Here is a 52,376-nt window from a genome sequence, read left to right as displayed (position 1 = left end):
ATTAGGATTTGATGTGGAGGCAATTTGAAATTAAGAATATTTTGGTAAATTCAGATTTAGTAAATCTTAAATCAAATTAGGTTATATTGTATAAATTTAATCCTTCAAAATCACTTTGAAAATATTATTTAATTACCAATTTGTAAATTGGCTTTTAATCAAATATTGTAATTTAAAATTAGGGATAATATAATTAATTTTTTTTATTTATAAAAATTAAAGTATTAAATCTTAAAATCTCAATTATTTAAATTAAGTCATATAAAATTCTTATTCTTTTATAACTGTTAAGTTGTATAATTTTAATATAGAAAATTATTTAATAATTGTAAGATTAAGTAAAATCTTTAATTTAATTATCAAAGCTTAATTTAATTACTTTTAATATTTTAAAATAAAATTTTTAATGAATAAATAAATTAAAATTAATTCCTAATAATATTTTTTAAAAATTTTGGGTCTTACAAGGTGCTTTTAAAAGTACTCCGATCTTTTAAAAACTGCAAAGATAAGTACATAATCTTTTTTATTTACCAAATACAAAATAAAAAACTTATACTTTTAAAAAATACAAACACCTATTTAAAAAGCTCTATCAAACCAAATCTCAATGTTTTAGTACCTGACTGATGGTTATTCAATTGGTTTATTGATAGTTTTTAGCTTGTGCGATATTTACAAAAAGGAAACGTTACATAATTAAGTTGATTTAATAATTAAATTTAATTAAATTTATCTAATACTTTATTAACATAATAAATTAGTAGAATATTTTTTTAATTAAAAATGTTCATATTTAAAAACTTATATTTAAGTTAACACTAACTAATTTACTATTTTTCATCAAAATATTAGTAATTAAGATTCTATTTATAAAAACTAATAATCACCTGGTTCTCGCAAAGAGTAAATTGAATAGTTTACTTGTTTGGTTGAATTCTTAAAATGAAAGCCTGTATATGACTTTGAGATTAGTTTTACCTATAGAAATATTGATAATTAAAATAAATAATGCTATATAACTAATAAAGAATTAATATTTGACCAACAACAGTATTTACAAACTTTTTATCATAAATCTTAATATTATATGATTTTTATTCTTATAAGTGAAACAGTTAAATATATAGTAAATAACAAACTTTATTTGTAACTAATTGATACTCTTTTTCATATCTACCAATAATTCAATAACCACACACACTAATTCAAAACTAAATTTATATATCCAAAAGAAAAAAAGAAAAAAAAGTATCAACTACATGGAGATACTACTCTATATACACCTAAGTTATACATATGCAAAGTTATTTGAGTTAAACATCGGAATTTTTTTTACAAGTATCATGTGCGGTCTATATTTTTAAAAGATTGACAAATATTAAGAGACACACTTGAAGAAAAAGTAAAATTTATAATAAAAAAATTGTTACAAAAAATTAGAATTTTAAAAAAAAAATTTGTAATAAAAAAAGCTATTATAGTATGTTTTATTACAAAAAAATTTTATAATAAAAAAATAATTGTTGCAATTTAAAATGATATTTTATAACAAATTTTTTTAATACAAAAAACCAAAAATCGTTATAAAAGTGATAACAAATTTTGATGTTTAAAATATTTTGGTGATAATATATTTTTTTCTATCATAAAATTTTGTTACAAAATATAACTTGATTTTGTAATATTTTTTTTCTTTAGTTACAAAAGTAAAATAATTATTTTGTAATAATTTTTTTAATACAAATTGCATGCATAATTTACCAAATTATTTTTTTAATTAACTGATATATTAACTATTTTACTGAGCAAGTCAACATTCATATAATATGTAAAAACATACATAATTCAAACATGTTTCATTTAACTAAAATTGTTTTAAAACAAAATAACATTAGTGAGTACATTGATTAGTTCTACAAGTTATATTTCTTGCACAAGTTCAACAAAAAGTTAAAAGTCTAACATAGATTAGTGTCTCTATGAATCAAAATATTCTTGAGCCCTCAAGGTAGCATATTGTCACCATTTTAGCACTCCTGTACATAAGAAAGACCGAAACAAAAAATTAGAAACAATATATAACACTAATTATAATTTTTTTCATTAACTTTTATCCAAAATTTTTAGAAAATTTTTGGCTGAATCTCCCCTAAAATTTGGATATTTTCACCGTCTACAATTCTAACAAAAACAACCAATTCACTACTTATTTTTCCGCCAATACACAATCAAATTTATCAAACCAAATAATAAGATATTTGTCATTTCTCAACCATGACACAAGTAAAGTGTGATAAATTGATCCATATATAAATTAAACTATACTAATAATATATGAATCATCTAGGAATATGTATTAAAATCTTAAGCAATTTTAGTGGTACCTTTAATTGTCTAGTTTCTTTCGTTGTCAAACCACGTTATGAAAAAGTTCACAACAGCTTGTTGAGCTTCCAATTGAGTTTCACTCGAACTAGGGGATGCCAGGGCTGGGGCAGGGGCTGTCGGGGCTGGAGCAGGGCAGCTGGGGCTAGAGCAAGGGCTGATGTTGTAGAACTAGATGCGGTAGCACTTGTCAACCTTCATAAGGCCATTATGTTACGCAATCTACAATAAAACTCACAGAGATAACATTAAAAAAATGAAATAATAAAATATCTACATCATTTAATACACAATTACATAAAGAAAAGCACATCAAAATCTGTTTTAGAAATCACTAAGCTTAGTATCTTTCAATTTCCATAACTTTTATTACAAAACTTCAATTAAACTAAATTTTAATTTGGAGACTCCTAACTTATTTAGTAACAAGTGTGTCTTGGTTGCAACTCAATCGTTATTCAATTTCAAGAGTTGCAAGCTTTGAAAGTTGATGCAAACTTTGCTGAAAACTAATTCTTTCCAGTTTTGATCACCAATTTTCAAAAATTCACAACTCCCAATCTTTAACTCCTAAAATTATGAAATTTTAGAGTAATAAATCAAGTTAATCGAATTTAAAATAAAAAAGTAGTTTCGCTCCAAAACTCAGCTCGAAGGAGTCGCAAGAAGACAAACAAGTTGCTGCCCTGTTTGAACTTTTCTGCTCGAGGACAGATTTATCGAACAAACTTTAAAAATTTGCCATAAATTGTACATTTAACGAAATTACCTCAAAATTTCCAGTCCAGTTTCCTATATTCCCAAGTTTAATCCAGACTTGGTCCCATACAATTTCGATCATCACAAAATTAGTTATAACTTTTCAAAGTTTCTGACTTTGTTTAAAAGAAATGCAGAAAATAAGATTTTATAATTTAACTTTGAAAAATCATAACTAATTCTCTAGTTAATACGAAACCTTTTAAATATGAATCTTAGAAACCATACTCATTATAATTCACTTAAATTTTAATCTCATATTATTTCAATCACTATCGAATTGCTGGTCTGCTTTTCAAAATTGCCGTTTATCTCAAAAACCAGATTCTCAACAAAAAATTTAGCATTTCAAGATTCAACTTTCAGTACCTCTCAAAATTAAATCTCAAAACAATCACCAACCAATTCCACCACCATTACAATATATTTAATAACCAACTCAACAGTAATCAACCAATATAATCCATCAAATTTAGCATTCACAATAATTATTTGTCAAACAATTCACAATCCACATAATTAATCAATAACACTGAATCAACCATTCCAATCACATTTTACGGTCATAATTCAACATCCATATAATCAATTAATTACTCATGATAATTAAACCTATTTGCAGTTATTCAATAAACTTTATGGGCATTCTAAAATTAAAATCATTTAAGTTAAAGCCCCTACCTCGGTGTTGTAATTGCATAATTTAACATAACAACTCCCTTCCCTTTTAGTTTCATGGCAGCAACGGCGACTCCCACGCAACCGGAACGGCAAAGGTATAGTCTTCACAACAGTGACAAGGATTGTAGCAAAACAGAGGATTTAGATTGAATGGAAATTAAGAGCAATTACAACCCAGAATCAAAGTAGCAGTCTCAAATTCATCACAGCAGCTCCAGCATTGGCTCTCGGCAGTAGAAGGTCGGTGGCACATTCTCTAGTGGCAATCGACAACGGCAGTAGCTTCAAAGGGGACGGAATCACAAACCCTAATAATCAGAATGAAAACTAGAAGAAAGAACAGAACAAAAACAAAAAGAAAAACAGAACAGAAACTGTTCCGTGGGTTACCTAAAACTGTAGGTCGATCTCGGACGAGATCTTCTATACTGGTCGGAGCTGTTATGTCTGATTTGATGATGATGGCCGGAGTCGCCGTGTCCAACTTGTTGAACTTGGTGGTGGTGCTGATCCCTCGTCACCGGAGGGTGGTGGTACCTGCAAGGGACTCCGATGCTTAAGTTAGCAAGGGTATTAAGCAGGTTTTTTGTAGAATCAGAGTATGAGTTATACTTAGGTGCTCCAGTGTATTTATAATGGTGTAGAATGACCTTTCTGGAGATAAGATAGTTATCTTATTTTATCTTTGAGTGAAGTCATCTTATCTTTAAGAGAACCACCCTTATCTTTCTAGGCTTGGGCTACCTTTGGACTTGGGTCGTGTTTCTCTGTTTAGGCCCTTTTTGGGCTCTCATGGTGATTTGGCCGAGCTCTTTGAGAAGAGGTCCGTAATGGGCCAACCTTCTAAGAGGTCGACCAACCAGGTCCTTTATAGCTCGAACCAATGCATGAATAATGCCCCTGCTTGAGTTCAGACCTTTTCGTGAGATCATGCTTTCAGAGCTTTGATCTCTTTGGGGAAGTCGTGCTCAAGCATCCTGACTTTGAGTAGTTTCTCCTTATGCGAGTCTGGTATTGCCCTTTTTAGTTTGTTGAGAGGACTTTTCAGCCTTCTTCCGACTTGCTTGTCTTCACTGCTCGAGCTTTTTAGTCATAATTTAACAACTTTTTTAGGTAATGTTCCGATGGGGAACCTTTTTATAGTTTGTTTGGATGACTTTTTAGCGCCGTTTTGACTTATGATTTTGCCTTTTAAGTAGTGTCTTTTTTTCAAGACTTTGTACCTTTCAGTAAAGCATTCCCGGCCTTTCTCTGGCCATTTGCGAGATGTCTTTGTCCTTTTTTATGGATCTTTGTAGAGTGTTGGTACTTTGTTTTCCGACCTCTTTTGATCACTTCTGGTTTTGTCCACTTTCTGCTTGGTCCAGGTGGTCCTTGGGGCTAACTTGTCCGACGACTTTTTAGTGTTCTTGTAGAACACTTTTTAGTCAGTCTGAACAATTTTGATAGCCTTGTCGTGGAGTCGTATCTTTTTGGGCAAAGTTGTGTCCCTTTTAACGCACGCCCTTCGTTGGTCCGACTTCTCTTGTCGATCCTTCTTGAGTTACTTTTAGTGATCTAATTTTAGTCAGAGCTGGCCAGGCCTCAGCTATGGATTACTTTTTATAACTTTGTAGCTTTTGATCGGCTTGGGCCGACTTCTTCATGTTGGTCCCTTCTAAGTTATTTATAGTAATCCATTTTTAGTCAGGGCTGGCCAGGCCTCTTGCTATGGATTAGTTTTTATAACTTTTTGTCGCTTTGGCTGGTTGGTCCGACTTCTTCATGTCGGTCCATCCTAAGTTATTTTTTAGCAATCAATTTTTTCTCAGACCTCGTTGGGCCTCTTTCTATGGATTACTTTTTATAACTTTTTGTTGCTTTGGTCGATTGGTCCGACTTCTTCATGTCAGTCTGTTCTAAGTTATTTCTAGTAATCCATTTTTAGTCAGGGCTGGCCAGGCTTCAGCTATGGATTACTTTTTATAACTTTTGTAGCGTTGATCGGGTGGTGAATTTGGTTTTCACCTTGCCGACCTTGTCGTAATCGGACGATGAATTTGATTTTCATTTTGCCGACCTGTAGCTTTGTCGTGATCGGGCGGTGAATTTGGTTATCACTTTGCCGACCTGTCGCTTTGTCGTGATCGGGTGGTGAATTTGGCTTTCACCTTGCCGACCTGTCGTGATCGGGCGGTGAATTTGGCTTTCACCTTGCCGACCTATCGTAATCGGGCGTCTTGGTAGGAAACTTTTTAGGGATTCTGCAAACTTTTAAACAATAAAATGAAGATATGAATAAGAGTGTATACATGTTAGTGCTTACCCTTTTAGGTTGGGCAATCTTTTAGATCTTGGCCTAGCGCCCTTCTTAGATTACAGGCATGCCATGACCTTGGTAGCTCTCGTCCCTCGAGGTCGGACACTTTGTGGTGACCTTTCCCCAGTACCTCTGAACAACTTGGTATGGTCCTTTCCAGTTGGCTGCTAGCTTCCCTTCTCCTAACTGATCTTAGGTCCATTCGACGCTTTAGTGCTTCCTCTCTAATCCGAGCTCTTTCTCGGAGTTCTGGAAGTAGGTCGAGCTCTTCCCTTTGAGTTTGGGAGTTTGGTATCTTCGTTGTTCTTGATTTGAGATATTTCTCATCTTCTTTTCTGCAGGTTAGTCATTCTTTCTCTTTCTTTTGTTTTGACCTTTTGTTTGAGAGGTGTTCAAACTGTTTGGGTATAGATTGTCGACTTCTCTTCTTTGTGTTCTTGCCCTGTTATGCCTCTAAAGGGTTCCCTTGGACTTTCGTGTGAGTCCTGGGGTTTCCATTTTACTGCTGTATCTGACACTTGATGTTTTGCTATTATTGTCCGAGTTGTTTCCTTATTTGCCCGAGTTGTTTGGTAGTAACCCCATTTTTCTTTTTCTTACTGCAGGAATAGTTGACCTATGTCTTCTTGCAAAAATATTGCTGAGATGTCTACTAAGATCCCGGATGGCGTGTCTGACTGGTTGGATTCCATAGTTTTAATGTGTGTTACTGTGGCTGACCTTGAGTACTGTGTGCGACTTTAGGAGGTTCCATAGAATTTGAAGGGATAGGAATGAGGAGAAGAATTATGAGTTGGTGTCGCCGGACCTAAGGAGAGGGTTTGTTTTCCTTCCTTGACTCCGGGGGAACGACCCTGACCTGATATGGTTAGGAACTTTACTTCCTCCGAGATTGATGGATTTTGTAGCATTTTTTTTTGGATGAGGCTTCTATTATTGCCCCTGGTTTGATGTCGGCTAGTTTTGAATAATGCATCAGCTCAGGCATTCTGTTTCTGAAGTATATGTCGGACCTCATATCCCCCGAATTGTCCAAGCTGTCGGTGCTGACTTAGTTTTGAAAGTGCATCAGCTCGGGCATTTTGTTTCTGAGGTACATGTCGGACCTTATATCCCCCGAATTGTCTGAGCTGTTGGTACTGACTTAGTTTTGAAAGTGCATCAGCTCGAACATTTTGTTTTCGAGGTACATATCGGACCTTATATCCCCCGAATTGTCCATCCTGTTTTCTAGTTTTGTCCAGGTATTTTTTCATGGTGGGATCCTTAGTTTGGTAGCTCCCTTCTATTTGTGAGGTGACTATTTGTGAATTACTGAACACGGTAAGCTTTTGAACTCCTACCTCCTTAGCCAGTCTTAAACCAGTCAGTAGTGCCTCGTATTCAGCTTGGTTTATTTAGCTCGATTTGGGTTCCCTGATTGCTTTCTATAATTACACTTGTGCCACTCCCGATTTTGTTTGAAGAGTCGTCCACGTAGAGATTCAATTTTGTGGGTGTTCCCGGGGTGTCAGTGTACTTTGCAATAAAGTCGGCCAGATACTGTGATTTGATGGCTGTCCGAGCTTCATATCGAAGATCGAATTCGGATAACTCAACTGCCCACTATAGGATTCTTCCAGCTAAGTCTGTTTTCTGTAGGATGTCATTTATGGGCTGGTTGGTACGAACTCTGATAGTGTGAGCTTGAAAATATGGGCGGAGTTGTTGAGAAGTGAGTATGAGGGCGTAGGCAAACTTTTCTATCTTTTGATAGTTTAGTTCGGCCCCTTGTAGAGCCTTGATGATGAAGTAGACGGGTTATTGCCCACTTTCGTCTTCTCTAACTAGTGATGAGGCTATTGCCTGACTTTTCACTACGAGGTATAATATGAGTTCTTCACTTTCCCTTGGTCTTGTAAGAATGGGTTATTGCCCCAAGAATTTTTGAAATCTCGAAAGGCTTGTTTGCACCCCGTTGTCCTATTCAAATCTCTCTCCCTTCCTTAATATACCTCTTTGAGGTATCTTTTGCGAGATGATATAGAGATCCCTCCTCCTGTGAATCCTCCATTTATCATATGAACATGTCTCTCAGGGGTGTGAGGCGGACGTTCAACTCGTCCGACCTCTTACGTGTGAGGTGGACGTTCAACTCGTCCGACCTCTTTGGTGTGAGGTGGACGTTCAACTCGTCCGACCTCTTCGGTGTGAGGTGAACCTTCAACTCGTCCGACTTCTTTGGTGTGAGGTGGATCTTCAACTCGTCCGACGTCTTCGGTGTGACGTGGACCTTCATCTCGTCCGACCTCTTCGATGTGAGGTGTACGTTTAACTCGTCCGACCTCTTTGGTGTGAGGTGTACGTTTAACTCGTCCGACCTCTTTGGTGTGAGGTGGACCTTCAACTCGTCCGACCTCTTTGGAGTGAGGTGGACCTTCAACTCGTCTGACCTCTTCGATGTGAGGTGGATGTTCAACTTGTCTGACCTCTTCATCCCTTCTTCTCTTTCTCGGTTCGTCCACTTTATTAGATAAGAATCGATCTAGTCGCCCTTCTCGTGCTAATCTTTCTATGACATTCTTTAGGTCAAAGCACTCGTTGGTAGAATGTCCGTAGATTCGGTGGTATTCGCAATACTCTGACCGACTTCCTTCTCTTTTGTGTTTAATCGGGCGAGGCGGCAGGATCTTCTCAGTGTTGCATATCTCTTGGTAGGTATTCATAAGAGATAGGTTTCTCCGTGGGTTGGTCTACTTTCTTCTTGGATTCTTTATCCTTGTCTCGTGGTGGGTTAGGAGAATCCGATTTTTGAGCTGTCTCCCAATCGGGAGTTCTCCTCCATATTGATATATTTTTCCGCCCTTTCTTTAACCTCATTTGGAGATGTTGGGTGCTTCTTGAATATTGAGTGGCTGAAAGGTCCTTCTCTTAAGCCATTGACGAGTCCCATGATGGCCGCTTCTGTTGGAAGACTTTGTATGTCATGGCATGCTTTATTGAATCTTTTCATGTAGCTGCGAAGGCTTTCCCGATCTCCTTGCTTAATTCCTAGTAAGCTCGGGGAGTGTTTGGTCCTTTTGGATGGAGAATCTGGCAAGGAATTTTTTGGCTAAGTCATCAAAACTTGTGATGGATCTAGGAGGCAAACTGTCGAACCACTTTATTGCTGTTTTTCTTAGGGTAGTCGGGAAGGCTTTGCATCGAATGGCGTACGAGGCGTCAGTGAGATACATTTTGCTTCTGAAATTGCTGAGATGATGGCTTGGATCCGATGTACCGTCGTATGGAGTCATGTTGGGAGCTTCGAAGTCCTTTAGGACTTTAGTTTTCATAATCTCTTTAGTGAATGGATCTTGATCTTTGTGGGAGCTGTCTTCGGGATCAGGCTGGATGATTTTTGTTTTAAAGTCGGCTTCGAGCTTTAGGAGCTTGTCCTCCAATTCCCGGCGTCGCCTAGTTTCCCTCCGAAGGTCCCTCTCGGCTTCCCATTAATGTTCGGCCTCTTTTTCGAGCTGTTTGAGGTGATCTTGTTGAGCTTGAAGCGCCTCCATGATTTCTGTACTTGGCAAATTCTTGCCTTTACATGGTTGAGAAGTATCGTTTGGTATAGTGTCCGCGTTTTTATACGGCGTCCTGTTTTCTAGATCAAAGTCATGGTCGTTGTCAAGGTTGTCCGCCATGATGATGGGATGACTTCCAGGTTCCCCGGCAACGGCGCCAATGTTCCATGGGTTACCTAAAACTGTAAGTCGATCTCGGACGAGATCTTCTGTACTGGTCGGAACTGTTATGTCTGATTTGATAGTGGTGCTGATCCCTCGTCACCGGAGGGTGGTGGTACCTACTAGGGACTACGATGCTTAAGTTAGCAAGGGTATTAAACAGGTTTCTTGTAGAATCAGAGTATGAGTTATACCTGGGTGCTCCAGTGTATTTATAATGGTGTAGAGTGACCTTTCTAGAGATAAGATAGTTATCTTATCTTATCTTATCTTTGAGTGAAGTCATCTTATCTTTAAGGGAACTGCCCTTATCTTTCTAAGCTTGGGCTATCTTTGGACTTGGGTCGTATTTTTCTGTTTGGGCCCTTTTTGGGCTCTCCTGGTAATTTGGCCGAGCTCTTTGAGAAGAGGTCGGTAATGGGCCAACCTTCTAAGAGGTTGGCCAACCCGGTCCTTTATAACTCGAACCGATGCATGAACAGAAACCAAGAGCAAGAATGCTTGCCTCGGTTCATCTTCACAGTGGTGGCGAGCTCCCACGGCGGTGGCGAGGAGAACACCCACCAACGCGTCCTTCGACTTCCCCCTCTCTCTTGGCCAGTCGTGGATCTTCCCTTCTCTCTCCCCTCTATGTGCGACGGCGATGGCTACAACGATGGTGACAAGCCCTAGCGACGACAGCAATGAGGCATGACGGCGACAGTCTTAGGCGACGACGATGAAGATGGCTTCGTGCAGCTCCAATGGTAACGACAACTTTGGGCAGCAACTCCGTTCGCTAGCTCTCCCTCTCACCCACATGACAACAACGGCGGCGACAGTGGCACCCTTCCTAGCGCCATCCCTTCCCTTTCCCTCTCTTCTCCTTCCTCTTCTTCTCTGATTCCCCCTTTTCTATCTTTTTCCTGTTTTTCGTTTCCTTTCTTTCCCCTTTCTGAACATAGATTTAGAGATTTAGGGTAATAGATTTAGGAATTTAGTAAAATTAGAGTTTTATTTGGTAATTCTAGAGTTAAGGTAAAATATATACAAGTAATATAATAATTATATAAAATATTTGAAATAGAATGATAATTTAGGGTTCAAATATAATACTATAAAAATTAATTTCGGAACACATAATTTTATTAATTTATCAATGAGTTCAAATAATTATTTCTAATTTAAGTCATAAAATGAATATTCTAATCATTTTATAAAACACAGGTTAAACCTGAAATAACTATTGCCTATATTAAATTATATGACCTTTTATTATTTTTCTATTACCAAAACTTTAATTTTAATTTGTATAAAATAATTAATTATAATAAAAATTGTACATAACTATTAATTGCCTTAAATTTAAAATATTTATAAAAGTGTGATCTCTCATTTTTAAATAAATTTTTTAGATATATTCTCTTTTATTTCTATCTATGAAATAAATAATGTCTAAAACAAAATTCAAAATTTTAAAAATTCAAATCTATTTTGTTAATCTTAAAAATTTGATTATTAATAAAAATTATGTATTATTTTTTAAAAGAATATAAAATAATATTTACCATTTTTAAAAATTAATGAAAACAAACAGTATGTAAAAAATTTTATTTTTTGAAACAAAATAAAATTATTTTTAAAAAAATACATACACAATTTTTTTTATTCTTAAAGTGTTTAATATTTAAAAAAAAATTGTTATAAAATACACTTATATTTTGTGACAAACAATTAACTTGTTATAAAAAATATTGAATTTTGTGACAAATTAATTTTTTGTTACAAAATATTTTGAATTTTTTCAACTTTTTTTTTTTACAAAATATTATAATATTTTGTAACAAAACACCATCTCGTTACAAACAAAAACTAACGTAATTTGTAACAAAAAAAATCACGTTGTTACAAAATATTATCATATTTTGTAACAAAATATTATTCTTTTGTAACAATTATCAATTATTATTACAAAAAATTATTCTTTTGTAAAATTTTATACAAAATTTTTGTTACAAATATTTTGTTTTCTTATAGTGACGTAACAATCTTCTATTCTTAGTATATGAGATATACCTTGGATATTTTTACAAAAAAATATAAAAATAAAGTGTTAACCCAAAATATTAACCTTTTAGTATTTCTCACTTAAAATTAAAATTACTGGTGCAAATAAATTGAAAAATATTACATGTTCATGACATGAAAAATAAAAAAGAGGAAAAAGATATACATAGATATAAATTAGACAATAAAAAAATGCTAAACAATCAATTTTTTTTATTAAGTCTAACCAAGTCAAAATTTATAATATGAGCATTTTTTCGTTTTCTTTCTCCTTTCTTTTATTATCATCTCTTCTTTTTCTACTTCCTGTCTTTTTTTTTTCTCTTTTTTTTTTCATTATCATTATTACCATCATCATCATCTTTCTTTTTTTTTTTCATAGGTTTTTTTGTTTGATACTCTCATAATTTTTATTGTTTTACTTTTTAAAAAAATAAAAAATAATAAAAATGTTTATATAACTTTTTATTTTATTTTTTATTTATTTATTTGACAATAAACATAAAATAAAAAAATACGTCACTTTATAAGTAAAAATATAAAAATTCTACACAAATAAAATAGAAAAAGGAATAAAAAAGAACAAAATAAACTGTAATATCAAGTTAAGAACTTTAAAAAATTTTAGTGTCAAAATTAAAAAATTTTATTTTAAAATTATAAAATTTTTGCGTCATGGTAAAAAATTTTAACGGTTATTTTTCATGTGAAAGAAAAAATGTGTGTATCGTGTGCATATCTATGAGCAATTTTTGTTGGTTTAATTTTAAACTTAGTTAATAAAAATAATTAAATGTATAACTAATAGATTCAATTGATAAAATAGAGTACACATTAGATAAACGTGGACGATACAATTAACAGGTTAAATTAAAACAAGGAAAGACATCTGAGTGATAATGAACAAACATGCACTATATAAGATTTTCGGAAAGAAAAATGAAATTGAATTATATTGCATTGAAGGATCGGTTACGTTATTCATTCTTAACCATAATTAAAGTCGGAACCTGAGGCTCCAAAGTCGCTATCCTTTTCTAGCTTCCTTCTGTTTCGCTCTTTTCAGTTTCACTTTGATCACCTTTTGGTTTGTGCATCTCATAATTCTCCAATCATAATAATAATAGTAATAATAATCCATATCGATGGGGGAATCATCGTTGATGCACAAGATCCATGACTCTTCGTCGGCATCGTCGTCGTCTAGCTCAGAGGATGAGAAGAGGCCGGCGTTGGCACGCCAAGCCGCCACTGTGAAGGCAAAGGCGAAGGAGAAGGCGATCCATTACAAGGCGGAGGTTAACCGCCTCTTCGGCCGCGAACAGCCCGTCCACAAAGTCTTGGGAGCTGGAAAGGGTAACTGATGACTAACTCAGATCCGATCCTAATATTTTGATGGATTAGCTGTTAAACAAATTTGTTGTACGTGGTGCAGCGGCTGATATATTCCTATGGAGGAACAAGAGAAGCTCAGGGATGGTACTTGGTGCCGGCACCATGTTGTGGTTCTTCTTCGAGAGAATGGAGTACCATCTCATCACTTTCATTTGCCATTTCCTCATTGTATCTCTCGCAGCTCTTTTCTTGTGGTCCAATGCTTCCGTCTTTATACACAAGTATGTATATATATATATGCCAATTCTTTCTCTTTCTTTCTTATAATGAACTCTATTTTAATTTCTTCAAATAATTAAGTAGGGCTCCCGTGCAAGTTCCACAAGTTGCAATCCCCGAGGATTGCCTTATTCACATAGTCAAAGCTCTGAGATTTGAAATTAACAGAGCCTTCCTTCTTCTCCGAGAAATTGGAACTGGCCGAGATATCAAAAAATTCCTTACCGTACGTAATTTATTCATTTCTCATTCAGATTAATTAATGCATTCTTCTATTCAAGCTTTCTCTATGCATGTCATATCCCATCCAGGTTGTTGGTATATTGTGGCTCATCTCACTTGTTGGGAGCTGCTTCAACTTCCTCACCTTGTTTTACTTATGTACGTTAATTATCGAGACACTCTTTTCACGCATTATTTGCTCCTACATATATATCGTAATTAATATTCTGAGTGAATGATACACAGGCTTTCTATTACTGTTCACATTGCCACTGGTGTATGAGAAAAATGAAGACCAGATTGATGCACTAGCAGAGAAGGCAATGATTGAGATCAAGAAGCAATATGCGGTGCTAGATGCTAAGGTCTTGAGCCAGATACCAGTGGCCGGGTTCAAAAAGGATTAATTCATTACAATAATAACATATATATTTCTTCTAAGTTTCTCTCACTTCATACTGTCTTCAGATCCCAAATCTTTTTTTCAGGATTTATTTTCGGAGGATTGTCTTGGATTCATTCTGTATTAGTTATCTTATATAAATTAAATGTGAAGGTTAATTATATGACATGGCAACGGTACAATTAACAACCTAGCTAGCTAATAGCTAATAGCTAATAGCCTTTGCCCATGTAGGTAATGTAAGAGCATGTCATTATATATCCAGGTCCAGGATAACGAAATTCCTATTGTTTTTGTTTGTCTAAAGGGAGAGGAATAAAAATAAAATCAAAAGAAAAATTAATACTAGGTGCTGGTGCTCTATAATATATTTTAACTTGCCATGTTGTATGTTCGAGATAGATGGCGTTATCATTTCCTCCGTTTTCTTAATAACTCACATGATACCAGCCACTCTAAAGTAGCTCTCTTCTTAAAAATTGATTTTATCTATTTCATTCTTATATATATAACATGAAAATGACAATAGTGGAAGGTTATTCTACTAGAAGTCTCTTGTACGAGTTGTGAGATGGATACGGTTGTCGGATCGTCTTGAAACAACAAGGTGATAGAGGTATAAAGTGTGTGAGATGAGTGAGTATCTCTAACTCCCCTTTATATAATTTATGGTAATTATCTTATTTTTGTTTAGCTAAGATAAGAGAAAAATTTGAATTTAAATTTAAATATTAGGTTAGAAAAGTTATTCATTTATTTTTGGAATGTAAAAATGACCCAATTTTAGAAATATAGAAACAATTATCTATATTATTTTCGCTATTGAAGATCAGATGACAATGTAGGAAGTCAATAGAAGAGCTGAGAGGCGGAGAGTGTGGACTGTGGAGGATATCGTAGGGGAGAAGAACGGCATAAGAGAGTAAAATAAAGTCAATTGAGGTTATCTATATTATTTTCACAATTGAAGGTTATCTATAAGTTTTATTTATAAAAGATAAAAGTGAGTATTTTTGTTTAAAAAGAATGCGAGTGATACAATTTTTTATATCAAGTTGTGAAGGTTACGTTATCGAATTTCCTATATACAAATATAGACCATGAAAAAAATTGTGCAAGAGTAGGCTCAAAGATTAATTTTGCAATATACAGTGTGCCCGTGTAAATATGTAAATAGCATGTTAATGTTGAAATACTTTGCCAAATACGAACGTTCTCCTCCCGCGGCTCTAGTGGTTTGGCCAACAATTAGTTGCAACTATGGGTGTGTATGGTCTGGTCCGGCCTCAAATATTTTAGGAGCTAATTTAGTGTGATTTCACCGGGTCTAAGGTTGGGTAAGAGTTTTAAAAATAGATTCGGTCATTATTTTGGGTCGGGTCCGGGCCATGTTTCGGGTCACCCGATGGTCCGGTCATCATACACAATTAATATTTTGTGTTATTAGTAATGGATGATGGCTATTCTTATGTGGAATTTAAGTATTGTAAATCTTAATATTTTGTGTTATTAATTATTATAAGACTATAAGTTAATGTTTTATGTTTAAAATGCATAAGATTTTAGACTAATTAATGCATAATATTGTGTTATTTATATTGATTTAAATATTTGATGTTATTAGACAATATTAGTATTGATTATGGTTTTGCTTTAATTTTAGAGAAGAATTGATTTTTATTATATTTTTCTAAGTGAATTTTACCATGTCAAATAATGGTTGGAGTCTTGAAAATTTGGATATTTTCACATCCTAACTTATAAAAAAGTATCAAGGCAATGTAATGTTAACGGCCCGGTTTTCATCCGGTTTTTACCCGATATAATCGTGGCCTGAAAGTGTATAGATTTCATCAGATTTAGAGTCGAATTCGGATTTAATAAATAGGCCCAGTATATATTTTAGGTCGAATCTGAATCACATCAAACTTGACTTCACGCGACCCATACACACCCTAGTTGCAACCATGTCCCAGTGTCGAGATCGCACACCCCATTTCACAAACGTATAATAATGCTATATGACCAATAAATTAGAACATTAATATAATATTGATCCCTATTTGATTTGTTTGTGTGTATTAGTCTATGATTGTTCTTAATATACTACTGTATTAGTCGCAAACTATTTGTCCGCATGAATTCATGTGTAGTTATTAAATAAAAATTTGATATTAGACCTAGGTTTTTGTTTTTTGAAAAAAAAAATTCATACACCGAATATTCTTGATACTTTATAAAAGTACAGTTATTATTTATTAATTGTGTACTAAAATTATTTTTTAATTAACAAAACAAAAAGAATACATGTTTAATTATTAAAAAAATACTAATATCAAAACAATATTTATTATAAAAGATATAAATATAAAGATGTTATTTTTTGAACATTCATTTATTCATCTTCGTAAAAAATATAATACACTCAACGTAAATTCATCAAATTTAAAATATAAAACGATCACCCTTTTTCAAATAGATTTAAAAAAAATTACATAAAAATTTTCTAAAATTTTTTTGAAAATACTCTTTGTATTTGGAATATTTTAGATCTTTTAATAGATACAAAAATTACATTTTTAGTTGTCTTTTCATAGTTGATAATTAAAATTTTTTAAATAATTATTTAATTAAAAAGTCAAAATAGCTAACTATTCTCAGCTTTTAACTTCTCATAATTCGTTAACTATTAGCTGACAAAATTCATCATCTCGAGCCATCACTTGCCAAGTTGCCATAATTCGACTCTTCACCTCGTGTGGCAAGAGCATCAGCAACCCCATTGGCACTTCTTTGGATCAAATTGGTTGAACCTCATAGACCAAGGCTGACGGTGTTTCATGCCAAAAATCTTCCCGCTAATATCTCTCTTTCAATGATCTAAAGGCACCCTCCAATGGCCAAGTCTATGAACTTGTATTTTCTTACATCTTTGGCAATGCCCATAACCTAGAAACTGGTCCTCCTTCTGAATCACTATCACTGTCTGAGGAAGATGTCAAGGATAGAGAATCATCAATAACATATTCCACAACCTGCAATTAATAGGTCTACATTCGTTAATAAGCACAAAAAGTTTGGTCTTACAATAATGCCAATGAGATTATGGCTAAACAATGCAGTACAAACCTGGAATGGTGTTACAGGCTTGATTTCCTGAACTTCGGAGATCATTCCGCTATGTACATTGGGGCATTTTGAGTTATTTAGCCAAACTACTGTTCTGCAGTTTACACAGTATCCGCGATTGGTTGTTAATTTCTTTGCCAATGCTCCTGCATCGGAGTAGACTGATTAACATAAGAAGAAAATATGAGGATTTGTGTTTATCTTAATGAGAGAAGAGAAAGGGTAGCTTCTTCATAGTGTGACAAAACATGACTGCGGAAAAGTAATGAAATGAAACTCATTACTCCTGACAATATCTGAAGGTAAAGGATAAAAACATGAAGAATGCTAGAGGGCCATCAAAATTTATAATTTTTGTTCATCACTTGGCAATCAATGTTTAAAAGTATGGGATAAAGTATGTTGTTGGATTACTAAATTAAAGGAATTAACTTGATGACTAAAAACAATAAATTCTTATGATCCCCTAGCATTTCTCTAAAAACATTTGACAATTCGAGTAAAATTACATCGCATAGTGGGAAATAAATAAACACTGGGTTAATTGGTTTACCCGTGTATGCTCTATTGACTGCCTCTTTCCAGTCAGTAATGCTTTTTGTATCTGTGAGATCCTGCAGATGCCTCTTATTACGATCTTCAACCCTATTTATAAGCTGCTGTTTAGCAGCATTGCCATATAGCACAACATACTGCAACTCCCACAGATGATTATCATTTGCAGCTAAGTTCCATGACCTGAAAAATGCAATATCATGTATCCATGAGTTAACAGTGAAGCAATATTGATGATAAATTTAATTTCCAGACTAAGCAAACAAAAAGATATCAATATCATTGGTAGTTATTGTTTCAGGAATGACATGCTCAATCACCAAGATGAATGATACATGACGAGTTGATGCAATATATGTCATGAAGGTAGGAGAAAAAAAGTATTACCCGCAGACTAACCCCACCGAGACCAAAGATTGCATATCGAGAAAACTGAAAATGTGCACCAGAACATCATGCGGCAGTTGGAACGAATCTGAATTACAGGATGGGGAAAGCTTCATAAAGACATGATTTGTTTTCATTCTTCAATGGAATAAACAAAGCTGTTTTGCAATGTAATCTGACCTTTTTCTTCCTGATGCTGAGGTTTGCTGCGCCTCTTATGAGCAACCATGGCGAGCTTAAATTCTTTTACAGCCATATTCCTTTTTTGCTTTGGCAGTGCAGCCTCTACACTCTGAAGAAGGAAATGGGCTGCAGAAACGGCACTCTGAGTCTGTATTCTAGAATTAGAAGAGCAATAAAAAAAATTATGATAATAATAAGAAGAAGAAGAAAAGAGATGAGAGAATGCCTTCTCTACTAATACAACTTTAATTCCCAACAGTATTGCTCGGTAACATTCAATAATAGTTCTAAATATCTTGGCAATTACATAAAAAATGTTATTCTTGAAAGCATAACAATAATCACCTGGGAAATTATAACAATAAAAACCTTTTTTCATTACAAAAGCACATACGAATTTCTCCATATTTTAACGAAAAATAAAAATATAAATTTCAAGAATGATCAGCTTGAACTTGTCTATCAAGTTGATACAAGAATACTATTGAAAATCATATATCCTGAATTCCATTCAATCTCAACAAGTACCAAAGTTTCAACTTGAATGAAAAGCAGAAGAAAATGAACAGAATTGATGGTGTTGACATACTGAGGAAGGAGGCGAAAGGCGGCGAGAGTGTCATGGAAGATGATGGATTGCAAATTCTTTGGGAATTGAATGTAAGCCTCCCTTAGAATGAACCCAATTTCTCTGCACGCAATCGGGTATCTGTAGATTTTTGGGAGAGACTCTCTCAGCCCCAATTTCTCGTACCTCTCTATTTGGCTTCTCATGTTCATGTTCTCTTCTCGATTGCAAGAATCAGACACAATCTTCTATGGTTCTGCTGAATTCGGGGACAACCTTCTTAGGGTTCCCGTTTTGCAATCGAAATCTACCGCCTTTTCTACGTTTCCACGAACGGCTATGATTTTACTAAACTCAAAATTGGAAGATTTTTTTATTTTTTTTAAAAGGGTAAATAACTAAATATAAATATTTTTCTTTCCTTTTTCAGCGTGGCTTAAGGAGAAGGGTGGGGAATTAACTTACAGCATTGCATTATTGTCTTCCTTAATGGCACCCAAGCTAAAATGGAACACGTGTGGAACCAAGTGCTGAAAGTTTGAGCACTATTCATTTTTAAAGCTTGGAGAACTATTCATTTTTAAAGGATGGATCTTAACAGCTATGTTGTTATTTATTTACTTTCATCGTTGAGCGTGTTTATTTAATATTTATGCAAGAAAAATAATATTATTAACGGATTATGATAGGAATGACTTTCTACAACATCATGAAATAATTCACTACTCTTCTTAAAATTGGTATAATTCAAGTAAAATACTATACATTCCAAATTAATCACCTAAATTTTAATATTAGAAAAACTATCTATACATCTAGTAAATTGAACATCCGATATATTTATTGTTCACATTATTTAATATTTTCATTGTCTATTTTTACTTTTTCATTACTAATTTATTATATGAAGATATAATAATTCAGACATTTCAATTTAACATGATAGGATTTGGTTGAAATGCATTTATTGATGTACAAAATACTACTATATTACGTTGTTCTTCATTGTTAATACATACAAAATGCACATGGTGCTCCTACACTTAAAAACGGCACCGCATTTGACACAGAATATAGATCCCTAGAGAGTACATATGGTGAATGATCCCTGGTTTGCAGAGAACCCACACACAAACCGAGAACCCTCTACCAAATTTGATGCATATATATTCTCCAATAGCTCCTTGATTTGATGCTACAGTTGAGCATCTTTGAGTTGAATTTCTCATGCTGAAGAGTTATTTGTATTCCCCTGTTCCAAGTTATGCACTCAATGGCTTTACCACTATCTATAGGAAATAAGTGAGTTGCTCTTTCTTCCTTGAACCTCCTTCTCCATACAAATCATTCCACTGCTTCAGCTCGCTCATTATTGATCCTTCTGCAGCAAAACTTGCAGCCACCTGCATTTGCAGTTGCAGTTACATCTATCAGACAATTTCTAACCTATGTGATGCCAAGAAAGTGAGTGAAAAATGATCAGTATGCCATACCTGATTCTTTGCCTTTCTAATGTCTTCCATGGTCAAAGGCCTCAGGGTAACTGATTGACCTTTTTTATCCTCTGTAGCATTGGACATATCTTCTGAGATTTGGCCTTGTGCCGCTTTCTTCTTCCGTTCCTGAAATAAGGTGCAATGGGGTTATTACTTATCAGCTAAGCACAGCACACAGAAAATACTTATTGAGAAGTGAGTTGGCAGCTACCACTTCCTTCATGGTCTCCTGCTTGAGTAGCTCCCTAACAGGCCGATAAGCCGCTGTCATGCACAAATTCTGTTCCCAGAAATGATTAAGGTCAATAGATTGTCCTAAAATCAAACAAATTAGAGTCACCAACTAACAAGAAGACAAACCTTAAGATCACTCCCGCTATATCCTTCCGTCATAGCTGCAACCTCTTTGAAGTCTATATTTTCATGTTTTTCCTTGCTTAGAAGAGTTTTCAAGATGCCTTCCCGGTTTTCAGCAGATGGAAGACCAACCATAATCCTGCGCTCGAACCGTCTTATAATAGCCTCATCGAGATCAAATGGCCTGTTGGTTGCAGCAAGAACCAGAATCTGCTCACTAGGCTTTGTCAATAGTCCGTCCCAATGAGTCATGAATTCATTTTTAATCTTTCTCATTGCCTCGTGCTCTCCAGCTCTGTTACGCTGCCCAAGCATGCTATCAACCTCGTCAACAAAAATAATAGTTGGAGCAACCTTTGCCGCAAGCGTGAACAAAGCTCGAACATTCTTCTCATCTTCCCCAAACCACTTTGAAGTTATGGTGGACATTGACACATTAATGAAACTTGCACCTGCTTCATTTGCAATCGCCTTTGCAAGCATTGTTTTTCCTGTACCAGGAGGCCCGAAAAGCAATATACCTCTACAAGGCTTTAGAAGGCCACCTTTGAAGAGATCTGGTCTTCTAAGGGGAAGCATCACCGCCTCTTGAAGTGATTCTTTAATCTCATCCAATGCACCAATGTCTCCAAATGTAACCCCTATCTCATTTGCAGGTATCACCTCTGGTCTTATTCGCTTTTCGAACTCATTGTCCGGAGGAGGTTCCTGTAAGCATGCAATTCAATGAGAAAAAACAACTAGTTTCCAAGTAGCTAGCTATTAAGATATTGATCATACAGCTGCTTTTGCAGGAGTGCTATTCTCTCCATCCTTCTTTGTTACTGGGTTAGATTTCTCTCCCTCGCTTTTTTCAGGTGCTTGGGCATCGCTCTTTGTATCATTCTTTGCACCACTACCATCTTCTCCCGCATCATCCTACCAAATCAATGAATACAAGTATGTAACCAATAATCCTGGATTATTCTTTGAACCACTATCTATGAATATAGATGTGAACGAACCTTGGTCTCATTAGTCTTTGTATTATCCTTTCCACTGACTTTGCCTTCCTGGAACAGATTCAGCGCCTGACAGAGACTGCGCGGATCCAATATCAGTGATGAGAAGGAAGAGCTTTCTTTCCTTTCAAGAACCATTGATCAGTAATAGCATACTTACCTCTTAGCCGATACAACTAGCTTTCCGTTCCGGTATTGTGGATCCTTGGTATTCATCAAATGATAGGAAACTGCAGATGCCACGACTTCCTCAATGTAGTTACTGAGTAGCATAGTGTCAGAGTGGCAGATTGAATGCAAGTCATCACAATCGATGCCACTTGTTGATAGAACTTCAGCAATGTGGTTTCTGTTATCTTGAAACTGAAATACTTTCATGTCCTCTTCCAGTTGGGCTTTCCAGTTGCCAGATTGAGTCTCATCTTCAGGGGGTTTGATCTCAATGTTGTAAGGAAATAATATACCTAGCCGTTCATCAACTTCTTTACAGCAATCTGAATCCACCACTTGGGAACCAAGTATCAACACTGACCCTGTCAGTTTCTTCATTAGCCTTTGCAACATACTATACATCGTCGGCAATCGAAGGAATAGCTTATCAACATCCCTGATATAGAGAACAATGGCACTAGTTTCTGAGACAGAAACCAAGACCTGCAAAAATTACATTAACATAAGTATTTAACACAATATAACCTCAGCTTTATAAGTAAGTTTTCAGTGATGAAATGACCTTGTAAAGTGACTTCACAAATAGCTTTTCATCAAAAGAAACATGGTTTGTTCGCTGCGAAGAACCTGTAAACCAAAAAAAAAAATGAGCAGTAAGAATCAGAACAACATTGTAACTTGATGAGTTAGCAACGAAACAGAGCACCATTTAATTAGCTGAATTACAAGTTTAAGGCTAAGGCATTGTTTTAGCTGCAGTATTATGAATATTGATGTATGGCATTACAAGTAAAAATAAAAGATGAATGTTTGAGAAGGAGGAGTAGGACTAAAATATAGGAAATAAGGGCTAAAAGAACATTTTCTCTTTCAAGCATAACCTGAATCATTTGGACCAAACAGGGAGGTAGTTATATCAGATGAAGAAGAGGAAGTCCTTCGGAGCTTTGAAGCATTGTTAAAATTTTCATTTCCACCGCTACTTTGTCTATTTTCTTGTCCGCTACTACGATGTCGACGATGACTACCTGCATTGCAAATATCAATCAAGATACAGTGAAGTAGGAGTTACAAATATAAAGCTAGCAGCATCTAAGTAAAGTTCAAGAACGAAATAAGAGATAGAAACAATTTTAGAAACCTTGAGAACTTCTTCCTTCAGTACCTCTACTTTCGCTTGCTGAGGGGAGGAGTGAAAAGTTACTAAATAAACCAGTCATTCGCTCCATAGTTACCTCGGATAGGGATCTTTTCAAACACTATGAACACAAGCAAATGTGTTAGCAAAGTCTCACCATATAGATACACAGAAACAGTTCTTAATGCAGAGCACAACTGCACAATATACACAATACATAAATAAATAATGTAGTGCATGCAAAACTTACTGATTCTCTTCTAGAGCATCCATATTTGCTTTGCATCTGTATAACGGAAAAACAGAAGGTAGATGATATGCATTTCATAATTCAAAGCAAAAAAAGTGAGAACTGTAAAAATAATCACCTTCAAAGAGAATTCAGTAATATCTAGCAGCAGCAACTTGGAATCAAAAAAGTGTGCTAAAGCTTTGACAAGCATTTGCTGGTAAATTTCTTCAAAAGTTTAAATGCAACTTGCGTTAGCCATGTCGGATCAACTTAAGAACCAGAAAGCTTTGAATGATTGACAAGATAGAAGTTGAACATAATATACCTGCAGGTCCGGAGAGCAAAATAGCTCTGCTTACTGGTGAAAGGTTCCTCATGTGTTTGGAGAAGTGTTGTTGTTTTAAATGAACATATCCAGCACTTGTCAACAAAACTCGAGTTTTCTCACTGTCATTGTAGGCATCATTAACATTTGGCCCAATCAGGAAAATAATGTTAACCTCAATATATGGCTTTGAATATCAGCTAGCGCAACTCATGACATGCAACAACTCAAAAATTGGGTAAGCGAATATTTGTTCAAATAATATCATGAAAGTGACAACAAATTTCTTTCAGTTCTCATCTGTTGTTTTAACGCAATAGATATTCGAAACAGCAACCAAAAGAACAACACATTGAAAAGCCGGATCGAGCTTGTGCCAACAGAACATTCATGAAAGTTTGTGAGGTAGGGCTGGTGAACTTGATGGTGAAAACCTTGAGATAAATCTCAAAGATATGAGAAGAACCCATCATGCAAAAAGCTAAATTAATAAATACCAGAGTATTCAAAGAAAATTACCATGAAATACGTATATAAAAGTGACGTGCCATTCTTCAGGGACAAAATGTGCAAGAAGCCAAATTTGAAAGAGAAAGATGTAGAGAGTGAATGAATAAATTACCTCAAGTAATAAGGGAACTCGTCAAAAGTGACCTTGCTGTTCTTTCCATCAATGATCTGCTTCTTGAGCTCCTGAACAATCTGTTCCCCAGGAAGCTCATCAGAGTCATGGCTCCCTCCTCCAACCCATTTCTGCCCTGAGCTCAATCCCAACCCAACACCCAACCCAACCCCAACAGTCAATGCAGACAACAGCACGTGCTTCTGTTCCATCACAACAACAAACAAATAAACACAACCAAAGACAGAAAAAGTTTGATTCTTTAGGACCCTTCCAATTGTTTCTCACCAAAGGGTATCAGAATTATTGATCAAGTTCATATATTGATGAAGGCATATTTGGATATTGGAGGAAATGTTGGGGACAAGAAAAGTATGTATGCATGCATGTAAGGGGAAGAAGATAATAGATAGATATGTCCGAGGAGAACGTTGGTGTGAGGGATTTGTGGCTCGTGCTATATATAGCTTCCAATGCTATCACCGTTAAATTATACGTTGCCGGGAACCAAATACCACAATGTCTTTAAAAGTAACTAAATAATAATAATAATAAAGGAAAAAAAAAAGGGAAGGATCAATTCTTGCTACTTTCCTAAATTCATGTTTACTGATTTTTAGGTCTCACAATAAACTAATAAAGTGCTGATCACTGCGCACAGGCGTGTTGGTACCACCAAAATTGGACGAGTTTCTATAGTTATTAGTTACATTGTTAGGTACAGTATCTTTTCTCCTACTGCTAATACCATCTTTTATTTTATTGAGAACATTGATTAGCATTTACAGAATCATTAAATACATAATAAAAATATTATAGTATATTTTTGTATAAATATATATGTTATTTAATTTATTTTAATTATATATTTTGTATCTTAATATATATTTTATATGAATGTTTGAGATAATACTCAATTTGATCCTGAATTTGTGACGGACCTCAATTTAATTATAAAGTTTTAATTGTATTGTTTAGTTTTTAAATTTTAGTAACGTGACTTATTTTAGTCTTTAGAATGATTTTCGATTCCCAGACATAATGGAATCAAAAATAATATTACAAGTAGTGTTTATTAAATTTTTTTTTCTAAAAACAAGTGTTAAGACGGTTTTTTTACTATTTGATTGTCAAAACTAAAACAGTTTTAATTTAAAAATTATAATATAATATTTGATTATTTATGTCATATTTTTATTAATATTTATATTTTAAAAATTAATTTAAGTCACGCTTATAAAATTTAAGAATTAAATAGATGTAATTAAAATTTAAAAATTAAATTAAATTTTTACATATAAATTTAGATACTAAATTAAATATTAATTAGATTAATTTAGTGACTAAGTTTTTTTATACAAATAGCACGAATGATACGTAATTAATGTGATACCGCATATAACATTAACTTGTAGCGGGATTGATGATTTATTTTCATTATTTTAAGAATTTCTTTTCTTTTCTTTCCTTTAGCAAAAAGCCAAAAAAAATCAAGAATTGTACTAGGATGAATTATTTTCAATATTTATATAAACTTTTTAATAGAGTAGTTATCACATTATAATGGAGTTACATTAGGGGGCACAGTAAAACGGGTGTATGCTTGGCAGTTTTATCCACCCATAATGTCTATTTTTGTCATAGCTTGGGCGTAACATACTAACATCTGATATCAATTTAATTTATTATTATTTACAAATATTTTTACCAAAATGTTATTTTTATTAAAAATTTATTTATTTTATATATGGTGGGTAACTCTTTTATTGTGTTAACTAGGAGGCAGGGGCAGAGCTACATGGAGAGAAAGGGGACAACGGCCCCCCCTAGTTTTAATTTTTATATGTAAATTTTAATTTAGTTTTCTTTAAAATTTTATTTTAGTTTTATTTTATTGTATAAATATTTTTAGTCCTCCTCTAATATTTCATCTAGCTCCGCCTAAGAGATGCCATAGCTAATGAGCCCTAACTAATATGACATTTGTTTTCTCTTTCCATGTAAAAATATTTAAGTTCGAACAATCGAACCTCACATGATGTAATGTCAAAAAAATAATAATAGAAATTAAAAGGTGTAATTTATTTATGATTTTACATATCATCATTCTAACTTTTATATCTACCATACCAAAATTTCCACCCTCATGATATTATCCTAAGCATTTAGGATTATGGTATACATTTACGGATTTTGTAATATTTTCTCAAGTTTGGTATTATTTTATTATGATTTTTACCTTTTGTTTGGCACAAAATCATTTTGGCTTTTTTTGCCCTTTAAAAATATGTCATGGAGTGAAATTTAGTATGGTTGACAAGTGTTTTTTTTTTTTTTCGATAACTAACCCACACAAAATCATTTTGTCCCAATATAGTTACTGTAAACTATGAATATGAACACATAAGGATATATAACTGGATAGATAAGGCACTGATCAAGTAAAGCTAATAATTAATGCATTTTATATATGAAAAGAATTTAAAAAAAATAGTAAAGTTAATGCATTAATTAATTATTTTAATACTACAATGTGATATGCAGAACACGAAACTCAGAAACTGCATAGGAATTTAACTATAGCTGCGTCAAGTATTCCTCAGTCTATTCCCATTTGCTTGCTCATTATATTTCCACGCGGGATGCGATTGTATTATTAATTATTCATATACTTATATTTTCTCGCATGTCGTTTTCTTTAAGAGTCTACTAGTGATTTTCCCAGTAATTTACTTGCAAATTACTTGAGTTTTCTAGTTTGTACAATCATCGATGCATTGAGGCACACGTCAAAGGGCAAACCTCAGGTCAACGAGATTGGTCTTTCTGAAGTCAAGCTCAAATATTTTACAATTAACACTTAACGTACACTTTCGTGTATTTTTTTTTTATTTTATTTCTAACTTGGGAATCTAAAATATGAACTTAATAGTTAAATTAATTCTTGAAATATAGATTATTTAATTTTTAAAAGATCATATTATTTAAATTAATCTATAAAAAATATAATTTTAAATTAATTAATTTGATTTTTTATTAATTAGATATTAATATATCACGTTAAATACTATATAAGTATGATAATATGATATGTTAATAATAACTTAATACTAGAGACAGAATTTAGTGTAGTTTAAAGAAAGTAATGATCTCTTTTAAAATAATAATTCTACATGTAAAATTCTTTATTTTTATGGTTTATTTAGTCTCTTTTAATTTAATTTAATTTTTTAGCTTTTTATTTAATTATGTTTTTTATGTTGGCTTCCTCCAAACAAAGTTTTAGTTCTATTTCTGGTTAATACTACATGTTACAAAATAATTAACTAACGTATCATATCACTAGCACATAGCATATTATATATTATTTGATATATCATAAATTTATGTAAAATCAAATAAGTTATTAAAAATATATGTGTGAGTCATTTTGTTCATAAAATTTAAAAAAGTAAATCAAGTTATTTCTTAGACAATTTTTTCATAATTTTTTACTTTTTAAAATATTTTTTTAATTCTATTAACGTTAATCTTATTTATTACACCATAGCAAGTAAGATTTTCTTAACAAAGAATAATAGAAAAATAATATATTATTAATTATATATACTTTCTAGTTCTACGACTCCAATAACTATAAATATAAACTATAATTATTAATCAACTTGAATTTGTCGAGTGAGAGGTTTAAATTCCGTCTTTTGCATGCAGCAATTCATACCGCGTGGACAACACAAAAAAAAATAATTATTCATCAAAGTAATTAATAATTAAAATATAAAAAAATTATTTTCTCATCCAAATTTTTAGATTTTTAGATTTTAACATTTTTAAATTTTTGTTTTTTAAGTGGAAATTTTTTATTTAAATTTTTATCAAATAACTGTGAATTATTTTCTGAAAAAAAAATAATTTTGTTGGATTCTGACACTGAACAAATATAGCAGTTATTTTAAATTTTTAGTCATTCACTTATTCAAACATTTTTCTTTGATTTATAAAATTTATCTTAGTTTAAATTTAGATCATCTATTGATAAGGTAAAATCAAATTGATGTTAGTTGTAATCTATTAAATCTAATAATTAATTATTGAATAATTTTAATTTATGTCAATGATTGTTGGAGACATAAATATATAAAATTAATAATTTTTTATTTTTTATTATTTTATGTTAAACAATTTTTGTTTGTTAAGGTATAATAAATGAGATCAAAATTTTTAAGATTAGAAATATTAAAAGTTTAATATTATATTGAAAGAAAAAATAAGAGAGATTTGTATAAAAATTACTTGATTTGCTTTTAAAAATGGTAGGTATCTATGCAAAAAAGACGTTAAGTATCATTAAAATTATCGTTGAAAAAATAAATAAAATCCGAAGATAAATTATTTATCGAAGGAATTCAACGGTGTAAACCATGCCGATAGTTAGTTACCATCGGATTTTTTCGTCCAACGGATTATTTGCCAAAAACTATTTGATTACCGGTAAATTTTTCTGACGATAACGTTAGTGCTACAATATCCTTTTTTTCACATTATTAGGTAAATTCAACGGTAATGTCAATTTTAAATATTATGGCACAATTTTTTTTAACTTTAGTTTTTTATTTAAATTTATTTTTTACATAATTAGTGGTCAAATTATAAATAATAGAAATTAATTATATAATATTAAATATCCAAAAGAATAGATGTAATTACACAATACACTATCAATACATCAAAATTAAACTCTTTTTAACAAATTATATACACTTATTTTTAGACTGTTTGTCTGTCTCAGCACATTCTAGAAAGATGAATATGTAAGAATGGTAGGAGGGCAAATGATATTAGTAATTTTGTATCGTTTGAAATAAGAGAAATACTAGTTGTTTTTTAACTTTTCATCTTTATTCAATTTTTTTAAAAATTTATCATTATTTAATTAATTTAAATATCTATTTTATGTATTAGTTATTCAAAAAATCAGAAAAATTATTGAAAAAAGTCTAAAATAGTCTCTGACAATTATCTCAAAAGACAACGAGATTCTTGACAAAAATAAATACCCAACCCGGCTCCTGAGATTTACTTTTATGAGACTGATTAGTTCTTGTGCCAAAAAAAGTCAATGTTATTTTTTTTGTACAATGGCTAATCAGTTCAAAAAAAAAATACCAGAGACCGGATTGGGTGTTTTTTTTTTTATCTCGTTATCCTTTCAAGATAATTGTCAGGAATCGGATGGGTATTCACTCAAAATTATTTATTTTTTATTCTCTCTCCTCTAAAAATTGAATAAAGAACAATACTTAAAGAATATCTTGTTGCACCGAAATAAACCAACTTTTTATCATGGAAAAATCAGTTAAGGTGATAAATATAGCAATTCCTTAAACAAATGATTCAAGTACAATGTCCACTAAAAAAGAACACAAATGATTCAAGTTCAAGTTTTGAAAATAAAAAACTTACTAAAAATTTCGATCAAAGACTTATGCCCCTTTATATAGTGTATACCCATGTAGTATGTGTTAGTGTGTAATGCATGAATATAATGTTTAGGATTGGGAGTTGTTGAATCAAAAGAAAAAAAAAATTGATGCTAGTGGCTTAATTAGAACGCCGAAAAAGAAAAGAACAGAAATAAATCAAATTATGTTTTTCTCGTTTCACAGTTGACCTTTATTGCTCATAATTCACACGATATTACTACTGAAACCTTTCATCTCGTTGCACTGTCACTGCAAAAATTTATTACAATTGGCAATAATGCTTATCATACGAGGAACTCGTTATAGAAAGAACCGGCAATTGTCAGATGCAGCACAAGTTCACAAACACAACAATCACTACCGCAACCTCATCTCATTAATCCTCCATGCGCATTATTGAGAAGTATAATTTTATATACTAAATAAATCTTGGAGATTTGGGTGACAGTGAGTAGGGAGGCGCCAGAAACATGATACTATTAAGAACTATATTACTTCATTAGATCCAGAAATACAAAAGCATTCCACAAACTATGCAACAACATTGATGGAAAGAGGTTCTTAGATCTTACAAAGACAGCACCCATCACTATGCCTAGAAATACAAGTGGCAGCATCCTCTGAATGTTAAAATGTGCCAAGGCAAATGCTACTGAGCTAACTAATATGGCAGACCATAGTGGCATGTACTTGGTTAGAGACGGGAGAAGGAAACCTCGGAAGACGATCTCCTCCCATATTGGGGCGCAAACTGAGACAACCATTGCATAGAGGGCCATTGCCACTGGGTCTCGTGCCACAATTGATTGCTCTACGCTTGAGACAGTCACAGGACTAGATTGAAGCACAGGTAACAAATTTAAGTTCACCTGTGACAGGTGATTGATAACAGGGAACATGAGGCAGCCTAAAGTGACATCAAAAAGCCAATTGCCTTTGAATTCAAATTTAAACCAGTCGGATGTGAGTGGTTTAAACTTTGCAAGGCAACGATGAAGTATCACTATGCCAACCACACCTTCCGCAATATCAGTTAATAGGCTATACAATGCTTGTCCCCTGTATGTGAGAGACTCCTTTCTAAACCCCGCCATGGAAGCCAAAAATGGAACTATCCAAGATCCTACAAACCAAAATGAAGCAATCCAAAGAAGCATAACCTGCAGAATCCATCTAAGAGTTCTTAACTAAAAGGAATTATAACATACACCTTTACAATCACAATCACACACATTTATATTATTATATATACACTCATTCTCAAGCACCAGCCAGAAACTCCTCATTCCTCCCAAAAGAGGGAGAAATACGTCTTTCTGGTCTTGTCGAATCAGGGCCTATGATGGAATGATCATTGCATGCATGCATTTTCCACATGGTCATTCCAATCAAAAGAAGCAGGAGAACAGAACCTCAATTTATCATACCAAACATATTCTGAGAAAATACATTATTGATAATGGTATCTAAAAGATAAAAGATAAGAAATGCTTTTACCTGAACAATGGTCTTTGCCGTCCAAGGAACTGCCCAAGGTTCCCCATCAACGATGGAACTAATGATCTGAATGCAACAACATCACTTTCACTTTTTCATCAAGGAAAAGAAAAAACTTCACCATTGATGCTTGCATTGTTTAACATAACATAAATGGGATTTAGGGTTTAGGGTTGAAGTTAAGTTGTTTTTAATTGATCATGCTATACTTTTTAGGGCAAACCATAATAAAAGCTGCTTAATTTTGCCAAAAGTGATGCATCAAGGTATAAATTCCATAGAACTTTAACACCGAATTTGGTTATTAATTTGGCTCTCATTCAATAATCTAAAACACATTCAAATTAAGCGCAGGTTCTTACAAACAATTTCTTTTTTTCCTACGGAAAGACTCTAAAACCATGTTGGAGAGAGAAGGGTATATAATCAGTGGCTGAATAATATAAATCTGATTAATGTAGTCCCATAACTAGCAATCAGTATAATTAGATTATTTGGTTAGACTATCCAATCAATCTAGACCTATTTTATATAATAACTCCGCCCATGTTACATAGTGGTTCCAAGCCCAGATAAAGGAAGAGGATTGTGTTTGACCCTCGACAGCCAGCATAACAACTTATTTGAATCTTCATGACATAGACCAGAGACATTATTGCGCCAAAGTTAGGTTGTTGACTCCAAGCAACGCGCTGTATGACTCGAGTATAGTGTCAAATGAGCAAAAGCCGCTGCATCGAAACCCGGGTGTAGTGCAAAATGAGCAAGGGTTTTCACGTTTGGTTTTTGTGAACAAATGAGGATAAATAAGTTAGTTAACCAAGGAAGAGTGAAAGTAAAGACATAGGTAACAGAACACTACAGTTTGGGATATGGAACATAGACACACTTACAGGAGAATCTATAGAGGTGGTAGACACCGTCACAAGGAGAAAGATTAACATAATGTGCCTACAAAAAATGAAATGAGCAGGGATGAAGACAAGAGAGTTAGATACTTTAGGGTTTAAGCTTTGGTATGCAGGAAAGGTGACGAATAGAAATGGAGTAGGCATTATTGTATTTAAGCAGCGGAAAAAGGATGTGGTAGAGGTCAAAAGGGTAGAGGATCGGATTATCGCTATAAAACTTGCGGTAGAAAGGGATATTTTTCATGTGATTAGTGCATATGCACCAAAAGTAGGTTTAGAAGAACAACACAAGAAGAAGTTCTAGGAGGAGTTAGAAAGTTTAATTCAAGACATACCTTTGGGAGACAAGCATTTTTTAGGAAGAAATTTAAACCGTCATGTTGGAAACAATGTAAATGGATATGAGAGAATACTGGGGGCCATGGTTTCAAGGCTCCCAATACGAAGAACAAAATTATCTTGGACTTTTCCTCAACTTTTGATCTCCTCATCGCAAATACTTATTTGAAGAAGAGAGACGAATACCTTATAACCTATAAGAGTGGTGTAATAAGCTCTCAAATCGATTTCCTTTTGCTAAGGAGAGTCAACCGGAAATTTTGCACCAATTGTAAAATTATTCCGAAAAAGAAGTTGACGACACAATATAGGGTGCTCGTCATAGATTTTCGCATTGAGCGAAAGGTGAAAAGCAAAGAAGCTACAAAGATGGGTAGAAGAAAAATCTGCAAGGAGTCATGGTGGTGGAACACAAATATTCAAGAGAAGAAAAAGGTAAAGAGGAAATGTTTCAAAAACTGGTCTTTAAGCTGCGATGTTAAAAGTTGAGAAAAAAAATTATAAGATTGCTAAGAAGGAGACTAAAGTGTTAGTAAGTAAAGTAAGAACAAGAACAATAGCATATGAGGATTTTTATCATTATTTGGGTACGAAGGAAAGGAAAAAAGATATATATAAAATCGCAGAGTCAAGAAAGAAGAACAAGATATTTGGATCAAGTTAAATGCATCAAAAGCAAAAACAGTAAGGATTTGGTCCAAAATGAGAGTATGAATAAAAGATGGAGGAGCTACTTGTATGAGTTATTTAATAAATAACAAGAGACTTTTCCATGCTTTGGTTGGTTATATACGAGGAAAGAAAAACAAAACTTCAACTATTATAGAATGATTCGAGATTTCGAAGTAAGAGGATGTTGGATGAGTGGAGTTAAAACACTTTGGTCTCTATTTACAAAAATAAGAGGGATATACAAAATTATGAAAACTACATAGGGATCAAACTCATGAGTCATACATGAAATTGTGGGAGAGGATAATAGAACGGAGGTTGATACATGAGATATAGGTCTCGGAGAACTAATTTGGCTTTATGCCGAATAAATCCACCATTAGATCTATATACTTGTTAAGGAGAATGATGGAGAGATACCAGAGTAATGAAAAAGATCTACACATGTTGTTTATTGATTTGGAAAAGCATATAACAAAGTACCAAGAGAGGTTCTATAGAAGGTTTTAGAGAAGAAGTGTGTAAGGATTGCATATATTCGTATAAGTAAGGATATGCGAGACGAAATATATGGGATGTAAGTTTGGTAGGCGAAGGAGAAACAATAATACAGAAGCGAAAATTAGAGAAACTATCTTACCACAAGTAAAGTGTTTTTAAGTATCTTGGATGCATAATTAAGGATAATGGAGAGCTTGAGAAATATGAAAAACATAGGATACAAGCAAGCTGGTCAAAGTGGCAGAGTGCGTCTGGTTTTACATGCGACAAAAAAGTACCTTTAAAATTTAAAGGAAAATTTTATCTCACTGTCATTAGACTGACTATGTTGTATGAAACAGAGTATTGGACAGTAAAAGGTGAGCATGGACATAAGTTTAGTGTGGCAAAAATGAGGACGCTGCGCATGATCGGCCGCACATGTATGGATAAAATAAGAAACGAAGATATAAGAGAGAAAGTTGGAATAACGTCTATTGTAGAGCATCCGATCAAGTGGATGGACGAGATGAAAGGTAAACACGGAGCGAATAGTAGAGAAAGACCAAAAATAAAATCATACATGAGGTGGTCAATGAAAATTTATGTGTAAACAGTCTCACTGTGAACATAATACATGATAGGCTGCAATAGAATTGTTTAATGTATGTAGTCGACCCCACCTAATGGAATAAGACTTTATTATTGTTATTATTGTTGTATCGCTCTAATAAGAATATATCAATAACACATAATGTTTTTTCTTTTTCCTTATATATATATATATACACACCCCATTTAGAATGTGATAATCAAGAATGGGAAGTGATCACAAAGACAACTCTAAATTTTCAGGTCCATGGAATTAAATCAGAATTTGTCAAGTTTGTCAAAAAAATTGAGGAGTAGGTCGGTTTCAGTGATCACAAGCATTGGAAATGCATGAGAAACCAACTTTAAACAAGGTTAGCATGTCAGAGAGTTTATGAAGGGACAGACTCAACAATAAATTTAGCAGTATTTCACCAACATGAAGGAAACCAAACGGAAGTCATAAAATTCATTTTAGGCCTATACAGTACCCTAATGGGTTGCGCTGATGTGCAAATTAAAAACAATATGAACAAGGTCCATATAAATGACCATATGACATATAATCTATTAAATTAGTGCTTATTAATATTTGATTTGATAAAATTTTTATTTTTTAAAAATAGTTTATAAAAACAAACTTTTAAAAGATAGTTTTTTTTTAAATTATAACATTTATATTTGATAAATTAAATTAAAAATGACTTTTAATAAACACAAGCAACAAGTATGTTTGGTAAAATAACTTTTAAAATTTAAAAATATTAACGTAAGAATTAAATTTGAATATTAATTAAATTTGAAATTATATTAAACTTTTTAATTTGAGAAAAAATCCTAAATAGTATCTGACAATTACTTTGAAAGACAATGAGACCTTCAATAAAAAAATATTCTTTTCGGTTCTTGATATTTATTTCTATGAGACTGATTAGCCTCTTTGTTAATATTTTTCCTCTATATTAATGGAATAAGTTTATATGGTATGTTAAACTGATGATTTATCCGTTAAGAGCCAACTAGGATTAACAAATTCTTTTTTGTTGGGAATCTCGTCTTTAGAGGTAATTGTCAAGGCCTTAGTTTTTTTTTATTATTTTTTTCAAATATATTGGCTAAATTTTTTTTGTGTAAAACTAAAAAATATTAGTAATTTTTAAATTATTTTTATTTAGAAGATATATTAGTAATTAACGTATCACATAAATATGTTTTGAAGAATGATCATTGACAAGAGAAACTAATCAATCTCACAAAATTAAATATCAAAAAATAAAAAAGGTATTTTTTTATTGGAGGCCTCATAATCCTTGAAAAAAAAAATTTATTGGGAGTCTCTTAGTCCTTTAAACAATTATCAGGACCGAAATAGATATTTACCTTTTTAATTTTGCCAAGTACAAGTTATCTTTCAAAAGCTTCACTTTAAATGCTTTTAAAAATACCCATATTTTTTAAAAATTGCATGATTTTTTTATGGACTAATGCTACGTATACACTAAAATCAGCCACTAAAGTCAGCTACTAGTATAAAATACATGTTGAAATACAAATACATATCGAAAATAAATTAAACCACACATGTATTTATACACAAATACATTGGTGACAGATTTTAGTAATTGAATTTGGTATACAAATAGCATTTTTTTTTTTTTTTTTTTTAATTTTCAAACCCAAAAGGAGTAGCTGTGTGCTTTCTACCAAACCAAGCCTAAGCACAGGACTTCAAATTTTTAAGCCAAAATAGGTTATAAGATATAAGAGATAGGCAGATGAGTAAATTCCTTAAACATTCTGAAAATGATCTTCATGAAACATGACTAAACAAATGAAATCAATACCTTATGGAGAGTTGCAAGCCAATCTTTATTTAACTCCTTGGACTTGTCACCTTTAGGCTTCACCAAATCTCCTGCCAATTTATCTGTGAACTCGGAGCCATTATTTTCCAATGGAGCGTTTTCATGCCTAAGACACAGCAGTCTCCACTTCTACAACGGAGAAATGAATTATTCGGATCAGAACAAAACTTACCAGCAAAGAACCTTAAAAAGAAAAACTAACTAACCATTTCAGTACTTCACATAATTCAGTCATCAAATTAAATATCTGAATATTTTTTCATTTTGAAAAAACAAACGCACAATTCAATTGAGCTACGAGACAAAATTTTAAAGAACAAAGGGGAAAAAGAAATGGACATAGAGTTATCTACAGAGAGAGAGAGAGAGAGAGAGAGAGAGAGAGAGAGAGAGAGAGAGAGAGAGAGAGAGAGAGAGAGAGAGAGAGAGAGAGGGTTACCTTTTTAGGAGGGGGGGATAAATTGAATGAAAGGGGAGATGGGGTTGTTGGACAAAGAAGCGTAGCCCGAGAATTGTGGAGGCGGAGGGAAAGAGAGAAGGGAAGGGAAAATAAGGCGGAGGTGGAGGGCATAACTCCAATTAAAACTGATGAATTAATGTTATCACAGAACAATGGGCACCGCCATGATCGACATTGGAATTGGAGCTTTCAGCTTTCACGAATGAAAGGGGAATGAAGGACCCGCACCCAACCCAACCCAACCCAACCAGCCCAAAGTGGGTGGCTGCTAGACACTGTTTCTGTGTTTAACTGTTTATGACTTACGGCTTATTGCTCTGCTGTTGATGTCACTGTCTAGTGTATAAGACTATGTAACTAAAGCTTTTTATTTGGATTTAAATACTTAATAATCGATTATAGATAATTATTAACCAAATCTCATATGGTTTACGGCGGGAATTTCGCCACGTAATGCCCTAATGCTACTGTTAAAAGCCTATTTCTCTCAAATAAAAGAAAAATAACATCCAATTTTTCTTAGTCTCTAAAATAAAATTAGTCATCTTTTACATAATTACAAATAAAACTATTAATAAGTACTAAGTAGAGCTAGCTGAGCTCAAAGAACTGAAGAAGACACCATTCTTTCCTTTTCACCGTTGGTACCAGCTAGAAACACTATGCCAACCCTCCATTTTCGTAAGTGTGAACTGGTATTTGATCCTAAATTTTAGACCAATTCAATTGGACCTTTCAAATTTTAATATCCAAAATAATTTTTAAAATTAATTCAATATGGTGTATTAACTCTTAGCTCACTTAATTTTAGATTTAACATTGTATATTATAAAAAAAAATTTTCAATTTGTTATTTGAATTACTATTGAACGCTGTGGTTTTGGATTTTATTTGATAGACGTTAATGAAACATTGAAAAAACAAATTGAGTTGCTACTTACTACTTAAAATTTGAGAACGCAAGTAGAATATATTGGAAATTGAGGAACCACGTTAATCGCTGAGTTAAACTTTAGTATAATTTTGTGTCAATTGAAATTTAAAAGTCAAATTGAGTTATTAGGAACCATCATATACGTGTCAGCCATGTAAGGCCGTTGTTCTTTTTGTTGAGTCACAGTCTCACAGACCTGAATTCACATTTGATGATTTGAACTTGAAGACACCAAAGGAATGGAAAAGGGGAAGCCATATAACTAATCATATCCTCTTGGCCGACCACAACACATGAAACTAACCTTTTTCAAACTTTGTACTTCGTAGCTCAACCACCGCTAACAGTATTTATTAATTGTCCTTTTCTTCTCCAAATAGAACACTGTATTTTCTTCAATATATAACACCATGACAAACTATCATGAAATCTTGGTTCTTTTTTCACTAACATATTACTATATATACAAACTAAAGGGTTGCATGTTAAATATGAAAAGTGCTGCTTATTCATTTCATTGCTATGGGGCTAGAGTTCTTGTTATGGTCTTGGGGTGTTTCATCAGTAGCTGCCTTTCTTCTAATCAGATTGGTTTGGGCTCGAGGTTATTGGCTAGTAAGGGACAAACATGGGTTTCTGATAATAATACATTTGCTTTTGGGTTCACAAAATCAGAGAATGATAATCGATTATTTCAGCTGGGCATTTGGTTTAATGAGCTTCCAGGAGATCCAACACTGGTTTGGTCACCTAACAGGTACTTCTCCTACCAATCTCATTCTCATTAGTTTTAGTATGATATCATTCAACAAAAATGATATGGAATGAAATCGTTCTTGTAAGTATAATGAGTCAAATCTCACACCAATAATCTATTATTTTTTATCTGTTATCTATTACATATATTATGAGGATTGAAAAATTTTGGTGCATAAAGTTTCTTTCTAAAATACCTTTTATCATATACAACATAAAAATCATACCTAAGAGTTAAGTGACATCCCAACACATACCTAAGAGTCTTAATTGACTATTAATATGATTAGTTTATGAAATTAGATATTGCAGATTAGATGGCTAGTTCTGATTTTTCACTTAAACAAAAGAGAAAGTTATAAATCATATCTCCATCTAGTCTTTTAGTCTTTACAACAGCTTTTGCAAGTTATCATCATCTCTATATATGCCAAGTTGCAACATTTTTCATTTTCCTTTTGAATCCAAATAGAGACTCTCCTGTATCCAAAGATGCAATGCTGGAGCTGGACACAACCGGGCAACCTTGTCCTCATGGACGGAGACACCACCGTTTGGGCTTCAAACACCTCAGGTGCTGCTGTAGAAGCAGCAACCATGGAAGAATCCGGTAACTTCATTCTCCATGACAGTAGAAAAAACCTTGTGTGGCAGAGTTTTTTGCAACCATCTGACACACTCCTCCCAAACCAGCCCTTAACAGTTTCTTCAGAGTTAACCTCATCAAAGTCTTCCTCTCATGAAGGCTACTATGCTCTCAAAATGCTTCAACAGCCTACTTCTTTAAGCCTTGCCTTGACTTACAATCTACCTGAAACTTCCAAGGCTTCGGAGGAATCATACACCAACTATTCCTATTGGCAGGGTCCTGATATCTCGAATGTGACCGGAAAAGTTATGGCAGTTTTAGACCAAGCCGGAAGCTTTAGAATTGTTTACGGAGATGCCTCTGATGGAGCAGTTTATGTTTATAAGAATGACAACGACGATGCAGGTTTGTCTGCTAAAGTTCACCAATCTACACAATTGACCGTTCTTCGAAGATTAACCCTGGAAAAGAATGGCAACTTGCGTTTGTATCGATGGGACGATGATGTAAATGGGTCAAGACAATGGGTGCCAGAATGGGCTGCAGTTTCAAATCCATGTGATATTGCTGGAATTTGTGGCAATGGAGTTTGTCATTTGGACAGAACCAAGACAAATGCCTCTTGCACTTGCTTGCCAGGAACTTCTAAAGTTGGCAAGGAAGGCCAGTGCTATGAGAATTCATCTCTTGTTGGAAAATGCAATTCAAGGCGCAAAAGCCAGACATCGCAGTTTAGGATTTCAACAGTGCAGCAAACAAATTATTACTATTCTGAATTTTCAGTGATAGCTAACTACAGTGATTTTGCTTCAGTATCAAAATGTGGGGATGCTTGCTTATCAGACTGCGACTGCGTTGCATCTGTTTATGGGCTAGATGAGGAGAGACCATACTGCTGGGTGTTAAGGAGCTTGAATTTTGGTGGTTTTGAGGATACTAGCTCAACCTTGTTTGTGAAGGTCAGTGCAAACAGCTCAATGACACCATATCGCAACGCTGGAGGGTCTAATAGCTCTTCGGATGGGATGGGGAGTGCGAAAGAGAAGGCTGTGATTATTCCAACTGTTTTGATCATGTTGGTTCTCATTGTGCTGCTATGCTTATTGCTGTATTACAGTGTTCACAGAAAAAGAATGTTGAAAAGAGAAATGGAAAGTTCCATGATCTTATCAGGTGCTCCCATGAATTTCAGTTATCGCGATATGCAAATCAGGACTAGCAACTTTTCGCAGCTGCTAGGAACAGGTAGTTAGTGTATCCTATATTGAGTGTTTTGATTGAGTTTAAATACTTGCTAACTGTACATATTTTGCAGGTGGATTTGGGAGTGTGTACAAAGGAAGCTTGGGAGATGGGACACTAATTGCAGTTAAGAAACTTGACAGAGTTCTGCCACATGGAGAGAGAGAATTTATTACTGAAGTGAACACCATTGGCTCAATGCATCATATGAATTTAGTTCGCCTATGCGGCTACTGCTCCGAGGGATTGCATCGGTATGCATTGTTACTTGACAATCAAGTTATTAAATTTTCTTCTAAACATCTAAAAAATCTGAGTTGGCTATCAAAGCAGAAGTTTTTGTTTTAAAACAATTGCTTATTTGGCAGGCTGCTAGTTTATGAGTTCATGAAGAATGGTTCCTTGGATAAGTGGATCTTCCCTTCATATGAAGCAAGAGATAGAGTACTAGATTGGCCAACACGGTTTTATATAGCTGTAGCTACTGCACAAGGGATAGCTTACTTTCATGAGCAGTGCAGGAACCGGATAATACATTGTGACATCAAACCTGAAAACATATTGTTGGATGAAAACTTTTGTCCTAAAGTGTCTGATTTTGGATTAGCCAAATTGATGGGAAGGGAGCACTCTCATGTGGTGACAATGGTAAGAGGGACAAGAGGTTATTTGGCACCAGAATGGGTTAGTAATCGCCCTATAACCGTAAAAGCCGATGTTTACAGCTATGGGATGCTTCTCTTAGAGATAATTGGTGGCAGGAGAAATCTTGATATGTCCTTTGATGCAGAGGATTTCTTCTATCCTGGTTGGGCTTACAAGGTGTGTTTCATATATTAGTGTTCAGTGTTCTTCTATCCTTAATTAATTGTTGTTGAATGAACCGTGCAACTTTATTTTCTTGTTTTTCCGAATCAGAATGAACATAAAAGGCTACACTCATTATAAGACCATAGGCTGGGATGATAAGCCCATCGAATTCTAATTAAGGATGATGCTGTTTAAATAAAACCAACAAGTGTTAACTAGATAAATAATGTTCATGTCATGTTTGGTTACTGTAGGAGATGACTAATGGATCTACAATCAAAGTGGCAGATAGAAGACTAAATGGGGTGGTTGACGAAGAAGAGCTAATGAGAACTCTGAAAGTTGCATTTTGGTGCATCCAAGATGAGGTTTTCTTGAGACCAACAATGGGGGAAGTGGTGAGGATGCTAGAAGGATCAACCAACATTAACATGCCTCCAATGCCTCAGACAGTTCTAGAGTTAATTGAGGAAGGCTTAGAACATGTATATAAAGCCATGAAAAGAGAGTATAACCCTTCCAGCTCATCAACCATTACAAGCCATCTGACATCTAGAGCCACATGTAGCAATTCCACAATGTCACCAAGATAATGTTTCAACTTAAAGAAGAAAAGAAACGATTGTGCTCTCACCAATACAAATATATAATAAACATACAAGTTTTAATTAGATAGATATACATGAAAACGTAATTCAGTAAGTCATCAGTTCACCGTAGATAGGGGGACAACTATTATTGGAAAAGATCAAATCACACAAAGAACTATACTGCTTGATCTATGCAGGTAAAAAGTATTAATCATATCTGTGAAATTGAACATGTTCACACATCAAACATAACTTTTGATGAAAGAGCTGTAGTCTGTGAGTTTATCCCAATATCTGGACCACAGCATAACTCCTCCATATTTAGTTGAATTCTTGACTATTGGAAGAACTTCTGAAGTTAGATTTGCCGGAGGGATAAAGCCGGTAATAGAAGCATTAATTGCAGCAGGTAGCCCTAAGAAAATCATATCTGCATGGATATTTGAAGTCCAAATTCCCCAATAATCTTGAAGACCGGTTATATTTCCTTTATTGTACTCACATTGATGGTTGTTATAGAATTGAACCCAAACATAGTCAAATAGGCCAGTGCTGAGAGCAGTTCCAAGACAAGTATCAGGGAAAGGACATTGTGGTGCAGCAGTTAGGTACACTTTCTTGCTTTGGTTGTTGTAACTGGAGAGGTTTTTGGCAAGATCGTCCCAGTAATGATATTGCCCGCCCTCAATAACGAAATCAATTCCATCCAGGACAGCATCCCCTAGCGGCCGCAAAGAAGATTGTCCACCCAAGAAGTTGTTCCACAAGTATGCTGCTACCTGGCCTGCATCCACGCTTGAAGTGAGTGTGTAGTTTTGGAAGGTAGCTCCTCCAATGGAAAGCATGACCTTGATGTTCTTGGCTTGACATGACTTGATATCAGAACTCAAAACAGTGCATTGACCGGTGTGGGCGTCACAATGGCCAGCAAGATTCAAAACTGGATTTGTGCCGTTCCCAAATGCAGATAGGAAAGCTATGTTCACAAATGCATAGTTCCCAGAAGCACAAGTTTCTTCCAAGGTTCCCTCATCTCCACGTTGACCCCAGTAGATGGCAATTCCACCTGCATTATTTGAGCTTACTGCTATAATAGTTGGCAGAAAGAATGATAGGAGTGCAATTACAATTATCAAATTTGAAGCCATCAAAGTTGCTTGAAACTTTGATAAATGAGTTGCTCACTAGTCGCTAATAATCACTTGTGTAGTGTAACAGTGTAGCCTTTCCAATTGAAGTTGTTCATTTCAAACATGGCACTCCTTAAAAAGTCTTAGAAAATAGTGTATACCAAATAGTGACATGCATTGAAATAATCATAAGTTGAGGAATGATTAAGAAGTATCATGTTTCTTCATGTTGATTGTATCCGCGAAATCAAATTTTAAGCCGTAATGTTGTACTCTTTGATTTTTGAAAGGCCGTGCTTCGACGCATCTTTGTCCTGTAGTCACAAAAATATTACAAGGATTCGGTCAGATTATATTCCAAAATATTTGCTAAATGCATAGGCGCCATTATTTTGTTAAAAAAAGATCTTTTTTCAATGAAAAAAGATTTTTTTTTATTTTTTAACGTGTTTGGCAAATTTCTAGTAGTAAAAATAAAAGCACTAGTAAAATCAAAAAAAGATCTTTTTTGAGAAGCTGTAATTTACATCTTTTTTTAAAAGATCTTTTTTCCTTAAAAAAAAGATGTTTTTCATGTAATAAATAAACAAAAAAGTACTTTTATATTGTTATACCCAAACATAATTGATAGATAAAAAGACCTTTTTACATGAGATATCCAAACATAAAATTACTTTTACTTCTCTATAAGATCTTTTAAAAAAAGATAACTCGAAAAAAGATCTTTTCTTAGAAGCTCACCCAAACAAGCCCTACATTAGAACTGGATTTTGCATAATGACAATGTTTGATCTTAACTAAATCAGATTGTGGTGCCTTTTTTGCTACTTTCTTTATGTCTATAAGCAAAATCCAGGAATCTAGTCACTTGGTATGGTTGCGTGTTTCATTGCTACGTTAACAAATGAATGAAATGATAATCATTAAAGTAAAAAAAGAGTTTATTTCTATCCACATATTTAGGAAACCCAAATTCCAACTTAACATACACCAGACCCTAAATGTTGAGTTTGTGAAAAACAACCATAATAATTTGATAATGACTAACACTATAATCTTGGATTAAAAATCCAAAAATATTTATCATATGTATACTTTGTACATAAAAATAAAATATTTAAAATAGGCCAAATTATAACATCTAATTCATTCACTTCTTAAACCCATATCCAATGAGACCAACACTCCAGCCAAACACTCATTTTTTTCTTCTAATTGTAACTCGTATGATTAATCTCTAAGTTAAAAAAGAAAGAAAATTTTCACAAGCAAAATGGGGTGTTTAGAATAGGGTTCAAGCATTCGAGAAAAAGTAAATTATAAATCTTGACACTGAAAAGGAAAGAGAGGAAAAAAGTTAATATTTAAAGCCAATAAGCAAAATCAAATCTGTTTTGATTCAGAGACAAATTAGAGAAGCCAAATTTTTATCCTTGTGCTTTCATTCTAACTTGTTGAAACTATCTTCCTCCTGCATACATCATTTGAGTAATATGAAGAAAATAGAGATTGTGTATCTCTACTATAAATCAAAGTCACGATTAAAATTTGGGGTCAAAAAATGGATCAATGATTCAGATTATTGAAGTCAGAAGAAAAAGGAAGAAAAAGGAGCAACTAGGTATGGATTCAAGCCAACTCAAATCACTACTGCTATCCCATTTCTTTATTGCGCTTCTTTGCCATTCTCACTGCTGAAATCTTTTTTGCATACTTGATGATGCGTCACATGTATGATTGCATCCGCAGTGACACAAATGTTTCCTTACCATATGGCATGTTTTTAACTTGTTTTTTCTAATATTTTGGTGTTGATCTAACTGAAGACAAACAAAAAAATAGAATTTCTTATCTGAAAGGCGGTGATACAGTAAAACAATCTAAGAAAAAAAGGGACTAGAACTGGAAAGAACATTGTCATGAAAGAAGAAGGAGATGAAAGTCTTCATCCACCCTCGGCTATCAGTACATCCTCCTCCAACAAGTATTTGGTCAATGGCGTAGTGAAAGATGTTCTACAAGAATTTATGAATCTGACCAAACATCTGATCAACTAGAACAAATAAACAAGAAAATTGACAATTCAGAATAAAAATTCGTTGAGAAAGTCTCAGAACCGAGTTGAAGTGCTTCTTAAGTACATTGATTTTTTAGAAGATGAACCGATCCAATCTGATCAAGAAGATGAAGAGATCTTGAAAACCGAATATGAGGGATCTCATATCTATTCCATTGTCTTTATTGTTGCTGCTTAAAAACTATTTCTATATTTATGTTGCGATTTTTTTTATATTCTTTTCTTTATCTGAATGACTGTAATCTGATTATGGGATTTAAAACTTTGAACTGATGACCATTTTTACCTAACAAAATTGTGTGCAGGGTATATTTTACCTTCTTGATAATAACAGGGATGAATACAAAAATGAATTGAATTAATTAGGTTGTAGGCTATCTGTTTGATGCTGTTGGTTGTTTAACAATTTTGTTGATTGTTTGATGCTGCATTATAGACTTTGAGGCTTGATAATTTTTAAAATACTGGTTCAATGTTTTGAGAAAGTGGTTTGATTGAAGTTAATGATAACTATTGATTACAGTTTTTGCACATAAATAATTGTTTATTAATAATCATTTATTGAGAAAAGCACACATTTAAGGAGAGCCAATTAAACGAAAAAAGGGAAGAAATCAACTTGAAATTGAAACATCAAAGGGAAGTATCAAAGAAGAAGATCTGAAAAAGCGTAGCACTAAGAAAGTCAATACTCGTGATGATGTTGATCTAAGTCATCCTAGTGAGTGCATGGACATTGTTGGGCAAGAACACGACGATGAGAGGTTGTCAAAAATCTCGTATAAGGAGTCTCTTCTAACATTGCCTGGCCTTAGTCCAGGAGGTGACACTATGGCCATGGATGGCATTGATGAGAATGCTCCTAACCCGGAGGATCAATGGTACATTGATGCTGAAAAGGAAGATCTTGGCGAAAAACCATTTGATCCTTGCCCTACGATTCTAGTGTCGAAAGAGTTTGATGAATGATGCAAGCCTTGGCGCAATGCGCTCATCGTCAAAGTCCTAGGCAAACGCGTGGGATTGGGATTCATTGAACAACGTCTCCGAAGGGATTGGGCCAAGAAAGATAATATAAATGTGATTGATATGGATCGTGATCATTTTCTTGTTCATTTTTCAGATGAGGCGGATTACTCGCACGCTCTGTTAGAGGGGCCATGGATGATTGTCGGGCACTACCTCATTGAGCAACGATGGAGGCCGTTCTTTTTGAATTCTGAGAATCAAGTTAAAAAAATCGCAGCATGGGTTCGTATTCCTAATCTTCCAATCGAACTTTATAATCCCCGATTCCTGTGGCGTGTGGGTTCGGCTATTGGTCAAATGCTCAAAATCGATCGTACTACTTCCATCCACTCTAGAGGACGATTTGCTCGCATCTGTATTGAGATTGATCTGGCAAAAAAACTTGTACCACGTATTTCGGTGTTGGGTAGTGAGTTAAGCATTGAGTATGAAGGTTTCTATTAGATTTGTTTTAATTGCGGCAGATATGGACATCGTATGGACCAATGTAGTGAGACGATGGTGGAACAGGTGGAGACATAGAAGGTGGAAAACGCCGACCAGAAGGCAGATTCAGGGGGACAATCAAGCAATTGATGATAACCAAAATGGAAGTTCCACGGATTTTGGGATTCATCATGATACTTGAGCTAATCAAAATCCTCCAAATTTTGGCCCTTGGATGATGGTGAAAAGACAAAATAAAAAGAAAAAGGCAACTAGTCCTAACGGAAAAGGAGGGAAGATTCATGAAATTAATAGAGGCGAAAAATCAGTACCTGAAAATATTGTTGAAAATATAGAAGAAGGAAGAGGATCACGTTATAATATCCTATATGAGGAAAATCTGCAGAATAAGGAACTAAGGAAGTCCATGTTATGCATGTTAATAGTGAACAATCAACTAATACATAAGATGGGCTTCAAGCTGCCAAGGCCCATAACAATGTTGAAAAAATCCAACCTATATACAAGAAGGTCCTTAAACAAGGTGCTGGAAGAAACCCTCAAGGAATTAAAAAACCAAATCATGGGCTAATTGGGCTTAAGCCCTATGAAAAAAGTAACAAATTGAAAGCCAAAATGTTGGAACAATCCTCACCCAAAGCTAAAGAGCATATCAGTGAAGCTTCCTTAGTGGTTCATAACAAGAAGAATTCGGAAATGGAAGCTATGGAGTTGGCGATGTTGGAACATATGCAGCGCCTCTAAGATGATCAAAGAGAAGCTTTTGAAATCTCCAAATGGATGCAATCGCCTCTTGAAGCTCATGTGGTAAGAAATAATTTTTTAATTCAAACCCAAAATTCCTCTTCCTCAATGAGACCGCCGGACTCAGGGAGTGGCGTGACTTTAAATTCCAATAAGCAAACAAGTCTAACCTTGGAAAATCCTAGCAAGAATCAGTTGAAGGATGGAAAGTCTTCCCATGGAAGCACTGTTTTGGTACTTGGGACTCAACCCAAAAATTAATTTCGGTCCTCGATGACCCTCTCCACCTTTTTGTTATGATGAATATTATTTGTTGGAATTGTCGGGGTGCTGAAGGTAAGTCTTTTCATTCTCTTATTAGAGATATGCGAAAGGAATATGATGCTAATTTTATTATCTTGCTTGAAACTCATGTGAGTGGTATGAAAGGAAAGAAAATCAGAGATGAGATGGGCTTTGATGGGTCTTTTATTGTCGAAGCCGTTGGCCATTCTGGGGGTATTTGGTGTTTATGGGATGCAGGTATTTGGGATGTTGTTGTTCTGGATTATAGTAATCAACTAGTTCATCTTCAAGTCTCTTGCAACAATTCAGATTCTTGGTTTCTCTCAGCTTGTTACGGGAGTCCTCAACGAGCTACGAGGAGATCTTTGTGGAGTAATATTCATTCTTTGGATGATAATACCAGTTTACCTTGGTGTCTTCTAGGTGATTTTAATGCTATTTTACATGATCATGAAAGGCAGGGCGGTTCTTCCAGAGTTGTTTCAGGTGCTTGCAATGAGTTTCAGAATTGTGTGTCGGATAGTGGTCTGATTGATTTAGGATTCATTGGTTGGCCTTTTACATGGAAGAGAGGTAATCTTGTAGACAGACTTGATAGAGGTTTGAGTAATCTTAATTGGCAGCTTAAATTTCCTGATGCTTATCTGAAGCACCTTCCCCTTCTCAAATCAGACCACTCTCCCATATGTTTGAAGATTGCTGCTGATCCTTCTCCCAACAGAGGAAGGAGGCCTTTCAGATTTCTTGCTACTTGGTTATCCCATCCTAATTTTAATGAGTTAGTTCATCAATCTTGGCATGTGGAAAACTCTTGGACAGAAGGACTTCTTAATTTCAAAAATTCTCTTAAAGAATGGAACTCTAATGTTTTTGGGGACATTTGAAAAAGGAAAAGCAAGATCCTGCGAAGACTTCAGGGCATCACTAATAGCCTAAGTTACAATGGTAATTCTTTCCTTAAAGAACTTCAAGTGCAACTTTGGAAGGATTACGAGAAAGTTCTAACCCATGAAGAGCTCCTTTAGTGCCAGAAATCTAGATGCAAGTGGATAGAGTTTGGAGATAGAAATACAAAATTCTTTCATGGCTCAACTATGGTTAGGCGGAGGAAGAATAAAGTTCATTCTCTTCTAGATGATGGTGGTAATTTAATTACTGACAAGAATACTTTGGAGAGTATGACCTTTTCTTTTTACTCTAACTTGTATATGGATTCCCTCATTGACTGCCCCTTTGTTCTCACTAATGGTTTTCCTACTCTTTGTGAGGAGGATCGAAACTGAGTGAGAGGAGATATTTCTAATATGGAGATTAAAGAGGCGGTTTTTGCTATGGGCAGCTTTAAAGCACCAGGAAGAGATGGGTTACAAGCTGTCTTTTATCAGAGCCAATGGGATAAAGTAGGTTCTGACCTTTGTACCCTTATACATCGTATTTTCCATGAGCCTGAGAAAGTTCAAGAGATAAATGAAACTTTTATTACTCTTATTCCTAAGGTGAAACCTGTCACTACCCTCAAGCAAATGAGACCAATCAGTTTATGCAATGTCTCCTACAAAGTTGTCGCTAAAGTCCTTGCTTACCGTATTAGAAGCCTCATGGAGAAGTTAGTCAAACCCACACAGTGCAGTTTTGTTCCTGGCAAACATAGCTCAGATAATATCATCATTGCTCAGGAAGTCATTCATACGATGAGAAGCAAGAAAGGTCTAAAAGGGTGGATGGCTATCAAGATTGACTTGGAAAAAGCTTATGATAGAATTAAATGGAGCTTTGTTAGAGATACTCTTTTGGATGTTAGTTTCCCAAACCATATCATCAAGCTCATTATGTCATCCATTTCCATAGCAAGGATGCGAGTTCTTTAGAATGGTGAGGAATTAGATGAATTCTCTCCATCCAGAGGTATTCGCCAAGGTGACCCCCTTTCACCGTACATTTTTGTACTGTGTATTGAACGCCTCTCTCAACTGGTTAATGCTGCTATTGATCATAGTTTCTAGAAGCCTATCAAATTGAACAGGGATGGTCCTAAGCTCTCCCACCTATGCTTTGTCGATGATTTAATTCTTTTCGTGGAAGCTAATCTCTAACAAGTGGATATTATCAAGAAATGCCTCAAAGCCTTCTGTGACAGTTCTGGCCAGAAAATTAGCAAAGAAAAAACTCGGGTGTACTTCTCCAAGAACGTGGGAAACCAAGTTAGAATTGAGATCAGTGAAGCTCTCGAATTTGCTAGAACTAATAACCTTGGAAAGTATTTAGGTGTTCCTCTTCTACATTCCAAAGTATCCAAGCATACCTTCAATGACATCATCAACAAGCTTAACTCCAGACTAAATTCTTGGAAAGCCTCCTCTCTTTTGTTTGCAGGCAGAACTACCCTGGTGAAATCTGTCCTCTCTTCTATTCCTCTTTATACTATGCAAACTGCTTTATTACTTATCTCTACTTGTAATGTTATTGATCATAAATGTAGGAGTTTTCTTTGGGGCGATACTGACCAATCAAAGAAGATTCATCTCATGAATTGGGATAAAATTTGTCAACCCAAGAAAGCGGGAGCTCTTGGCATTAGATATGCAAGCAAAATGAACCATATTTTCATGATGAAAGCTGGATGGGGACTAGTTGAGAAAAGAGATTTTTTATGGGCCACTGTGCTATGATCCAAATATAAAGCTGGGAAGGATATCATTCCTAATGTTGAGTGAAAGCCTAATAGCTCTAACATGTGGAAGGGAATATGCAAGTCATGGCCAGATGTGAAACAAAACCATATCTGGCGTATTGGGGATGGCTCTGTGATTAAGTTTTGGCAACATAATTGGGTTCCCAATTTGGGTAGTCTTGATCAGCATGTGCCGCAGGTAAGAACTAATTATGTAGATTATTCTAGTTCATTGATGGACTTTTTTGATGTTTCAGGTAATTGGGATTTGAACAAACTCAATAGGTGGCTGCCAAAAGATATGGTGAAGAAGATTGTTGCCATCTTTCCACCATCTCCATGGAAGATGCCGGATCATGTGGCATGGAACTTGTCATCGGATGGCTCCTTCGATCTCAAACAATCCTATCAAGTACTTTGCAACACTCCTCTTCCGTATAATGGAACGTTCAATCTGGTTTGGCATTGGTGTGGTCCCGAACATGTTTCGATCTTTTCTTTGGTTAGTTGCCAATAATGCAATCCTAACCAATGTGGAAAGACAACGGCGTCACCTCTCAACCGCGTCATCATGTCCAAGATGTAACATTCACAGCGAAACGACCCTCCATGTCCTTCGAGACTGTGCATTTGCATCAACGATCTGGGATAACTTGCTGCCTTTGGCATGGAATCAAAGCTTCTTTAGCTCAAACCTTCAAGACTGGTTGAGCTCCAACCTCGCTACTTCAAGAAATTGGCAATGTCTTTTTGGGATAGTGACATCCTCTCTTTGGTTTTTTCGAAATAAGCTGATTTTTGAAGAAAACTCCACCACAGTGGCCTCGGCTATAGCTCAAATTAGAGTAAGGTTTGATGAGTTCAACTGTTCATCAAGATCTAAAGTGCACCTGAATGCTTCTTATGCCAATCATGATCGATTAATAAGCTGGAAGCCTCCTAGTGAGGATGCTGTTAAGTTGAATGTAGATTACTCCTATATGGCTATCATAGTTATCAAATCCGGACCGGATTGACCGGTTCGACCAAAAAACCGGTGAACCAAATTCTTAACCGATCTAGGTTAAGTATCTAACCGTTTTTGCTATTGGCCCGTGAAGAACCGGTCTGATCCGAGTTGAACCGGTCAAACCCGGATTGAACCAATCAAGTTAACCCGACCGGGTCAATGTATCCACGCCTCCATGGTGCGCCGGTGTGCGAGATCATAGTAAGAGACAGCCTTTTTGAATTAGTCATCCAAAAAGCAAGCCAAGGTTCGAACTTGAGGCCTTCCCCAAGTTAAAACGCAAGTAATCTACTAGGCTAGTGTTTCCTTTGTTAAATATTATGGTAATAATTATATATATACTAAAAAGAAATACCTTTATTTACCAAACACTTATGATCCTTAAAAAACTAATAATATCATATTAAAACAATTATATTGTAAAACAATATTTTTATTCTTCAATAATAATTTATTTATTTTTATAATTTAATTTTAATATATTAATATTATAAAATATTTTACACAGTTATTCTATTATATTTCTTATTTTAAATAACTATTTATGTAATTAATATATAAGATAATTATTTTTATTGATGTAACGTTATTAATATACTTGTGAAGATATATATTTTAAATTTTAACTTTGATTTTAATTTATTTTTATAATTTTATTATTTTATTTAATTATGACCGGATCAACCGGGTAAATGAGTGACCCACCACTTGAACCAGTAATCCGGTGACCCAGTCATATGATCGGGTTAATTACCGGTTTGGTTCTGATAACTATGATGGCTATAATCAATAATGCTGCTTGTGGTGGGATTCTTAGAAACTATCTTGGAGAATTCATCAAAGGCTTCTCTTGCAACCTTGGGAGCTGCTCCATCATGCATGCGGAACTATAGGGGATTGTCCATGGTCTTCGGATTGCTACTTCTCTAAATCTTTCTTGTGTAGTTTTGGAATCGGACTCGGCTTCAGCGTTAAAGTTCATCACCCAAAGCTGTCCAGCTACTCATTCTTGTTCCTCCCTTATTGAGGAAATCAAGCTCCAAGCAAGCTGCATCCCTCATGTCTACTGGAATAATGTGCCTCGCGAAGTTAACTCTGCTGCGGATCAACTAGCAAAGAAAGGGCAACATTTACCGCTCGGTCTCCATACTTTTGATTCAACCCCTTGTGAGATTTCTCACATTCTAGCTTCCGATATAGCTTTTGTTCCTTTAGTTAGAGACATTTAATTTTTTGTCTTTGTTTTTGGGGTCTTTGACCCCACTGTCACCAAAAAAAGGTAAGTACCAAAAAACTTTTCTTACTTCTGTAATTCCAAATCATTTTATTGCATAAAATTTGTTATCAAAGGGAAAATGGTTGAGTTTGAGAAAAAAATAATAATTTGATGATGACTAATATTATAATTTTGAGTTGAAATCCCAAAAATCTTTGTGATATGTATATTTTGTATTAAAAAAATGTTTAAAATAAGCTCAACGGCAA

The 52,376-nt window shown here is 34.3% G+C and overlaps 6 protein-coding genes across 9 annotated transcripts; 2 read left to right on the top strand and 4 right to left on the bottom strand.

Annotated features, from left to right (window-relative positions):
* The first annotated feature begins 13,022 nt into the window (after positions 1–13,022).
* LOC130950112 (reticulon-like protein B1) lies at positions 13,023–14,120 on the top strand. The gene is made up of 5 exons (XM_057878659.1): positions 13,023–13,233; positions 13,313–13,493; positions 13,576–13,717; positions 13,803–13,872; positions 13,960–14,120. The coding sequence occupies exons 1-5, from the start codon at positions 13,023–13,025 to the stop codon at positions 14,118–14,120; spliced, it is 765 nt and encodes a 254-aa protein (XP_057734642.1).
* A 2,523-nt stretch (positions 14,121–16,643) lies between these two features.
* Positions 16,644–19,259, bottom strand: LOC130947868 (F-box protein At5g52880). 3 transcript variants are annotated; one of them, XM_057876586.1, is made up of 6 exons: positions 18,960–19,259; positions 18,368–18,496; positions 18,188–18,275; positions 17,799–17,983; positions 17,246–17,406; positions 16,644–17,151 (listed from the first exon to the last, which is right to left on the bottom strand). In XM_057876586.1, exons 1-6 carry the CDS (start codon positions 18,991–18,993, stop codon positions 17,041–17,043), a joined length of 708 nt encoding a protein of 235 aa, XP_057732569.1. In that variant the 5' UTR covers positions 18,994–19,259; the 3' UTR covers positions 16,644–17,040. The 3 variants fall into 3 exon arrangements, with proteins under 3 accessions (XP_057732569.1, XP_057732567.1, XP_057732568.1); XM_057876584.1 differs by having other exon boundaries at positions 16,647–17,151; positions 18,368–18,525; positions 18,960–19,254; XM_057876585.1 differs by having other exon boundaries at positions 16,651–17,151; positions 17,246–17,391; positions 18,368–18,525; positions 18,960–19,250.
* Positions 19,260–19,847: 588 nt separating this feature from the next.
* Positions 19,848–24,776, bottom strand: LOC130947908 (uncharacterized). Of its 2 annotated transcripts, none has more exons than XM_057876619.1 (14): positions 24,281–24,776; positions 23,659–23,780; positions 23,470–23,558; positions 23,352–23,387; positions 23,105–23,222; positions 22,845–22,991; positions 22,526–22,590; positions 21,953–22,446; positions 21,796–21,871; positions 21,572–21,709; positions 20,795–21,499; positions 20,646–20,714; positions 20,432–20,560; positions 19,848–20,341 (listed from the first exon to the last, which is right to left on the bottom strand). In XM_057876619.1, exons 1-14 carry the CDS (start codon positions 24,490–24,492, stop codon positions 20,228–20,230), a joined length of 2,514 nt encoding a protein of 837 aa, XP_057732602.1. In that variant the 5' UTR covers positions 24,493–24,776; the 3' UTR covers positions 19,848–20,227. The 2 variants fall into 2 exon arrangements, with proteins under 2 accessions (XP_057732602.1, XP_057732603.1); XM_057876620.1 differs by having other exon boundaries at positions 23,129–23,222.
* Positions 24,777–30,059: 5,283 nt separating this feature from the next.
* Positions 30,060–36,857, bottom strand: LOC130947662 (uncharacterized). Its single transcript, XM_057876366.1, has 4 exons — positions 36,558–36,857; positions 36,098–36,247; positions 31,261–31,326; positions 30,060–30,923 (listed from the first exon to the last, which is right to left on the bottom strand). The coding sequence occupies exons 1-4, from the start codon at positions 36,687–36,689 to the stop codon at positions 30,255–30,257; spliced, it is 1,017 nt and encodes a 338-aa protein (XP_057732349.1). The 5' UTR covers positions 36,690–36,857; the 3' UTR covers positions 30,060–30,254.
* A 2,008-nt stretch (positions 36,858–38,865) lies between these two features.
* Positions 38,866–41,502, top strand: LOC130950110 (G-type lectin S-receptor-like serine/threonine-protein kinase At5g24080). The gene is made up of 4 exons (XM_057878658.1): positions 38,866–40,102; positions 40,173–40,353; positions 40,468–40,921; positions 41,164–41,502. Exons 1-4 carry the CDS (start codon positions 38,866–38,868, stop codon positions 41,500–41,502), a joined length of 2,211 nt encoding a protein of 736 aa, XP_057734641.1.
* A 115-nt stretch (positions 41,503–41,617) lies between these two features.
* On the bottom strand, positions 41,618–46,547 carry LOC130951266 (hevamine-A-like). The gene is made up of 2 exons (XM_057879914.1): positions 46,494–46,547; positions 41,618–42,943 (listed from the first exon to the last, which is right to left on the bottom strand). The coding sequence occupies exon 2, from the start codon at positions 42,645–42,647 to the stop codon at positions 41,742–41,744; it is 906 nt and encodes a 301-aa protein (XP_057735897.1). The 5' UTR covers positions 42,648–42,943; positions 46,494–46,547; the 3' UTR covers positions 41,618–41,741.
* Between the last annotated feature and the right edge of the window lie 5,829 nt (positions 46,548–52,376).

Source organism: Arachis stenosperma, chromosome 9, assembly GCF_014773155.1.
Source record: "Arachis stenosperma cultivar V10309 chromosome 9, arast.V10309.gnm1.PFL2, whole genome shotgun sequence".
Lineage (NCBI taxonomy): Eukaryota > Viridiplantae > Streptophyta > Magnoliopsida > Fabales > Fabaceae > Arachis > Arachis stenosperma.
Note: the sequence above shows the minus strand (reverse complement) of the source record. Positions and strands in the feature narration are given on the sequence as shown.

Coding starts and splice junctions, on each gene's coding strand:
- LOC130950110 (XM_057878658.1), top strand. CDS start 38,866: ATGGAAGAATCCGGTAACTTCATTCTCCATGACAGTAGAAAAAACCTT. Junction 40,354..40,467: donor TGCTCCGAGGGATTGCATCG/GTATGCATTGTT, acceptor CTTATTTGGCAG/GCTGCTAGTTTATGAGTTCA. Junction 40,922..41,163: donor ATCCTGGTTGGGCTTACAAG/GTGTGTTTCATA, acceptor TGGTTACTGTAG/GAGATGACTAATGGATCTAC.
- LOC130947868 (XM_057876584.1), bottom strand. CDS start 19,150: ATGAACATGAGAAGCCAAATAGAGAGGTACGAGAAATTGGGGCTGAGA. Junction 17,407..17,798: donor AGTCAATAGAGCATACACGG/GTAAACCAATTA, acceptor TATGTTAATCAG/TCTACTCCGATGCAGGAGCA. Junction 17,152..17,245: donor AGCCTGTAACACCATTCCAG/GTTTGTACTGCA, acceptor TATTAATTGCAG/GTTGTGGAATATGTTATTGA.
- LOC130950112 (XM_057878659.1), top strand. CDS start 13,023: ATGGGGGAATCATCGTTGATGCACAAGATCCATGACTCTTCGTCGGCA. Junction 13,718..13,802: donor ATATCAAAAAATTCCTTACC/GTACGTAATTTA, acceptor TATCCCATCCAG/GTTGTTGGTATATTGTGGCT. Junction 13,873..13,959: donor CCTCACCTTGTTTTACTTAT/GTACGTTAATTA, acceptor AATGATACACAG/GCTTTCTATTACTGTTCACA.
- LOC130947908 (XM_057876619.1), bottom strand. CDS start 24,492: ATGGAACAGAAGCACGTGCTGTTGTCTGCATTGACTGTTGGGGTTGGG. Junction 20,561..20,645: donor AGGAGACCATGAAGGAAGTG/GTAGCTGCCAAC, acceptor ACCTTATTTCAG/GAACGGAAGAAGAAAGCGGC. Junction 20,342..20,431: donor TTAGAAAGGCAAAGAATCAG/GTATGGCATACT, acceptor CTGCAAATGCAG/GTGGCTGCAAGTTTTGCTGC.
- LOC130947662 (XM_057876366.1), bottom strand. CDS start 36,689: ATGCCCTCCACCTCCGCCTTATTTTCCCTTCCCTTCTCTCTTTCCCTC. Junction 31,327..36,097: donor GGCTTGCAACTCTCCATAAG/GTATTGATTTCA, acceptor TGTTGCATTCAG/ATCATTAGTTCCATCGTTGA. Junction 30,924..31,260: donor CGGCAAAGACCATTGTTCAG/GTAAAAGCATTT, acceptor TGGATTCTGCAG/GTTATGCTTCTTTGGATTGC.
- LOC130951266 (XM_057879914.1), bottom strand. CDS start 42,647: ATGGCTTCAAATTTGATAATTGTAATTGCACTCCTATCATTCTTTCTG.